The sequence below is a fragment of the Grampus griseus genome, assembly GCF_964374135.1.
Source record: "Grampus griseus genome assembly, chromosome: 19".
In the NCBI taxonomy this organism is placed as follows: domain Eukaryota; kingdom Metazoa; phylum Chordata; class Mammalia; order Artiodactyla; family Delphinidae; genus Grampus; species Grampus griseus.
The window spans coordinates 32,474,814-32,546,902 of NC_139013.1; positions in this window are offsets into that span (position 1 = coordinate 32,474,814).

Genomic DNA, 72,089 nt, shown 5'->3' on the forward strand with positions numbered 1-72,089 from the left:
CTCCCCCAGCAACTAACGCTGCCTCCATAGCTAACATCCCCTCCAAGCTGACAGCACTTTTGCTTAGGAAAAAGTGAGTGATTGATAAAAACTTTTGTGAAAACGTTGGGAAAAATATTCCAGAAAAGTAATGATTTCTATCAATTCCGAATATCACTGGTCTACTTATGATCTTTTTTTTTAATTTGAATTTTATTTTATTTATTTATTTTTTATATGGCAGGTTCTTATTAGTTATCTGTTTTATACATATTAGTGTATATAGGTCAATCCCAAGCTCCCAGTTCATCTCACCCCCCACCCCCCTAGCTTTCCCCCCTTCGTTTGTTCTCTATGTCAGTGTCTCTATTTCTGCCTTGCAAACTGGTTCATCTGTACCATTTTTCTAGATTCCACATATATGTGTTAATATACGATATTTGTTTTCCTCTTTCTGACTTACTTCACTCTGTAGGACAGTCTCTAGGTCCATCCACGTCTCTACAGATGACCCAATTTTGTTCCTTTTTATGGCTGAGTAATATTCCATTGTACTGTACTGTATATATGTGCCACATCTTCTTTATCCATTCATCTGTTGATGGACATTTAGGTTGCTTCCATGACCTGGCTATTGTAAATAGTGCTACAGTGAACATTGGGGTGCATGTGTCTTTTTGAATTACAGTTTTCTCTGGGTATTTGCCCAGTAGTGGGATTGCTAGGTCATATGGTTTTCAGTTTTTTTAGTTTTTTTTTTTAATTAATTAATTTATTTTCGGCTGTGTTGGGTCTTCGTTTCTGTGCGAGGGCTTTCCCTAGTTGCAGCGAGCGGGGGCCACTCTTCATTGCGGTGTGCGGGCCTCTCACTGTCGCGGCCTCTCTCGTTGCGGAGTGCAAGCTCCAGGCGCGCAGGCTCAGGAGTTGTGGCACACGGGCCCAGTTGCTCCGCGGCATGTGGGATCCTCCCAGACCAGGGCTTGAACCCGTGTCCCCTGCACTGGCAGGCGGACTCCCAACCACTGCACCACCAGGGAAGCCCCTGTTTTTAGTTTTTTAAGGAACCTCCCCTCCATACTGTTCTCCACAGTGGCTGTACCAGTTTACATTCCCACCAGCAGTGCAAGAGGGTTACCTTTTCTCCACACCCTCTCCAGCATTTGTCGTTTGTAGATTTTCTGATGATGTGATCTACTTATAATCTTATTGCTGATAAATCGATGAGTAACAAAACACATCTTATAAAATTACAAAAGGGATGCCGTACTTTTGTTACATAAATTTTGGCATTCCCAAGTGCAAAATGATAACTCTGTTGTTACTCTTAAAAGTTTCTGACTCTTCTCCCATGCTTTATTACACATGTTAGTCGTACACCATAAATAGGCTCCTAACGTATGCTGAGTTCATTCAGACTTACCCGGGGAGAAGTAGAGTTACATCCCAATACATTTCAATAATAGAAAATGGATTTCCATGAAAAATATAACGTTTGTTTGAAACTTTTGGCACATCTGAAAATTTTATCTCCTTTGAAAGAACATGGGAACATATTTCTTTCTTTCTTTTTTTAATTGAAGTATAGTTATTTTACAGTGTTGTGTTAAGTTCTGCTGTCAGCAAAGTGATTCAGTTATACATGTACATATGTATATACATACATTCTTTTTTTAAATTCCTTTCCACTGTGGTTTATCATAGGATATTGGATATAAGCAGATTTTCTAAAAAAACTATTCTGAGAGCTTCCTAGAAAATGCGTTGCATAGTGAAGGCTTTGCTTCCAGTTGGTGCTTGTTCTGACTCAGTTTTTGGACCCAGATTATGTTTTCATCAGATTGATCAAGTGTGTGTTTTCTTACGTTTCCTTAGAAGAAGGCATTGATTACAGTCGGCTTTTACGTAATTATGAAGTTGAAAGCTTCCGCATTTACAATGAAAGAAAAGCCCGCTGTGTAATAGTTTTACTGACAGAGACTCTGGATTATAACTGCCCACTCGGCAGCTTTATTGAAGTAGAATTGATAAGTAAAGACTGGACATGGGTAAGGTGTATAGTGTGGTGATTTGATATTAGCTTTGATGGAATGCCTGAGCTGGAGAGAGGGATAAAAGAGGCGGCCTCTATCGTGAGGACAGATTAACATGGTGACATTCTAATAAGGGAAAAAAGCCAGGGGAAATCAGGCAGAGGGCCTTGTTAAGCATAGAGGGTTTCCCTGGCACCTTTTGAGCATGTGGGGGATTCCGCGGCCCGCTACCCTATTTATATATTCCTGCTGTGTCGTTAGTGCCAAAGGAAAAGACTTGCCTAATTTCCCACCCATTAAATAATTCTTCATTGCAAAATTGAATCAGGAGAAGGGAGATTTTATATCTGTTTTTGTTGCCTTCAAACAGTTTTATGCACATAAATACTTTGGAGATTGGATACCCCTCTTATGAAAGAGAACGTTTATTTTGTAGATGTATATATAAAGCATTCACAAAGGACATAATGCATGCAGTTCTCGGAAGTTTTTGCAAACACCAAAGAATGTGACAGCTACTGCTCAACATCTTTCAGCTGCGATTATACCAGGTTACCTCCCAAACACCCTTTTTTTGTTTTACTTTTTGGCTGCGTTGGGTCCTCATTGCTGCACGCGAGCTTTCTCTAGTTGTGGCGAGCGGGGGCTACTCTTTGTTGTGGTGCGCGGGCTTCTTGTTGTGGTGGCTTCTCTTGTTGTGGAGCACGGGCTCTAGGCACGCGGGCTTCAGTAGTTGCAGCACGTGGGCTCTAGACTACAGGCTTAGTAGTTGTGGCGCACGGGCTTAGTTGCTCCATGGCATGTGGGATCTTCCCGGACCAGTGTCCCCTGCATTGGCAGGTGGATTTTTAACCGCTGTGCCACCAGGGAAGTCCCCCAAACACCCATTTTTACATGTACAAGTCAAATGATTTTCCCAAGCTAAGCTGTCTGCTGATTTTTCCAGGGATTGATGAACTTCTTTAAACGTCTATAATGAGTACTAGTGACCTATAATTTCAGGGAACTTGAAACTACCTGAGTATAATTGCTTTAAAAATGCCGGCTACTGTCCAGTTTGAACAACCAGCCTGTCACAAACAAACCACTGTCAATCCATTATAAAAGGAAAACCCCTCTCCTAATTGAGAATCCAGGAACAGTGTCAAGGAGTGGAGTTTTGATTGGATAGAGAGCTATTGATGGCTCTGATTTGGGTGTGTGATAGGTGAATCACTTCACTTCCCCATCCTCTGTTACCCAATCTCCCAAGGAGGGGCGTGGATGACATTATCTCTAAAGCATTTTTTACTTCTAACTTATTGTTAATTAAGTAAGTCTGATCTGAAGGGCACTCAGAATGGATCATGTAGAAGGCACGTGCTTCTACCTTTTGACTATTATGAATAATGCTGCTATGAATACGGATGGACACTCATCTCTTTGAGACTCTGTTTTTAATTGTTTTGGGTATGTACCCAGAAGTGGAATTGCTGGCTCATATGGTAATTCTATTTTTAATATTTTCTGAGGAAACTCCAGATAGTTTTCCATAGTGGCTGCTCCGTTTTACATTCCCACCAATAGTGCACAAAGGTTCCAATTTCCCCAAATCCTGGCCAGAACTTGTTATTTTCTCTTTTTTTTGGTAGTAGTCATACTAATGGGTGTGAGGTGATATCCCATTGTGGTTTTGATTTGCATTTCCCTAGTGATTAATGATGTTGAGCATCTTTTCATGTGCTTATTGGCTGTGTCTTCCTTGGAAAAATGTCTACTTAAGTCCTTTGCCTGTTTTTTATTTGGGTTATTTTTTGTTGAGTTGTGGGATTTCTTTATATAGTCTGGATGTTAACTCCTTTGCAGATACATGGTTTCTTCCATTCCATTGGATGCATTTTCACTCTGTGGTTTGTGTCCTTTGTTGCACAGAAGTTTATAATTTTGAGGTAGTCCAGTTTAACTATTTTTACTTTGTTTCCTGTGCTTTTGGCATCATGTCCAAGAAATCATTGTCAAACTCCATGTCTAGAAGCTTTCCCTCTGCTTCATTCTAAGAGTGTTAAAGTTTTAACTCTTAAGTTTAAATCTTTGATCTATTTTGAGTTAATTTTTAAAAATTAACTAATTTATTTTTGGCTGCATTGGGTCTTTGTTGCCACGCATGGGCTTTCTCCAGTTGTGCTGAGTGGGGGCTACTCTTCGTTGTGGTGCGCGGGCTTCTCATTGTGCTGGCTTCTCCTGTTGCAGAGCACGGGCTCTAGGTGTGGGCTTCAGTAGTTGTGGCACGTGGGCTCAGTAGTTGTGGCTCACGAGCTCTAGAGTGCTGGCTCAGTAGTTGTGGTGCACGGGCTTAGTTGCTCTGCAGCATGTGGGATCTTCCCGGACCAGAGCTCGAACCCATGTCCCCTGCATTGGCAGGTGGATTCTTAACCACTGTGCCACCAGGGAAGTCCCTTGAGTTAATTTTGTATATGGTGTAAGGTAAGGGTCAAATTCATTCTTTTGCATATGGTATCTAGTTTTCCCAATACCATTTGTTGAAAAGACTGTCCTTTACACATTGGATGGTCTCGGCATCCTTGTCAAAAATCATTTGGTCGTATATGCAAGGGCTTAATCTGCGTTTATCAAATCTTTTGATGTTTCAGAATAAAGCAGAAATTCAGAATTTCATGTGTAATAATATTTTAAGAATAAGAATGTAAGTGGAAAAAAAAATTAAAGTACTGCAGAGTAAAGGAAACACATATGTGGGCCATTTTCCAGCCCATTGGGTACTAGCTTGTTGCTTTTGTTTTGAAGAGAATAGAAATGGATGGACACATGGAGACACACACATTTTAGCAAGTTTGTGCTCTGAAAAAAATGTTCTTTTTGCTGGGTTTATAATTAAGCAAATTTTTGTGGAGAAGTATTAGCATGGAAATGGGGCATTTGGGTTCTTTAAAAGAGGGTCAGGATATAAAAGGGATTCTGAAGTCATTTCTCCTTTGCAAGAGTGGAGAACTTTTCTCATGGAACATTTCCATGTTCTCTCCATGGGAGTTGTTTCTCTGAGGCCACAAAGATGGAAAAGGGAGAAGAAGGAGGAAGCTAGCAAGTGTATGTGTATGCCAAGTGCTTTACAAATCTATTTTATTGTCTTACAAAAGTTCCCTTACAGATTGGCTTTTCTTTTTCCAGGTTGGCTTTTATTATTTCCATTAAAAAAAAAAAAGAAAACCCTTACAGTTAAGAGAAAGTGGGAAGCTTATTTTAGGACACAAATAAATGAATGGCCAAACCAGAATTTAGACACAGGTCAGCCATCCTCCACAATTTCACGATTAAGATAAGTTAGCTCCAAATGAGTCTTCCAGTGGCTGAGATGGGCAGCCAGGAGGCTGAGCAAAGGAGAAAAGATTGTGCTATCCAAAAAATTAACTATATTAAAAGTAAATAAAAAATAGGTGCAAATCAAGAGAAAACCTTCCTGGCTTTATAATGCATTGCTACCTTAATATATGCCTGAAACCCATCAATTTATGCAGATATCCTCACCCTGTAATTACACTTTTTTTCCCCTTTTAACTAAGTTCCTAAAATGTGGGCACTTAGTAAGTGATGACAATTATTATTCTGTATAATAATAAAGAAGAGTCTGAATAACCATAATTAGTAAAAGCAGCAGTTTTTCAAGTACCACCTTTTGAGAATCCAAAGTGAATTTCTTAATGCTTATATACAAAGCTTTTAAACCTGCAAATCTGTTCTTATGTCAATAAGCCACATGTGCTTCTTTGAGGATTCCAAAAGCAGTGGGTAGCACCCAGAATCACACAGCCCGAGCCGGAAAGGATCCTAGAAAGTCCCAATTCTCTGGTTTTACTTGTGGTGAAACTAAGGTTAAATGTGTTTTTCAAGTCCAGAGCCAAGACTAGAAATGAGGTCTCGTCAATCTTAGTGCAACGCTTTCTCTGATACATCTTTCTTTTTATTAGATTTAGAGCTAATACTAGAGGCCCCAGAATTCATTAATGACACAGAAAAGTGTCTGCAGACTGAATGAATCTTCTACATGTCTGTTTCTTCTTCCCAAAATATACGTAGATGTTACTGTGACTCTATAATGTTCCTTGAACCATTCAGCAACTTACTGAGCACTTATTTGAACAAAGACCATATGACAAAGCCCAAGCCCTCATGAAGTTTATATTCTGATGGAGTGAGAATGACAATAAATTGTTTAATAAGTAAAGTTTTAGCATGATAGTTGGTGAAACATTCCGCAGAGAAAAATAGAACAGAGTGAGGACAGGAAGTGATGGCAAGTGGGGTTTGCTCTTTTGTACTGAAAGGTACAGGGATAGGGCTCACTCCTCTAAGAGGGTAACTTTTGAGCAGAGACCTGCAGGAAGGGAAGGAATCAGCCATGGGGCAATTGGGGAGAGACCTCACAAGGATGTCACTGTGCCTGGAATGAAGTGAAAAGGGCGGGGGAGTTACAGAAGATGACATCAGAAAAGTAAATTGAGGCCAGATCACGCAGAGTCATGAAGCTCACTTTAATGTTTGACTTTTACTCTGAGTAGGGTAGAAAACCATTGGAAGGTTTTGAATAGAAGAGTAACATGAGCTGACTTGTATTCTGCTCCGATCTCTTTGGCTTCTGTGTGGAAATTCTGGGTGGAGTGTGGAAGCAGGGAGAATATTTCCGGAGTTACTGCGGAAATCCCTGAAGAGAGAAAGGTACTTGTGGTGGAGGAGCTAGTCATACAGGGACAGTTTCTGGTTATATTTTGAAGGTAGAAATGCAGAATGTGAACACAAAAGCGGATTAAGTATTACTTCAACTACTGAACGACAGGGAGGATGGAGGTCCCATTTTCTAAGAAGGGGAAGACTAGGGGAGAATGTTTGGGGAGGGAAGAACGTCAGTAAGAGGAGGAGCTTGGTTTTGAGCATGTTGAGTTTGAGGTTAATGAGATGTTCAAGCTGAGTGTTGGGTGGGCAATTGAAAATATGAGTCTGGATATCAGGGAAGCAGTGTAGGCTGGAAATATAAATTGATATCAGTTTAAAGTGTTATTGAACTCATTGCAAATAGGTTGCAGGCAAGATACCCCTTTAATAAGTCAGTATGTATTTTCTAAGCACAAGGACTTTTTCTTATATAACCACAGTACGACGATATCTTATTTTCTAATTTATACTATTAACTAATTTACAAATCTTATTCAAAACTTCACCAGTAGTCTCAATAATGCCTTTTATAGTGTGTACACACACACAGTCCAGGATCATCTTATCAGTATCAAGCATTGCACACACACACACACTGCATTGCATTATATATTGCAATATATAATTTATATATATATATATATATAAATATATATATAAAATATACCTTTTCACAGTTCCACTTGGGGATTTTATATTAACCACTGGTGAATCTTGGTGAAAGTACACAGAACTTCTTTTTACTATACTTACATCTTTTCCATACATTTGAAATTACCTCAAAATAAAAAGTTATAAAAATGTGTTACTGGATACATCTTTTTAATTGTTTTTTAAATTAATTCTGCATTTCCCTGACTGTCTTAGTCAGCTTGAGCTGCTATAACAAATACCATATACCATAATGGTATACTACCAAAATATCATAGTACTGGGTGGCTTAAACAACAAAGGTTTCAGGTTGGAAAGTCCAAGATCAAGATGCCAGCAGATTTGATTCTTGGCGAGGGCTGTCTTCCAGGTTTGCAGATGGCTGCCTTCTTGCTATGTCCTCACATGGTGGAGACAGAGGAAGGGAGATCTTTGTCCCTTTTCCTCCTCTTATAAAGACATTAATCCCATAATGGGAGCCCCATCCTCATGACTTCATCTAAACCTAATTACCTCCCAAAGGTCCCACCTTCAAATACCATCACATTAGGAGTTAGGGCTTCAAAAGATGAATTTTGGTGGGGGACACAAATAAATATTCAGTCCATAATATTGACAAAAAGTTATCAAAGCGCTCTCTCTCTCTCTCTGTATAGATATATATATATATTTTATATATATATATACACACAGTATATATGTAATGTATATGTACACATTATGTACACATACATATGTAGAGAGAACTATATATGTGTATATATATTACACACTATATTTAAATGGTCTATATTATATAGAGACGATATATTCCAGGATATTATAATTGATATGGAAATATTAATTCTATAGAAAAAAAACCTCTTGCTCATTGTTGAAAATCTTGGTCTATTTTCAGCTTCCACCCCCAACCCTATCACCAAACAAGGGATTTTTATCTTCCTTTTATAATATAGGCTTCATAATATCAGGGGTCTTGTCTATTTTGTTCCTTGTTTTATTCCTTTTACCTACAACAGTGTTCAGGTGTACAGTGTACAGTGTTCAGTAACTGGTAACATCTCAAAAATATGTTGAATGACTAACACAAAATGCAGATCCCTCATACATACATTTATTGCATGTGCTTTTTCTCCTAAATGTATCCATACACTTTAAAATACTGAAAAGCACTGTTCTAATGGGAAGAGATGGCTTATAGAATCACAAGACTCAGGGAAATTTTAACAGGTGTTTCCTAGAGTTTTTGTGAGATGCGTATGTGGTAATAACATAAGCTGAACACCAAGAATAGGGTTGGTAGATGGAAGTGCCCAGCAGTGATCCCCAGTAGCTATATTTCTCCTGTCCACTACCTCTTTCTCCTTACAGAGTCTGCTTTTGGAATGTGTCTCTAAGATTAGAAAGTAAATGTTGAGCAGACAAATTTGGGAAATTGTTCAGTCTTTTAAAATCCCAACCACTTCCATGATCTATTGAAAACACAGTTGTATAAAATTGGTTACAGTCACCTTATTCTAGGGCCCTGGCATGGACTCAGGCCCTGTCCTTCACTTTGTCAAAATATGTCAGAAATCCTGTGGAGACTTTCCCTCCACAGGTCTTTCAATAACCAACAGTTGAAAGATGAGTCAAATAATTAAGACAGCTCTATTTGACATAACCAAGAAACATTGCTCTGGGAGCTAGGGAAAAGATAGTATAGCTGGCCTCTTATATAGCAAATCTACTGAATTATAAATGAATGAAAGAATGGTGCATGGAGAATTCAGAACTTAATACTAATGTCTACTCTATGCTAGACACTGTATGTCTAGAGGCTGTGTGCTATGAGACATGCAGTCGTGAAACGGGATGTTACAATCAAGCGGACAGAAAAGACAATGACTAAAAGTGACAGTATGTGTAGGGGTAGAATGAATGATAGGAGGTTGAGAATGGATGGGAACAGCTGAGAGAAGGGGGAGGTTTCAGCAAGGAGCTGGCATATTAAGTGTGTCTAAAAGAATGAAGAGAATTTTGCAAGGAGAATTCCAGAAAAGGACAGCAGTGAAGTCTGTGGGTAAAGCGTTAAGGCTGTAGAGTCAGCAACCCTTAGTTCTAAATGGACTCTATCACTTTCTTAGCTCTCTGACCTGTAAGTCTCAGTTTCCATGTCTGTACAATGCAGAAGGGGGTGGTTGAGACCAGGCTTGTTGTAAAGTTTAAATGAGGTGACACACATAAGGGACTTCGCACAGGCTCAGACCCAGTGAGTGCTCCATAAGTATTAGCCACTGTTGCTATTGTGGTTATTATGATTATTTTCCCACTTTAACTAGATGTCAAGTTTTTCGTAATGGCACAAGTCCAGAGAATCCAGGCAGAACTTGCCATGGAGTGACAAGGAGCCCGGTGTGGATTTCAGTGTGAAGAGGTTCAATTCTACCTGTAGGGAAGTTACGGAGAAGGGAATGCCTTCTTATTGGGCACTCACTGTTCTAGATGCTGGGAGTTTTGGAGGGCACAGATGCAGTCCTGCCTTCTAGGCATTTGGCTTGATGAGGGTTAGGCAAAACCCACATCATTCGGAATGCAAGAAAGACTGTGATTAGAGTCTATAAAAGGAGTGCAAATATGTCACAGAGAACAGAAGTAGGAATGATCAGTTTCACTTCAAAATACTAAAAGAAGGTGACATTAATATGCATCTTTAAAAAAGAGTGATTAAAAAAGTGAATCTAAAGCTGTTTCTGATTCTAGATTCTAGACGTGCTGTCACTTTCCTTGTTCCAACATCAGGGTGAATTGCTTAACCTCTGTAAGCCTTAGCCTTCTTATCTATTAAATAGAGATAATGTGGTACCTATTGCTTAGAACAATTGTGGGGTTTATGGAAGATAATCCATGTAAAGGAGCTTACCTGGCACAATGCCAAAGAACTGATTCAATGAATCACTTGTATGTGTTCTTACTATTTCAAGACTATTTTATAGGATACAGAGCACTTTGTTATAGATGATCTCATTTCATCCTCGTAACCTCCTTGTAACATTGGCAAGATAAACAACTATCGTTCCCTTTTGATTGATGAAGAAACTGAAGATTGAAGAGATGGATATATCAAATCATACGCAACTGGTATGGGTCAGACTCAGGACTTAATCCCAGATCTAATGCCCTGAGTACCTTTCCTTTTATTTCTGTCTTGAAATGAAAGGAAATCACCCTCAAGAAGATGTAATTGTTATATTGGCTTTAAAATTGTTGTTTCTTGGGCTTCCCTGGTGGCTCAGTGGTTGAGAGTTCGCCTACCGATGCAGAGGACACGGGTTCGTGCCCCAGTCTGGGAAGATCCCACATGCCGCAGAGCGGCTGGGCCCATGAGCCATGGCTGCTGAGCCTGCGCGTCCGGAGCCTGTGCTCCGCAACGGGAGAGGCCACAGCAGTGAGAGGCCCGCATACCGCAAAAACCAAAACCAAAACCAAAAAACAAAAAATTGTTGTTTCTTGATAATTTCAGAGCTTCTTCTATTCAAATGAAATCTCATAAAACCCCTAACGTACACAACAGTAAACAGAGATGCTCTTTAAAAACTCAAGACTGTATGATTCTCTCCTTTCCTCTTCACTCAATGGCTCCGTGCAGCCCAACTTGGGAAAAAAATAAACAGGTCTGAAGGAAAGATCTGTATTTGGAGAACAGCTTAAGCAAGGTTGGTGGTCTGAGAGTCCATAGCCTTTCACAAGCTCTTGAGGAGTTTGATGCTTTACCTGCGGCTGGACCAGCTTTGGTGTCAGTGCCTGTGAAGTTCACTAACTGTGGGACCCGGGGCATGTTTCTTAAATTCCCTTTGCCTCAATTCCCTGATCCACAACATGCAGGTAATAATATCTACCTTATGGGTTATTGTGAGAGGTAAATTTGATAACAAGAAAAACATTAAAAATGTTCTTGACATATAGTAAGTGCTCAAAAATCATTTACTGCAAATGATTTCATCTTTCTGGGCTTCACTTTTCTCTTCTGCAGAATAAGAACAATAATTTACCAAGGGAGTTTTTGTCAGACTTACATGGTGTAATGTAAATAATGCAGATAAAATGCCTGGCACGTAACAGTAACTGGGGACTTCCCTGGCGGTCCAGTGGTTAAGACTCTGAGCTTCCACTGCAGGGGGTGCGGGTGATCCCTGGTCAGGGAACTAAGATCCCATATGCCAAAGCGTGGCCAAAACAAAACAAAACAAAAAACACCCCCCCCCCCAAATAACAGTAACTAAATAGAAGTAATAATAAAATTCTCCTTGTGATTTCACTCTCTTTTCTGAATCCTAACATTCTGTGTAAAAGCAAGTCCTCTTTTGTGTTTCCAGTTTCTTCTTCTTTCTCCCGCCCTTGCTCACATATGAAGGACCTTGCCTGTTTCTGATGTCAGTCCCTGGACCCTTTTCATAGGAAAGACTCATGTCCTCCAATTAGACCAATACCGATTGACCTGGGCCCTTCGGCAATCCTGATGCCTTCCACATTAATTTGACATCTGCACTTCACCTTGAAAATATGCTAATTGCAACAGGGATCTGAAGACTGCACGAAACACGGGTTTGCAAAAGTCTGTGGTGTGCTAGGAATAATTGCAAATTTAATTCCCTTTGAGAAGATGTACAAAAACCTGACCACTCCCATTAGCCCAGAGGAAATTAGAATCTCTGAAATCAAGTGAAATGAACCAAATTAAAGGACAAAATATTTCATTTTGAAGGAAAAAAAGCTCTACACTTCATTATTTAAAATCTCCCAGAAAAAACTTTGGTTCAGAAACAGTGTTTTTCAGCATTTCCATTAGGCAATTACTTTTCTTAGAATTAACGTTCTGAAAAAATCTTGCTCAATTTTATTTTTCAGAGACAAGTTTAACTTTAAAAATATGTAAAAAAAATGTAGGTAATAATTGTTTTTTATTATCAAAGGAGCACTAATTTAAGCTAAACATGCAGTGCTATTGCATCAAATATAATCTTAAATTTTAAAAACCACTTTATTGGGGCATATTTTATGTATCATAAAATTCACCCACTTCAAGAGTCCAATTCAGTGATTTTTCAGTAACTTGCCATTGCTATCACCTTAAATCAGTTTTAGAACATTTTTACTCCCCCAACAAGATTCTTCATACCCATTTATTATTCAATAAATTTTTAAATTTTATTTATTTGTTTTTGGCTGCATTGGGTCTTCGTTGCTGTGCTCGGGCTTTCTCTAGTTGCGGCGAGAGGGGCTGCTCTGTCGCAGTTTGCGGGCTTCTCATTGCGGTGGCTTCCCTTGTTGCGGAGCACGGGCTCTATGCACGTGGGATTCAGTAGTTGTGGCACGAGGGCTCAGTACTTGTGGCTCATGGGCTCTAGAGCGCAGGCTCAGTAGCTCCGCGGCCTGTGGGATCTTCCTGGACCAGGGATTGAACCCACGTCCCCTGCATTGGCAGGCGGATTCTTAACCACTGCGCCACCAGGGAAGCCCCTTCATACCCATTTATAATTAATCCCCATTCATACTTCCAGCCCCTGACAACCACTAATTTACTTTCTGTCTCTGTAAATTTGCCATTTCTGGAGATTTTATATAAATGGAATTACTCTGTGTTTGGTCTCCAGTGTATGGCTTCTTTGACTTTGCATAACTTTTTTTTTTTTTTTTTTTGTGGTACCGGGCCTCTCACTGTTGTGGCCTCTCCCGTTGCGGAGCACAGGCTCCGGACGCGCAGGCTCAGCGGCCATGGCTCACGGGCCCAGCCGCTGCGCGGCATGTGGGATCTTCCCGGATCGGGGCACGAACCCGTGTCCCCCTGCATCGGCAGGCGGACTCTCAACCACTGCGCCAGCAGGGAAGCCCTCGCATAACGTTTTTGAGGTTCATTCATGCTGAAGCATGTGTCGGTAGTTCCTTCCTTTTTATTACTGAGTATTATTCCACTGTATAAACAGACCACGTTTTGCCTATCATATGCCAGGTGGTGGACATTTAGGTGGCTTTCAGTTTTTGCCTTTTGTGATGTAATCTTATTTTTTTTCTCTTTTTCCCATTGGATAAAACTGACATATAACATTGTGCAAATTTAAGGTATACAGTGTGTTACTTTGATACATTTGTATATTGTAATACACAATATTTTGCTGTTGGAAAAGTATTTATCACATTACATACTTATAGCACAATATTATTGTCTATATTAAATATACTGTATGTTAGATCTCTATAGATATCATTTATTTCTATGAGAGAAATGTGTTAACAATTAGGTGCTCTGTTGGTCTTCTCTCCTGAGCTCAAACAACATGGGGAGTTTTGGAATGGAGCAGAAAGGCATTGCCCATTACTACCAATGGCTCCTGAGGCTTCTATCATCCTCTTTGTTCAGTTCTGTTTAATATTCTGTCTCAGAAGATGAGCAACACTTTCTGCATTTTTGGAGCCTAGTTTAGGTCCATTACTCAAGAACCACTGTTTATTTTAATGGGCAATGAAGAAGGGGGACTGCTAAATGTTCCATGATGTACATTGGAGAATTAAGCTTTCAGGGCAAATTCTCCACTCACACTTTGCTAAATTCTTTCTGTCAAAATTTCCTTCTCAGCCCAGTTGAAGCAATATATCAAAAGTAAGCGGGTGGGGGCTTCCCTGATGGCGCAGTGGTTAAGAATCCGCCTGCCAGTGCAGGGGACACAGGTTTGAGCCCTGGTCTGGGAAGATCCCACATGGCACGGAGCAACTAAGCCCGTGCGCCACAACTACTGAGCCTGCACTCTAGAGCCCATGTGCCACAACTGCTGAAGCGCGGGCGCCTGGATCCCGTGCTCCGCAAGAGGAGAAGCCACCGTAATGAGAAGGCTGTGCACGGCAATGAAGAGTAGCGCCCACTCGCCGCAACTAGAGAAAGCCCGCGCGCAGCAGCGAAGACCCAATGCAACCAAAAATAAATAAATAGAATAAAAAATAAAAAAAAGTAAGCGGTCGAGTGACTTCCAGCTTAAAATTATACATTTTGTCCATTCTCACCCACATTTTTAATGTAAATGTGAAGCCATCATGAAAAGTGTTAAGAGCTCAGCTGGTTGTGTTTTCATGGTTTATGCTTTGCTGAGACAGCATTATCCATCTTGCCCAGGCTGGCTTCAGGATAGCATTTAGAACCTCCGATGGCTTCAGAGAATTCAGGCAACAAAGTTAGAGAGAGAGACACAGAGATAGAGCTAGAGAGAGAGACAGAGAGAGAGAGACGGGGGAGACAGAGACATTAGTGTCAAAGAAAATGGAAAATAGAAATGGACTCATCTCCAGATATTTTCAATTCACAGTCTGTATTTAGTAGAATCCATTCATTTCTGAGCAGCCAGCATTTACTAAGCACCTATTACATGCAGAATCTTGAATTATTAGCTGGAGATGCAAAGATAAAAATGTTCATCCTTTGATCACTAACAATATTTACTAACAATTTTGTGCAATGTACTGTAGGTTCTAGGCATTCAAAAGTGAAAGCCACCTCGGTGCCTGCTTTTGTGGCGCTAGCAGCCAAGTGGGAATAAAGATAAAAAAAGCAAAGACATACAAAAAATAATTGCATATAATGATAAGTACTGTGAAGAAATAAAGAAATCAGGGTATTGAGAGGGAGTATAATGAGAGGGTATTTTAGACTTCTGAGGAGGTGGCATTTAAGCTGAGACCTAAAGGAAAGGAGGAGATAGATCAGAGGAATGAGGGAAGGAGTGTTCCAGGCAGAGGCAAGAGCAAGGGCTCAGGGAGGGAAGGGAAAGAGCTTGGAAGACAGGCACGGCACTATGTCTAAACTATCTGTTTCTGGAAGCACTGTGAATAAAGTATACACAGGTACTATGTGGGCAAGAAGAAGCAGCTCAGAATGGTCCTTTGCATAGAGAAGTAGAAAAATGAGAGTTTAATGGCTGAATGGATGAATGAATAAATGACAGAATGGACACATGAACAGATGCCTGTCTGACTGACAGACTGACAGAATGCATGAATGTGTAAATGGAAAGTAGCCCTTTTTGATAGGTGGGTAGAGGAGACGTTATTATACGAAATTTATAATCTAAGGACTGTGAGAGAAAGTGGGCATATAAGCAAATGGGAAGGAAGGGAGACAGGAGGCTGAGAGTACTTTCCAACCTCTCGGTTTTTCCCCCTTAGGGGCTAGCTCTGAGGGACTTCTTGCATTCTAATTTGAAGAACCCTTCCCTACACTATTTTAGGCATAAAACGAGACAGCTCCACCTCTGTGACAGCTGCCTGGTGAGCAAAGGAAAATTAATTAACTGGCACGGATGGCCTACAGCTCAGATTTTCCACATAAAACAGTTGTATCTTTTAAGATTGGGTTCATCTTGAGAAAGCAGGGGAGGCAGGATATGTGAGCCCAGAGTAATTCAATGAAAACTATCTTTATCAACTAAATCATTTAAACCTGAATAGACATACACACACACACAAACACACACAGAAATTTATTTGTTAACTTCGAGAGACAGTAGACGCTTATCTCCAGTGCTGTCAGATTGCATAGCTCTGGGTTGCAGCATCCTCCTGTGTTACACCATATGGCATTCCTGACAACTGTGTGCATTATGTGATAACGGTCGGGGGCCAAGACCGCTTAAACTATCAGTATTTAAATCACCTGTACCTCTCACAGCTGGCCAATTTCCAACTGGATAGATTCTCTGTACATCTAGGGAATAAACAAGGGTGGTCCTGGAAGCCTGAACTTCTTGGTTTCCCTCCAGAGTTATTTACTTTTGTTCCAGGAGGAAATGAATACATTCCATCAATGCAGGAAGCCCAGGGTGCAAATGTAATTTCCCACAGCAGTAGCAGTACCTCCAGAAAAAGACACTTAAGCTCCCCACTCATGGCCAGTGAAATCTTTTTTTCCTGATAGCATTAATAAAAATGACACATGGAACATTTGCTCAAGTGGCAAAGTGGGACTTTCCTGGCTCTAACTTTTGTTTAAGTCATTCTCCTATTATATTATATTCTTTCAGGTCAAAAGGAAATCAACCCACCTGGAGGCCACAGGGAGGCAGTTGCCATAACAGGCCACAGCCCCAAATGGCTTCAGTAAGTTCTCTGTAAGCAGAGAGCAATTGCTCATCACCAGGTACAGGCTTATGGGTGGACTGTGCTGATGCCCGGTCCTGACTGCGGACAAGCAATAGGGGTGGGAAGTAGGGTCAGAACGTGGAAATCAGCTTCTACTTCTTTGCATGTCTATTGACATCTAAACTTTTTTAGCTCCTGTCTTTCTCCCCAGTTTTATTGCCTCACCTCAGTGACTTCTGTTGGGTTTTCAAAACGCAGTAAGGCATCTCTTCCTGTGCAAAGCCATCTTGGGTCCTCTCTTCTCTGTCCTCAGAGCTGGGGTCCCTCTTCCTCCCATTTGGAGCACCTTGCATGTACCACAATCATGTCGTGTAAAAACTTCTATCAGTTGAAATTATTTTGTTAGTCTCCCACCTAGGCTCCGTGATGCACAAAAATGGGGTCTGGTTTTGCTGGTTATTTCCCCCCTTTATACCTATCCACATTGTAGGAACTCAGCGAATTAATGAACGTATAGAGACACCCAGAAATTCCTCCTCATCCTAGGAATTTTCACTACACGTAAACCGTTTTTCTCCACCCTCATTTCTAACTACTCCACGCTGACTTTTTTTTTTTTTTTTTTTGGCTGTGTTGGGTCTTCATTGCTGTGCATGGGCTTTCTCTAGTTGCAGCGAGTGGGGTCTACTCTTCGTTGCGGTGCGTGGGCTACTCATTGCGGTGGCTTCTCTTGTTGAGGAGCACAGGCTCTAGGCACTTGGGCTTCAGTAGTTGTGGCGCGTGGGCTCAATAGTTGTGGCTCGCGGGCTCTAGAGCGTAGGCTCAGTAGTTGTGACACTTGGGCTTAGTTGCTCCGCGGCATGTGGGATCTTCCCGGACCAGGGATCGAACCCGTGTCCCCTGCATTGGCAGGCGGATTCTCAACCACTGCACTACCAGGGAAGTCCTACTCTACACTAATTGTAACTATGCATTTGGTATTTCTTCAACTGGGAAAATTTTTATTGTTTTTGCTATCAAGACTCCATGCTCCTTGCCTGGATTCCTGTAGCAGCCAGTGTGGTCTCTCAGGGATGTATGTTGTTGTTTCTCAGTCTATCCTCTGAAAGCCTGCAGATTGATATCCCTAAAAGCCAATTTTTCCCTTGCTGTAAACAAAATCAAATCCAGACAAATAAAACTTTAGGTTTCTTTCTATTGTCTTAAAGAGACAATGGGTATTAGGTCAAGAATTTCAGTGCTACTCTAACTAGTTCCATAGCCTATTAAGCTTTGTGAGCCTTGGATGAGCAATTAATTTGTCTGAGTCTGAGTTTGCCCATGTTAAAAAATGGGATAATAATAGTAGCAGTTTTTCAGATCAAATGTGATAATGCATGAAATGGGTTAAGTAGAGTGCTTGGCTTTTAATAACAACTAATATGTATCTCTGCATTTCATTGTTTATTCTTTCCTTCCTTTCCCTCTCCTTCTCATCTTACTCCTTTCCTACTTTTCCTTCTACTTTAGATTCATTCATTTATTTATTCTTTCTTTCAACAACAGCAGGTTAGAGGATCGGCGTATCAGAAAATTTTCTGTAATTTTCCAAAATTTAAAAACTTTTCCCCTTAGAAAATCAAACCTCAGGCAGGATCTAGTTTTGTGCTCTTAACTATTTTGGTACCTGTACTTATAAACACTGGTAGGATTACATAATCAAAAAGGACAGCAGATCATCTTCAGACATCAGAAACAGGACTCCTGGAAAGAAATCTATGGTCATGATCATCAGAGAAGATGCTCTGCTTTCAAAGGACCAAAGCCTTGGCATGATGAGTTAGGAATATCAGCCTTGCCATTTCTGTCTTCATATTGTGAGTTCATTACCAAACTCAGTATGTGCCATTCCATGCAAATGATCTTGCTGCCAGGTTTTGGGGCTGCATAAGTTTCCATTGTTTTATGTAAAACTGTACATTTTACTCATTCCTTCTGTCATTTACTCATCAGACATATACCGTGTACCTACTGAGTGCCTGGCACTAGGGGTTAAAGGCAAATGAGACACATTTGTCTCCAGGGGGACAAATGAGAGGGATGGGTGTAGTGTGGTGCGGAAGGTCGATGCTTTATACTTTTTCTTTGAGAGTGATATTTATGCACTTGTTCCTAGAAGTAGCTGTCTCCATACCAGCTGATTCCCTTGGCAAAAATAACACATTCAAATGCCAATGCAATGACCTATTCACAACTTAAAAATTAATAGGTATTAATTATCCTTTTGGTCTAACATGAATGAAGAGGTATTAAGAATTTTCTTTTCCTGATGTTCATGGCAATGTCCACTGACCTCACCCTGATTCTCTCTGTGTATGAACAGGTTGCCAATTATGGTACTAACAGACCAGTTAGATAAATGGAGATGGAGCTCAGTCTCAAGGGGCAGAGAGATCTGAGTTCAAAACCAGCCCCAAACTGTGTGCAGTTGGACAAGCTGCTCAATCTATTATATAGAATATGTAGAATGGGTCCATATGAGGGAACTTTCAAGGCTGTGAAGAGTAAATGAGATAACGTAGCTAGGACACTCAGTCCAAGGTTACTGCATGGTCATTACTCATTCATTGGACTCCCTCCTACTCTTCCTTTCTTACAACAAACTGCCCTGACAGCCATGGCAGGAGATTCACTTTAAATTGTTGTGACTTTTATCCTGGGGTACTGCTTCTGTCACTATTGGGGAAATAATTGAATGCTTTCACCTCTTACTAGGCCTTACTTCATCTTAGGGGTCTGAGCCCTGTAGACTCAGAAAAGTTATAAAGATAGAGCCAAGGCAAGACACAAGATAGCTTTCTCACTGTTACTGTCACACCAGCTCCACATACGGAGGCCCTGCCTTTGAAGAGCTCAATGGAGGCTGCTTCATCAGACTGTTTCTATTTTCATCCCTGAGTGTACAGTGAATTAGATGTGTTGAACATCTCCTGGGGCACCTTTAGCCTGGTTGTGCAAAAACTGTTGACTCTTGAAAGCCTGGACCTTCTTGATGATTTTTGAATTAAAACTATTTCCTCTTTCTATCTCTCTCTGTTGTTTTTCATCATTAAAAATGAAGCTCTGCATCTCTTGAAAAAAATGCAGTCTATTAAATTTGGAGTGTATTTCTGTGTGTGTGTGTGTGTGTGTGTGTGTGTTTGTATGATGCATATTTTGGATGAATGTTTGGGGTGTGGGGCTGATAGGTACAATTGGCCTGACTTATCTGGTCTGGCACATGTGGCCATGTTTTGGATGTGTGAGTATAGGAGAGGGGTATGCAAGCGGCACGTGCGTTTGGTATGAATGTGTGGAGGGTGTGTGTGTATGAATGTAATATTGCGAGTGTCAGTGTTCCTGAGGTATGCACTGTGTGCATTGGGTGGGTAAGTCTGCCATATGTATTTAGTTGTGATAGACATGTGGGGCTATGTGTGTGAATATATATGTGTGCCTGCACCCATCTTTTTATCTGTTAGTTTTGTATCTTTCAGCTGCATTGCTCAAAAGCTATAGAGTTATGGCTCAGAACAGTTCTCATAAATAAAAGCATTTGGCCTCCGTGGTTTAGCCGTATAGAAATTGGCAACACCCTCCCTGTTAGGGTGTCTATTGCCAGAGGCGAGGCTTTGGGGAGATACCCTACAACTACTTGGAGGCAAGTTAGGTGACTCACCTTCTTGGATTGAAACATCCCCGAGATCTTATTGTTCCATGCAAATCACAGCCCTAACTCTGCCTTTTGAATTGATATTTTCACACCCTAAGAGTAGAACCACCAGGATCCCACTTTAGCCTTTGTACTGACTCATAAACCCCAACTTTCATAATTCTCAAGGAGAATTAGAGAGTTGGCAGCAATCAGAGGTCTTTTTTTAAAGTCTAACCCAGTGTAAGTATTTTATCAGGAATCATATGTCCTGTTAATTTGATCATCTGTTCTGCTCACACTACTTACCCATTTGTACTTGGCCCACACTGAATGCTTCATGCCTTAGGAGGGAATCAATGTGGGATGTTCCTATAAATCTCTCTAAGGAGGCCTTTCCCCACAGCATCACCACTGTGCCCTTCAGTGACTGCAGTGTGTACCCCTAGAGATCCCTTTCCATAAACCTTCCCTGACCATCCCAGTGATGGGGGAGGAATCCCTTCTCTGTGAGTTCTTTGTTCTTTTACCCTAATCTTTGCATGTGTGGCACATAAACCCGAACTCATAATGGGCACAAGGTCTTCCTCACCAGACTGAGGTGCGTCCATCTTGCTTCCTAAACACTGTGCAGTCTCTGACTTAGAAGAGGAAATAATGGACTCAGAAAAGGAGGAAGAAAAGAAGGAAGGGAGGGAGGAAGAGAGGGAGGGAGGAAGGAAGGAAGGAAAGAAGGAAGGAAGGAAAGATAAAAAAAACAGCCATCAAAAATATGTTTTTTCAGTGCCAGTCACTCTTTTAAGTGCTTCATGTTATTACCTCACGTAATTCATTTATCAACCCTATTTAAGTAGGTTCTGTCATTTCACTTCAAGTTATAGATGAGGAAACAGTGACAAGCAAGGTCAAATGACTTGCCCAGCATCACTCACCTTAGTAATGAACTGGGCTACAAACCAGGCAGTCTGGCTCTAGATGCCAACCTTTAATCAGCCCACATGTTGCCTATTTGGGTTTTGTGCTCTGCCCAACCGTGTGTGTGTGTTGTTGCCTCTGTGACACCGGGAAGGGGCAGGTTCAGACTCAATCCATGTCTTTTGTCCAGATAGCTTTTTTCCCTTTTTATCTCCTTACGTTAGTAAAGATATTTTTTTAAAAGGCAATTGTCGTACATCAAATTCTATCTTGCTTAAGCTAAAAGGGAACTTGTTGGCTCATAAACAGCGATGTTCAAGTCTAGGATGGCTTTCATTCATGACAGAAGTAAGCAGAACTACATAATGTCATCAGCAATCTGTTTTGTTTTTTTTGTTTTCCCATCATTAAGTTCTGCTTTCTTCTGTGGTAATTCATTTTCAGGTGGGCTCTGGGCACAGTAGAGCAAAGATGGTCAGTAGCAGCTCAGCTCTATGGATACATGATTGGAGTTTAGAAATTCCAGTGTAAAGTAGGAAGACTTTTTTCCCTTGATGAATTTGACAAAAGTCCTACACGTGGTTCACATTGGTTAGGTTTGGTGCGTGCCCACCCTGAACCTATCACTGGTGGGGTTGATGCCGTGCTATGTTTGGCAGGGCCAACCTCATCTGTCCTCCACTGGAATGACAGGTAGGGGGAGCGCCTCGTAGACCACAGGGCATGAGGATGGGAAAGGGTGGTCCCCACAGACACACGGGGCAAGCGTGAGTAGAAACAGATCCGTCACCGTGTCTCTTCTGACCTCTTTCCCTCTCTCATCTCTTTCCCTTAATCGGTAGAAGTGGGCATGAATCTGCAGTTATTCTGAAATAAGTAGGTCTGCAGTATTTCTAATAGTCTGGGGTCTGGGACACCATAGAGAAAAAAACCATGCTCTTCAGACCCAGAGTCCTCATCTAACTAGTCAATGGCTTTCTCATAATTAGAGTGGATCGTGCTGGTCCAAAGACCAACAGATTCAGTGACTTCTTTGCACTAGAAAAATGGCCTATTTGAATTTCAAATGAGGATCAACATTGTAACCCTGGATATAGTCAGAGGGACAAAAAAGTCTTTAGGACCATAGGAAAGGAGACTGCATTCATAATACAAGAGGATATGGTTTAGATTGTTTAAAAAAGGAATACGTTTTTGGTAACAGAAGCATGAAGGAGCATTTATATACCATCCTGTATTTCCAGGCAACTGGAGATCAGACAAAACTACATGAAATTATCATGTGGAAGCACCATTCTTTCCACTCAGACATTCTATACACGTACCTGAGGGACGGTTAGGGTTATTCAGATTTAAGCATGCCGTTCTCTTGCTCAATGATCCCCCATTCCCTGCAAGATAAAGTTCAAAGTCTTAGACAAAAGAGCGAGGCTAAAACCTTTAGAGACTGTAAGTACTGAAAATATTATAGCATATATTTCATATGTAACAAAAGATGAAAACAATATTATGATTTTTCCCATGATCATTACTTGTGGATTTTGTTTGCGTTTGTAATAACAATTTTTCTTTCTCTCTTTCCTCTCCTGAGTGCTAAAGCATTTGCCAAGTCTCTCAGATTGTCATGTCTGTGCTTCTCACATTATAGTGTGCATGTTAATTACATGAAATCTTGTTAAAATGCATATTATGATTCAGCAAATCTGGGGTGGGGCCTGGGATTTTTTTAATCTCCTTTACCTCCAGTCCCACAGCCTGGAAGATGCCTTTTTGATTTTAGATTTTAGATCTCCTGGTGGTTACTCCATAACTTTAAGTTATACACTTATAACTCCTTTCCTTTATTTATCAGCTTAAAGCATTATCTTTTTACTCCCTTTTATGGAATACGAAAATTTTGTTCATCAATACCACCTCTTTACCCCACCCTTTTTTCCTTCCAGTGTTTGATAGTTTGATATTATTTTTAGTTTTACTATCATCAATATTTCCCTGTTTCATATTCCATCATCTCTAGTCAGTATTCGGCTCTCCTTTGTGTGTGATAAGAGTAACGGCACCCATTCCATTCCCTTTGTCTTTGCGTCTGCATTCCACCTTTCACCTTCTACCTTCTGTCGCTTCTAATTTTACTCTTACTTTTTATTTCTAACATTTCCCAGATGATCGTGATGCTGCTCTTGCAGCAAAGAAATTGACCTTCTTATCTTTCCAACTTCTTTTCTCATCATCCTCTACTACATGTCTACTCAATTTCTGGTTATCTTGAACAGATCAGACTCTTTCCTAGATTTTGCTCAGTTTCCTCCTCTGGCACCCACTTCCCACCTCGCCTGTCTAACTCTTGCTTTTACTGCAAAACTAAATCTCAACGTTTCCTGTAAACCTTTTAAAATTTTCCCTTGGCTCCCTGTTTTTGTTTCTCTATAATCTTAACTCTATCAGGCTCGTGGAATAGAAAAATCAGGGGTAGTATAACATGATAGCTGTCCTACAGGATTAAAAGGCTATCATATGGGTGGGAATTTTATAGACATGTAGATTTTTTAGGTGGGGAGCGGCAAAAGGAACAAACCTAAAGCCTTCAAATAACAGGTTTAGGTCCTAGCTCATTGTGAAGAAGGGCTCTTAAATATTCAGAGATATTCAATAATGGAAAGGGCTGCTTGTCCTGAGTAGTAATGAGCTTCCCATCTCTGGAGGTATTCAAGCAGAATCTGGTCAACTGATTATTGGGGGCACCTCCAAAGAGATTAGTCCACAGAAATACTGGTAAGGTTCTCAAATGTAGCACTGGAGTATATGACACTACCAGGCATGTCTACTAAAGCATCAATTTAACTTCACTGTTTTTGGAGAGTGAGAAAGGGAAGGGAGTCAAGAAACCTAACTGGTAAATAATCTGAAACATTTTTATAATATCCAAACAAACAGATTTATTATGAAACAAAATATAGAATTTTAATATATTTTTAAGATGAAACATGAGAATTCCTTGGCGATCCAGTGGTTAGGATTTGGCACATTCACTGCCAGTAGCCCAGGTTCAACCGCTGGTCGGGGAACTATGATCCCGCAAACTGTGCGGTGTGCCACCCCCCCCAAAAAAAAAAGATGAAAGAGAAAACTTCGACCAAATTTCAAATTTGAACTAAGCCTATTTCAAATTTGAAATAATTCCAATTATGACCCTATGTATCTTAGATAATGCTTTCCTTCTGCAAAACTGTAGGCATGCTTTAGTTTACTAAAGCAACTGGGGAGAAATGGGAGGAACTGGATCAGTGGTTCCCAAACCTGGCTAATCATGAGGAAGACTTTCCCTAAAAGTCTTGGACCTTACACCTGATCATCTCTAAGGGCTTAGGAATCTGTATTTTATAAAACATTTTCAGGTGAGTTTGGCGATTCACCAAACATGGGAATCAATGAATGACAGACTTCATTTGTTTTTCTAATGGCGTCTTAGTCAGGATAGTCAATAACCAGCTGCTGCGACACATAACCCCACAATCAAGGAGTTTAATAACACTCTAAGGGTTTATTTCTTACTCTCAATCCAGTGTGCGTCAGCAAGATCAGGAGAGACAAGAATCTCTGCTCCATTCAGTCAGGGACTCAAGCTCCCTCTAGTGGTTCTGTTAACTGAATCCTAGGCATTTGGCTAGGGAGCAAGGAAATGAGAGTCTGGATATCACATGGCAGATTTTAGCAGTGGTGTGCTGGAGTTGGCTTATACTGGGTTGTGAGAAGCAATTGCTAAAGTTGTAGGAATTTAGTGAGTTGTCTTTAAAATATGACCCTTATGAACAATTAAATTATATACACTTCAATTAACTAAATTATATTAAAAATAAAATACCATTTCCTAATTATACAACCACATTTATAAAATTCTCTTGAGGTTATTTACATCTACTGTATCTGTATGGTAGAAATACAACATAATACATTTTCTCCCCCAACTTCACATTATGTTAGTACCTTGAAATTATACATGGTGGGAGTATTTATACCATGGAAATCGGCAAATGCTGCAAACCAAGACTCCCCTCTCACCCTCCTCAGTAGCTGGTTGTTAAATCTTTACTAGGACATGCTTATTTTAGGGGTCTATGCCTGGAAGTGGCATATATCACTTTAACACGTATTCCATTCACCAGAACTCAGGCATATGGCTTCACCTAGACGTATGGGTCTAGTTTAGTTGACCCATCAAAGACCACACATATTGGTAGGTATTTAGAGCCTTATCATGAAAGATAATTTAGCCATTGAAATGACTACTTTCTAGGACATTTCCATGAATAAATTATATAATATGTATATGTAATGTGTTTATGTATATAGTCACTTACAAAAATTCATGAATCCCCAGTTCAAAACTAGAATTGGGGGTATCTTGTGAAGAAAGGCCTATTTTGGTAATGCTAATAAGCTTTAACATGTGAATATTGTATTTCAGTTTATCATGTACGTTGCCACTCTAAAATTCTCCCATATCTCGAGACCTGCAATTTTATATTGACCTTGTAATTGTGAATCAGGGTATAGTATGTCAGTGAGAACACCTGCCTCAGATAAACATATTTAAACATCAGCCTTTTACTCTGATTGGTTTTGAAAGTTCAACTGATTAGAGATAGATATTTAAAGCCATAATTCCTAAAAAAGAAGATATCAAAAATGAGTATACAGTTAATTCTCAAATAACGCATGCATCAAAATGCTAGGAATTCCCACGTTACACTAGAACTTCTGACCTGGGTCTCAGATAAATAGATATTTAATATTAAATATGGGATGCTTATGTTGTATTAATAATTTCCATTTTGAATTTGTATGTTATTATTATTTTTCCTAAGGAAACTATACATTTATTAAAAACTTTGTGTGCAGATTCTTGAATACATTGTCTTTTTTTTTTTTTTAAACAAGATGTTGGGGGTAGGAGTATATTAATTTATTAATTTATTTTTGCTGTGTTGGGTCTTTGTTTCTGTGCGAGGGCCTTCCCTAGTTGTGGCAAGCGGGGGGCCACTCTTCATCGCAGTGCGCGGGCCTCTCACTATCGCGGCCTCTCTTGTTGCGGAGCACAGGCTCCAGACGTGCAGGCTCAGTAGTTGTGGCTCACGGGCCTAGTTGCTCCACGGCATGTGGGATCCTCCCAGACCAGGGCTCGAAACCGTGTCCCCTGCATTAGCAGGCAGATTCTCAACCACTGTGCCACCAGGGAAGTCCCACATTGTCTTTTAAGGAAGCCAATTAAGTCATAGTGGGGTTCTTATTCTCTATAATTTCTTTATTTTTTATTTTGTTAATTTCTGCTCTTATTTCCCTCTATTCATTTCTTCTATGTTTATTCTGCTGTTTTTTTAAAATTCACATCTTTATTCAAATGCTTAGTTTATTAATTTTTCATCTTTTTTTTCTATTATGTCCATTTAAGGCTTTAATCTCCCTATAATTATTTACCCTAGAAATAACTCTTCACTCTTATTAATTAATTAGTTAATTTTTAATAAAAATTATGTATATTTAAAGTGTACAATGTGGTGTTTTGATATATATATACATTGTGAAACAGATCGCCTCACATAGTTATTTATTTTGAGACGAGAGTACTTAAAATCTACCCTCAGCAAATTTCAAGTATATTATGCAGTATTATTAACTATAGTCACCATACTCTACATTCATCTCTAGACTTATTCATTCTATATAACTGGTGTTTTATACTCTTTGACCAACCTTTCCCCATTACCCTGATCCCTTAGCCTCTAGCAACCACCATTCTACTCTCTGCTTTGTATGAATTTGATTTTTTTAGATTTCACATATAAGTGAAATCATGCAGTAGTTTTCTTTCTATCTTTGGCTTATTTCACTTAGCGTAATATCTTCCAGGTTCATCCATGTTGCTGAAAATGGCAGAATTTTCTTCTTTTTAAAAGCTGAATAATATTACATTGTATATATATACATATACATGTTTACATATACATGGGTAAAGTTAAATATATAGTCAAATACAGATAATGTAATATTGTAATGGTAGTATGTAAATTACTTTTAACTTTAATATAAAAGTTAAAAGGCAAAAATATTAAGAATAATTATAATCACAAAAGTTTTTAATGGATATAGAACATAAAAAAAGTAAACTCTGACTAAAAAGACCCACAGTGTAAAGGGGAAGTGGTTAAAGTGCAGAGTTTTTGAATGCAATTAAAGTCAAGTTGTTATCAACTTAAAATAGATGATTATACCTATAAGATATTTTGTGTAAGCCTTGCGGTAACCACAAAGAAAAAACCTACCAGAGATACTCAAAAGATAAAAAGAAAGGAATCCAAGAAATCATTACAAAAAATCATCAAATAACAAAGGAAGACAGCAAGAGAGGAAGAGGGGAACAAAACAACAGCAAAACAGAAAACTGTTAACGAAATGGCAATAGTAAGTCATCATCTATCTACAATTTCTTTGAATGTGGATGCATTAAGGTCCCCAATCCAACGGCTTAGAGTGTCTGAATGGATTTTAAAATCCATAATTTCCAATGACCTACCTTAGAGTTCTCTCTTTGTTTTGGTTAAGTCTGCTTTGAAGCTCTCTGCTTGTTTTTTCATTTCAGACATGTGTTTCTTAGCTCCACAATTTCTGTTTAATACTTTTTTATGATACCTATCTCTTTGTTGAACTTGTTTTGTTCAAGTATTATTTTCCTGATGTCATTGAGTTGTTTACCTGTGTTTTCTTGTAGCTCACTGATCTTTGAAAAAATTATGTTGAATTCTTTGGCAATATGCAGATCTCTATTTCTTTGGGGTTGGTTATGACGAGTTATTGTGTTTCTTTGGTGGTGTCATGTTTCCTTGGATTTTCACGTTCCTTGTAGTCTTGCGCTGTTGTTTTCACATGTGAAGAAGTAGTCATCTCTTCTAAACATTAAGGACTAGCCCAGGCAGGGAAAGACCTCCTCTCATTGGTGGGTGCAAGGATGTCAGCTGGGTGCGGTGAGTGCTGACTCCATGTCTGGATCCATGTTGGGGGATGCACGAGGATGCCAGTTCTGGGGGTATGCAGTGGTGCAGTCTCAGGGGAGCATGCGGGTTGGGGCTGGTGGGTGTGTGGATGCACGCACAGCTGCAGCAGGCACTTGGTCCCATGGGTGCACCTTTGCAGCTGGGATAGGTGCCTGGTCCATCCGGCATATGGGTGCATGTGTGGTGGCACTAGTGGGTGCGAGGACCAGTGCATGGGCACATGCTTCATGGTGGGTGTCAGTTCCCAGGCATGAGGGCTGTGGCCTCATTGAGACTGGAATGGGGGGTGTAGCACTTCTGACTCCAAGTGGGGAAGGGTGGCTCTTGGCAGCTCCAGTTCCAGGAGGCACAGTGCCTCTGGCTCCAGGCAGGTCCAGCAGCTAGGGTCTGTGTGAAGACTGGGAGTGCTCTGTGGTAGTAGCTAGGGCTGCTGAGATCAATAGTGGCAAAGGCTACTGAGATACCCTGCTGTTCTTCCCCATGGGAGGAGCTGGTGGCCAACAGGATTCCTCATGGTGACATGCCAGCAAAGGTGATGGGCAACGCAGGCAGAATGTTTCTTGCTCCTTTATATACTGCCATTCCCAGTCCTATGCTCCTCTGGGTCACTGCAGCTCCCTAATGACACTCCAGAGTTCTCCCAGAGCTGTCCTCATCCAGGGATAGTTGACTTTATCACTGTTTTTGTGTGGGGATGAGGGCTGGGATCTCTTAGTCTGCTATCTTGCTGATGTCACTCTTAGTATATTATTTAGAAATGAAACGTTGGGTAATATTAAGTTGTATTTTGGTTGTACTAAATTGGAATTACATTATAAGACCCAAGAATCTCTCTCTTTTTTTTTTTTTTGAGATTCCTGCAGAAGAAGTGAACATAATGAGTAATATAAAATGGAAACAAAGTGCACTGTTAGTTGGACCAGAGTTCAGTACTCCTCAGAGCAGCATTTGGGAAAGCAGGTTTGGAGCATATGTCTTTAGGCTTAAGGTTTAAATGAGACTGCCAGTTTCCCTGAATCCCAAATCTAGACTACAGGACCTTATTACTCTGTGGATTGCTGCAATAATAAATTAATGATGAGGGAACCCTCAGGTTTCAGGCTCTTAGTCAATTTACCAACCCAGCCACACTGTGCAAGGAAATGAAAAATGAGAGTGGGCCTCACCCATACGAGTTAATACTTAAAAAAAAAGTTATTTATTTTGGCTGCACTGGGTCTTAGACGCGGCATGCGGGGTTCTCTAGTCACGGCTCATGGGCTTCTCTCTAGTTGTGGTGCGTGGGCTCTAGAGCTCATGGGCTCAGTTGTGGAGCATGGGCTTAGTTGCTCCGTGGCATGTGGGATCTTATTTCCCTGACCAGGGATCGAACCCGCATCCCTTGCATTGGAAGGCAGATTCTTAACCACTGGACCACCAGGGAAGTCCCCCCATGTGAGTTAATACTTAATGCAATAGTTATTCTGCCTATTGATGAACACAGACCAATTTGTGTCCCAGATGTTGACAAAATACTTTAGCAGCCCTTTGTCCTTATGAAGCTGGGGGAGAGATGGGAAGAGTTTCACTAAACTACCAAACCATTATTTCAAAGAACAGGTCTCATCAAATACAGTAGCTGAAAATATGGAGCAAAAGAAGATATCCCCTTCCCCCCACTGTATTTATTAACTACTATGGAATTGTTTTCCACGTTAGTCATCATATCAATAAAAAAAACAAAAAGGATATATATGCCATATATAAATATTTTTCAATTGGAAACATGTATTTCATCCCTTGTGACAGCCATGAGATTGTCTTGCAAATTCCTAAGTGTAATTGATTTTTGAAATTTATAGCAGCTTTTGTGTTCAGGGGATGTTTCCCACCAGCTGCTCCCAGCTAATGAATGAGTGTGGCAGGGATAGTAAGGTGGGCTCATTCCAAGGAGACATGGGACTCTTCTAATGGTGACTTTGGCTTGAAGACTCCCTATTGGTCTTGTGAAAACTTCCTATGACTGCATCACAGTCCAGGATGACTTGACCCAACCTCCGCTGCCTCACTCTTCTTTTTGAGATCAGATTGCTTCCTGGTCTGATGGTTTTCCCAGGCTTTACAGCTCTCACATAGGTATCTTTCCTGAGAGCATCCTTGAATGTTTAATCTTAGATTAACACAGCTGTCTAAAATGATGATCTATATGCAGAGTACCTTTAACCTAAGAGTTCAAGAAGGACTTGCAAATAAGTGATTTTAATAACTTTATTAAAAAATACAGAATTTATGATGCCTTTAAGAAAGACTAATGAAAAATATCTAAATTTTCCTCATGCTTTTGCCCACATGCAGCAATGAAGACCCAACACAGCCAAAAATAAATAAATAAAATAAAAAATAATAAAAAGCCAATTCTTTTAAAAAATAAGTTCTATCAGTATGATTGGTCTGTTAATTGATAGATCAATATCTATCTATCATCAATCATTAGTTTATTATTTTAAAGTTTTGGCTGATACAGTCTGGCAAATATGGTATCTTCAGTTGATTGTCTTAATTTGTGATAAGATTTTCAAGACCAATGCAATAGAAAATCTGAATTACTCCAAGCAAGATGTCCGTAGGATAATGGGACTGTGCCTTGCTGTGGTAAACACACAGAGCGTGGTTCATGGTGAATGAGTGCTTGGCTAGGTGTATCTTTTTTACAGGTGGTCTCCATAAGCAGCTTGCCCAAGTTGTAATGAAGCTTGAGATTAACATGGCTCTGTTGGTTTAATTCCTGGTTTCTGCTGGAGTTCTAGTAATACTGGCTTATCAGTCTTAAACAGGGGACCAGTACATTTTTGGCAGCATTGCTTGTTGCTGGGAGTTCTGTCAGGAGAAAAATCAACAGCCATATAGTTATGCTTGTATTTTTCTTCTGCCTGGTATATTTATAGTGGTTAAGTAAAATTGATGTGTGTGTGTGTGTCTGTGTGTTTGTGTGCATACAGTGGTTCTTAGAGCAGATATTAAGTTGATGATGATAATGATAAATAGTCTCTGAAGTATGTAAGAGCTCACAAATCATGTCCACATATACTGTGTATTTAAATCCTAATTGTAACTCTGAGAGGGAGATGTAATTATCCCTGTTTTACAAATGAAGGAACTGAGGATCAAAGAGGTTAAGAAACTCCTACAGTTAATAAGAGAACATAAACCAGGAGGTGTGACTATGTTTCCATACTCTTATCAATACACATTACTTCTCTTTTTTGATATAGCTTTGATTCTACGTGCAAAATATATTAAACTAGACATTCTGTGGTTTTGGATGGCTGATAATTTTCATAAAGTTTGAAACTGGATTATTCTTTTTCTCTTGAGAGGAAAGAAGAAAAATATTTTTGAATGTTTATAATATGCTAGGTGATGTTTAATTATTTTTACATATATAATCTCACTTGATCTTCAAAATAAGTTTATTTTTTTAAATGAATGTTTATTGGAGGATAGTTGCTTTACAATGTTATGTTAGTTTCTGCTGTTTGGCAAAGTGAATCAGCTATACGTACACATTTATGCACATTTTTTGATTTCCTTCCCATTTAAGTCACCACAGAACATCAAGTAGAGTTCCCTGTGCTATACAGTAGGTTCTCATTAGTTTTCTATTTTATACATAGTAGTGTATGTATGTCAATCCCAATCTCCCAATTCATCCTACCCCCTCTTCCCCCCTTGGTATCCATACACTTGTTCTCTATGTCTGTGTCTCTATTTCTGCTTTGCAAATAAGTTCATCTGTATCATTTTTCTAGATTCTACATATAAGTGATATTATACAATATTTGTTTTTCTCTTTCTGACTTACTTCACTCTGTATGACAGTCTCTGGGTCCATCCACATCTCTGTGAATGGCACAATTTCATTCCTTTTTATGGCTGAGTAATATTCCATTGTATATATGTACCACGACTTCTTTATCCATTCCTCTGTCGATGAGCATTTAGATTGCTTCCATGTCTTGGCTATTGTCAGTAGTGCTGCATTGAACATTGGGGTGCATGTATCTTTTTGAATTATGGTTTCCTCTGGGTACGTGCCCAGGAGTGGGATTGCTGGGTCATATGGTATGACCTTTAGTTTTTTAAGGAACCTACATACTGTTCTCCATAGTGGCTGTATCAATTTACATTCCCACCAACAGTGTAAGAGGGTTCCCTTTTCTCCACATCCCCTCCAGCATTTATTATTTGTAGATTTTTTGATGATGGCCATTCTGACTGGTGTGAGATGGTACGTCATTGTAGTTTTGATTTGCATTTCTCTAATAATTAGTGATGTTGAGCATCTGTTCATGTGTTTGTTGGCCATCTGTATGTCTTCTTTGGAGAAATGTCTATTTAGGTCTCTTGCCCATTTTTGGATTGGGTTGTTTGTTTTTTTGATATTGAGCTGCATGAGCTGTTTGTATAGTTTGGAGGGTAATCCCTTTTCAGTTGCTTCATTTGCAAATATTTTCTCCCATTCTGTGGGTTGTTGTTTCATATTGTTTATGGTTTCCTTTGCTGTGCAAAAGCTTTTAAGTTTAATTAGGTCATATATGACAAATCTACAGCAAACATCATTCTCAATGGTGAAAAACTGAAAGCATTTCCTCTAAGATCAGGAACAAGACAAGGATGTCCACTCTCACCACTACTATTCAACATAGTTTTGGAAGTCCTAGCCATGGCTATCAGAGAAGAAAAAGAAATAAAAGGAATCCAAATTGGAAAAGAAGGAGTAAACCTGTCACTGTTTGCAGATGACATGATACTATGCATAGAAAATCCTAAAGATGCCACCAGAAAACTATTAGAGCTAATCAATGAATTTGGTAAAGTTGCAGGATGAAAAATTAATACACAGAAATCTCTTGCATACTATACACTAACAATGAAAGATCAGAAAGAGAAATTAAGGAAACAATCCCATTTACCATTGCAACAAAAAGAATAAAATACCTGGGAATAAACCTACCTAAGGAGGCAAAAGACCTGTACACAGAAAACTATAAGATATACCATGATATATACCAGAGATATACCATGGAGATGGAGAGACATACCATGTTCTTGGATTGGAAGAATCAATATTGTGAAAATGACTATACTACCCAAAGCAATCTACAGATTCAATGCAATCCTTATCAAATTACCAATGGAATTTTTCACAGAATTAGACAAAATTTTTTACAATTTGTGTGGAAACACAAAAGACCCCGAATAGCCAAAGCATTCTTGATAAAGCAAAATGGAGCTGGAGGAATCAGGCTCCCTGACTTCAGACTATATTACAAAGCTACAGTAATCAAGACAATATGGTACTGGCAGAAAAACAGAAATATAGATCAATGGAACAGGATAGAAAGCCCAGAGATAAACCCACACACTTATGGTGACCTAATCTATAACAAAGGAGACAAGAATATACAATGGTGGAAAGACAGTCTCTTCAATAAGTGGTGCTGAGAAAACTGGACAGCTACATGTAAAAGCATGAAATTAGAACACTCCCTAACACCATACACAAAAATAAACTCTAAATGGATTAAAGACCAAAATGTAAGGCTGGACACTATAAAACTCATAGAGGAAAACATAGGCAGAACCCTCTTTGACATAAATTGCAGCAAGATCTTTTTTAACCCACTTCCTAGAGTAATGAAAATAAAAACAAAAATAAACCAATGGGACCTAATTAAACACAATATAGTTTAAGAACAAATTATTTCAACTTTTACAAAAACTAGGAGATTTTCTGGAATGGACTTCTCAATGTTTTCAGAGAATATTACAAGGAAAGAATAGACTATTGTGGAAACCACCTGTAAATTCTAATATAGACATTATTTCAATTATGTAATTTTATCCCCTCAGTCCCATGAGGTAGGCAGCACAGGTCATAATATTCCCAACATATTTTTATTCATTTATTTTTTAATGTTTATATTTATTTTATTCTTTTTAAGTTGAGGTATAGTTGATTTACAATATTATATTAGTTTCAAGTGTATAATATAGTGATTCAATATTTTCATAGATTATGTTTCATTTAAAATTATTACAAAATAATGACTATATTTCCCTGTGCTATGCAATATATCCTTGTTGCTTATCTATTTATACATAGTAGTTTGTACCTCTTAATCCCATACCCCTAGCTTGCCGCTCCCCTCTACCTTCTCCATGCTGGTATCCACTAGTTTGTTTTCTATATTTGTGAGTCTTTTTCTGCTTTTTTATATACATTTGTTTGTATTATTTTTTAGATTCCACATATAAGTGATAATATACAGTATTTGTCTTTCTCTGTCTGACTTATTTCACTAAGCATAATACTCTCTAGTTCCATCCATGTCATTGCAAATGGCAAAATTTTGTTCTTTTTATGGCTAATATTTCATTTTATAAACACACACACACACAAACACACATACACACACACACCACATCTTCTTTATCCATTCATCTGTTGATGGACAGTTGGGTTGCTTCCATATCTTGGCTATTGTAAATTATACTGCTATGAACACTGGGGTGCATGTATCTTTTCAAATTAGTGTTTTCCTTTTCTTTGGATATATACCCAGTGGTGGAATTACTGGATCATATGGTAGTTCTATTTTAGTTTTTTGAGCAATCTTCATACCGTTTTCCATAGTGGCTGTACCAATTTACAATCTGACCAACAGTGTACCAGGTTTCCCTTTTCTCCACATCCTTGCCAACATTTGTTATTTGTAGACTTTTTGATGATAACCACTATGACAGGTGTGAGGTGATAACTCATTGTGGTTTTGATTTGCATATCTCTGATGATTAGCAGTGTTGAACATCTTTTCATATGCCTGTTGGCCATCTGTATGTTGTCTTCAGAAAAATGTCTATTCAGGTCTTCTGCCCATTTTAAAATTGGGTCTTTCTTTCTTTCTATTTCTCTCTTTCTTTCTTTCCTTCTTCCTTCCTTCCTTCCTTTCTTCCTTCCTTTCTTTCTTTCTTTCTTTCTTTCATTCTTTCTGATACTGAGTTATATGAGCTGTTCATATATTTTGGATACTAACTACTTATAGGTCATATAGTTTGCAAGTAAATATTTTCTACCTAAATATTTAGGTATGTGGTCTTTTCTTTTTTTTTTTCTTTTAAGGAAACTACAGACTTTATTTGGATTTCAGCAGTTTTTCCACTAAAGTTCTTTCTTTGTTCTAAGATCCAATTCATAATCCCACATTACATTCAGTTTTCCTGTCTCCTTAGTCTTCCCAAACTTGTGACAGTTACGCATTCTTTTTTGTTTTTCATGTCTCTTTTTAAAATATTTTATTTTATTTTTTAACATCTTTATTGGAGTATAATTGCTTTACAATGTGTGTTAGTTGCTGCTGTATAACAAAGTGAATCAGCTATATGTATACATATATCCCCATATCTCCTGTCTTGTGTCTCCCTCCCACCCTTCCTATCCCACCCCTTTAGGTGGACACAAAGCACTGAGCTGATCTCCCTGTGTTATGTGGCTGCTTCCCACTAGCTATCTATTTTACATTTGGTAGTGTATACATGTCCATGCCACTCTCTTACTTTGTCCCAGCTTACCTTGCCCACTCTCTGTGTCCTCAAGTCCATTCTCTACATCTGCGTCTTTTTTCCTGTCCTGCCCCTAGTTTCTTCAGAACCATTTATTTTAGGTTCCATATATATGTGTTAGCATACAATACCTGTTTTTCTCTTTCTGACTTACTTCACTCTGTATGACAGACTCTACGTCCAACCACCTCACTGCAAATAACTCAGTTTTGTTTGTTTTTATGGCTGAGTAATATTCCATTGTATATATGTACGACATCTTTATCCATTCATCTGTCGATGGACACTTAGGTTGCTTCCATGTCCTGGCTATTGTAAATGGAGCTGCAGTGAACATTGTGGTACATGACTCTTTTTGAATTATGGTTTTCTCAGGGTATATGCCCAATAGTGAGATTGCTGTGTCGTATGGTAGTTCTATTTTTAGCTTTTAATGGAACCTCCATACGGTTCTCTATAGTGGCTGTGTCAATTTACATTCCCACCAACAGTGCAAGAGGGTTCCCTTTTCTCCACACCCTCTCCAGCATTTATTGTTTGTAGATTTTTTGATGATGACCATTCTGACCGATGTGAGGTGATACCTCATTGTAGTTTTGATTTGCATTTCTCTAATGATTAGTGATGTTGAGCATCCTTTCATGTGTTTGTTGGCAATCTATAAATCTTCTTTGGAGAAATGTTTATTTAGGTCTTCTGCCCAGTTTTGGATTGGGTTGTTTGTTTTTTTGATATTGAGCTGCATGAGCTGCTTGTATATTTTGGAGATTAATCCTTTGTCAGTTGCTTCATTTGCAAATATTTTCTCCCATTCTGAGGGTTGTCTTTTCGTTTTGTTGATGGTTTCCTTTGCTGTGCAAAAGGTTTTAAGTTTCATTAGGTCCCATTTGCTTATTTTTGCTTTTGTTTCTTTTGCCTTGGGAGACAGATCCAAAAAAATATTGTCATGATTTAAGTCAAAGCCTGTCCCACCTATGTTCTCCTCTAGGAGTCTTATGGTTTCAGGTCTTACATTTAGGTCTTTAATCCATTTTGAGTCTATTTTTGTATATGGTGTGAGGGGATATCCCCAATTTTAGAGATGGGTAATTGGAATATTAAAGACGTAATATTGCTACTCAGAGTTCTTGGTTGCAGGTGATGGAAAACAACTCTAACTTATGAAAAAATGATAACTTATTGGAAGGATATTGGGAAGCCCTGAATTCCACTAAGACTTGAAAAAAGAGGGGCTTCTCCAAAATATGAAGGGAGTTCAGTTCTCAAATTAGGAAATCTTTACAATAGTGATAACTTGCCCGGGTCTCCCATTTAGAAATGTAATTGATGCTCAACTCTTCCTTTTATTTAATTTTTTTAAAACTCCAAATTCACATTTATCCATTTTCAAACTGGAAAGTTTTATACCTTCCTTTCTCTTTTTAGGAGAACTCAAAATGTTAAGGTACTCATCGTCAATTGCCTATGAATACTTACAATATGTGAAAGTAGCTTTAAGTTTTGTGGTGAGTACAAAGAAATAAAGCATACCTTTGCTGAGCCGCCTTCAAGCTTCCCCTGAGGACTGCTGTGCTGGGCTGGGAGGGGCAGCACTTGGACTGGTCTAAGCCTCTGAGTTGGTGGGAGCAGGTCTTAAGTGTCCATATGGTCTTGGCAGCCAGTTATGCACTAGATGGGGGGGGTGATTAAATGCAGAGATGGGGTTAAACTGTTAAATCCCAAGTGATATGAATGTCTACAAATGAATGAACCAGAAAACTCCCTCCCCCACCCCATACTCTGTAGTTAGGAGACAGAGCATATAGACTTTGAATAGCAGCCCAAGGATGAATAGATTTATATTGTAAACCATGCTTGTTTGGTTAAAAAAAATTCTGCAACAATTTACTCTCTTACACCACAAAATCCTTCTTCATTAATAATAGACTTCATTATTTAAATTTACTGCTGTAGATTTCAAATATCAGGCCGCTGGTAAATTATTAGCCAGTCTCTAAGTAATAAGAACTAATATTTATTAATGAGAGTTTAAAATATGTAAACCGTATAATTTCTTAATCTAATCCCAATGCAATGAAATAATTAATACACATGAGTCCACACCACTGTGATCATATTCGCACATTCCGCTTCCTTGGTTCCCTCTTTATTATTACAAAATAATTGATGTTTGTCATATGGCATATAATGAAATTGATGGTGACCCTGCCTGCCAGTGAAAAACGTATATTTCACTTTTTTTAACCTGTTGTCCTTCCCCCCCCGCATATCTTCCAACATTGATTAATGAAATGCCACATAGAATGGCATTATAGATTTGTCATTTAGCCAAATATTATGTAAGGTAATAAGTACAACACTGTTGCTCATTCTTTCTTTTTTCTTTACCCTTTATTCAACTATGGTTTAAAGTGTAAAATGGGCTTACTGCACATGGAACCTAAAGTTGGGATATAAAAACTTCTGATAGAATTATGATTCATTTTTTTATATGGGGAAATATTTTAAATGTGTAAAAATAAATATATGCTCTTTGATTTCAACATTGAGCTGTATCTGCTTATAGCATAAGATTCGTGTGTACATTCCACTGCTTTGGCTTGTGTAACTCTATGAAAGAATTTTGCTTTCATGTAACAGGGACATCTCTCCACGTACTGGGTGAATTATAAACTACTTCAAACACCCTTGGAGGGAGGGGGCGTGGGCTATATTACGCTCACATTCCTGCCAGTGATATAAATGTTCTCTTTTTTGATGGAGGCTGGCCATGAGAAAATTTGTTTCACACGACAACATTACATACCATATTTAGATTTGTAGCCATAATCTTGTCGAGAGTTGATTATCACATGATTGGAGCAGTAAAAAAAATGAATTGGGGTTTAAACTTTTATGAGAAAGCACTTACATTGTGGAATAAGACTTCTTAATGGAGTGCAGGCATTAAACAGACCTTGTATTAGGCTCTGAAATTAATGGATCACTGTATAACTTTCTAGTTTTCATAGCCTGATAAGATTAATGCTTGCTTATATAGCAAATTCAATGGCTCATTTAATTTCATATGAATGTTTAAAGTTAAATTGCTTTTGGATTAAGTCTTAATTCATTATTCATTTTAACATCTGAAAGAACTTTCATTTTTCTTTCATTTTATTTAATCAGGTGCATCATCATTAAGTAAAGCCTAAGGACGTAGATAGCTAAAAATAATGTGAAAAGGAAATTTATTAATTTACATTGAAAAGAGACTTAATTGTTATAAAATTTATTCAGTACTATACCATGCTTACGTATGGTACTATTTCAGAGACGAGATATTTATAGGCTTTTTGTCATATTTTAAAACACCAAATTGAAAAGCTGCCTATTTGGCCGCCTAAATGTTCCATGTGTACTCCTTGAGCAAAGATTACAGTTGACCTTTATTTATACATTTTTCATTTATTCTCATAGTCAACAAACATTTATTCAGAACCTACACTCTATAGGCACTGACCAAGCACTGTGGAGTATTCACTGTTGAAAACCACTCCATGACTGACCTGTAAGAATCAACAAGTCTTATAGAAGGGAACTTCACTTCAGAGGGCTATGGTTTTCTCATCTGTACCGTGAGGGGGTTCTATTCAAGATCTCTAAGGTCCTCCTCAGTTCTTGTATTCTGTGATCCCATGGCTATATCATCCTTTGGGGTATGGGCAGAAAAGGAAAAATGAAATTAATGAATCTTCAAATTTATACTATTGGTCATTAATATAATATCAATCATAACCATAACTACAACTATAATTATTAGTTTGAATATTCCTTTGAAATATATCCATTCTATCATTTCATGTTGGCCAGGTAACCATTATTATCTCTAGTTTGGAAAACAGTTGTGATAAGCATTTATTGAACATGTATTGTATTTCTAGGACTTTGCCAAGTCCTATGAGGCATGGATGTGTTGGGCTGTCTTGGTCACTGCTCTGTCTATATAGCCTGTAACAGCGCTTGGCATGTGGTAGCTGATCAATAAATATTGTGCATTCCTCCTCAGGCACTGCCAGGTAATTCTTAAGAACAGGCCAGGGCTTCCCTGGTGGTGCAGTGGTTAAGAATCTGCCTGCCAATGCAGGGAACACAGGTTTGAGCCCTGGTCCGGGAAGATTCCACATGCTGCGGAGCAGCTAAGCCCGTGCACCACAACTACTGAGCCTGCGCTCTAGAGCCCGCGAGCCAAAACTACTTAAGCCCGCGTGCTGTAGAGCCCGTGCTCAGCAACAAGAGAAGCCACCGCAATGAGAAGCCCGTGAACCACAACGAAGAGTAGCCCCCCCCCTCACCGCAACTGGAGAAAGCCCGCGTGCAGCAACGAAGACCCAACACAGCCAAAAATAAGTAAATAAAATAAATAGGGCTTCCCTGGTGGCGCAGTGGTCGAGAGTCCGCCTGCCGATGCAGAGGACACGGGTTCGTGCCCCGGTCCGGGAAGATCCCACATGCCACGGAGCGGCTGGGCCCGTGAGCCATGGCTGCTGAGCCTGTGCGTCCGGAGCCTATGCTCCGCAGCGGGAGAGGCCACAACAGTGAGAGGCCCGCGTACCGCAAAATAAATAAATAAATAAATAAATTTATTAAAAAAAAAAAAAAAAACAGGCCAGTGTGGGAAACATTAATGTAACTCGGAAGTTCTTAAAAACGTGATCCCCTGTAGCATGAGCATCACTTGGGAACTCGCTTTAAAATGTATATTTTCTGATCCTCTCCAGATCTGCTAAATCAGAAACCCTTTGGTGGGGCCCTGTAATCTGTATTTCAACAAGGTCTCCAGGTGTGCATTAACATTTGAGAATCACTGATAAAAGGAGTCAGCTTAGTGTTGGGTCCTAAGGAGATGGGAGCATGTCCCATGCCCACCTGGTCTGAAATCGGAAGGGTCTAAAGGAAAGCAAACCAGCTTCTAGTCTTGACAGTGGGAAGTGAGGGTGTGGGTGGGAACAAAGAGGCTGAACCAGAAAAAGAGCTGTGAGCCTGCCTGGACTCTCCTCCGGACTGGGCAGGGGAAGTACCTGCGGCACCATCCACAGGCGCTGCAAAGCAAATGTGTTCACGTCTGTGGTGAAATTGAGTGTAGAGAGAGGATGCTGATTTAGCAATGGGTTTAACCAATGGAAAGGATTATTTAGAAGCTGGGTAGAGCCAAGGTATGGATGTGGAAATCAGCTAGGAAGTCGGTAATGGAGTAGCAAGGCCCGCATTTTCCTGATACCATTTTATTTTATTATTATTTTTTTTTGCGGTACGCGGGCCTCTCACTGTTGTGGCCTCTCCCGTTGCAGAGCACAGGCTCTGGACGCGCAGGCTCAGCGGCCATGGCTCATGGGCCCAGCTACTCCGCGGCATGTGGGATCCTCCTGGACCGGGGCACGAACCCATGTCCCCTGCATCGGCAGGCGGACTCTCGACCACTGCGCCATCAGGGAAGCCCCCTTTTTTTTTTAACATAAAAAAAAGGGTTTTGTGATGTTTCCTATGAGAATTTAAGAATTCTAAAGCCCTTGCTTTTTCCACATAAGGAGTGCCACATGTGAGATTTTTTCACCCTCAGGTATGTTGGCTTAGAGTAACATATTAGATAATGAATTATTCAGGGTGTTTCCTAGGTTGGAGGAGAGACGCACCTGTCTGAGACGCTTACAGACTTGATTAGATAACATTTGTCAGCTGCATCAGCCGGAGGTAACTCCTGACGCAAATTGTATTTCCCTGTAGGTAGTGGAACCAAGCAATGTTCCAGATTTCATGGGATTGCTGAAGAGGCTTGCAGGAGTGTCATGCCTAAGAGGCTGCATTGCATTTGTCAAGATAATCAGACTATTTGCAATCACTATTTTCTGCCCTCTTTTTTCAGAGTTCCTAGATGGGAATATAAAATAACCAAGAAGAGGTGACACATTTATGTGCTATAAATAGATCGTTTCCAGTCAAAATGGAATAGATCCATATTTTTCTTGATAAATTCCTATCAGTGATTTCTGTTTTTTTAAATTCCTGTCTGTCGTTGAGTGAAACAAATTAACTTGTGAATACATAATGAGCCGTGTTTATGCTGCCAAAATTTTGTGTTTATACACCAAACTACTTATATTATACACAGGAGATTTTCTATTTTGCTGAAAATACCTTTTCTTTTCTAAAAAAATTTTATTTATTTTTATTTTTGGCTGGTTGGGTCTTCCTTGCTGCACGCGAGCTTTCTCTAGTTGGAGTGAGTGGGGGCTACTCTTCGTTGCGGTGCGCGGGCTTCTCATTGCGGTGGCTTCTGTTGTTGCAGAGCACGGGCTCTAGGCATGCGGGCTTCAGTAGTTGTGGCACACAGGCTCAGTAGTTGTGGCTCACGGGCTCTAGAGTGCAGGCTCGGTAGTTGTGGTGCACGGGCTTAGTTGCTCCGTGGCATGTGGGATCTTCCCGGACCAGGGCTTGAACCAGTGTCCCCTGCGTTGGCAGGCGGATTCTTAACCACTGCGCTACCAGGGGAGTCCCAAAATACCTTTTCTTTTAGCTTCTGGAAAGCTCTCTTTGGGCTTATTTTTAAAATATATCTCCCAGAAAAGCACAATATTATTTCTCATGTTGGAGTAGGCATATCTGTGGTTCTGCTCTCAGCACAGTCAAGAGAAGGTTGAGCTTAAATCACCGTGTGTGAGGAAGTATTTGAGAAACAGTGTGATTGCATTCAGATCCAGCTCCCTCACCAGCCAGTTCTGGGAGACTTTAGGGACGGTACGTGGCCTTCCTCAGATGGTGCTGGTGGCTGCCTAAAACAGATGTTTAGTATTAAATAGAATAATGTATGCAGTGTTTTTGCTCAGTGTTAATAAGCTCTCTATAAATGTTAGTTTAAATTTTTGATCAAAGATAGCAAGACAGAGTGAAAAGAGCACGACGGGAAACTGGGTCTAAAATTCATGTACAGGCAGACCTCGGAGAGACTGTGGGTTTGGTTCCAGACCACTGCAATAAAGCAAACATCACGGTAAAATGAGTCCCACGAATTTTTTGGTTTCCCAGTGCATATAAAAGCTGTGTTTACACTATACTGTAGTCCATGAAGTGTGCAATAGCATTATACCTTAAAAAAACACAATGTACATACCTTAGTTAAAAAATACTTTATGGTTAAAAAATGCTAACCATCATCTGAGCCTTCAGTGAATAGTGATATCTTTTTGTAATAGCGACATCAAAGATCACTGATCACAGATCACTGTAACAAATATGATAATAATGAAAGTTTGAAGTATTGTGAGAATTACCAAAATGTGACACAGAGACATGAAGTGAGCAAATGATGTTGGAAAAATGGCGCCAATAGAATTGCTAGAAGCAGGGTTGCCACAAACCTTCAATTTGTAAAAAACATAATCTCTGCAAAGCACGGTAAAACAAGGTATGCCTGTAATTTCTTGTTAGTCCACAGTTTTCTTATCAATGCCAAGAGTTTGAATTCAGTGGTTTCTAAGAGCTGTTGCAATCATGGAACCTTAGGAGTCTATTAAAAGGACCTCAGACTTATTTTGAGAAGAGAGAGATGTGGAACTAGCTAGCTACCCTTCTCTCCCTTACCTTCATTTTTTTTTTTACCCCCACTCCCCCTCTTTATCCTCATGTTAAATGTCTCTGCTTGTCTCCTTAACATATCACCCCAGCATTTGCTGTGTTAGAGAGAAGGGTCAATTGAGAAAATGGACTTTCTTCCTAAGAGAACTTATTCAGCAGCCCCTTGTTACCAAGGCACATATCTCCATATTGTGCCTGGAACCCCTTCTCTGACAGCCTTTAGGAAGGCAGCAGCCACATGGTTCTGTGAAGTCAGGTCAGGACATCCGGGTTTGCATGAGAGCTGAATGATAAGGGAACGGTTGATTCGGTTTGGAACTTCAAGTGGGGTTCCAAGTCAGTTTTGGCTGCCATGCAAAGGATAAACATTAGATCTCCACCATCATGAGAACATGGACAAAACTTCTCTGTCATTCAGTCATATCTCAATATTAAGCTATTGACTGGAGTATCATGTCTGAGTGAGTGATTTGTAAACAAAATACATGAACAACCACAGATGGTTCTCTAAATCAACTATCAGATTTGTGAAACTATTAAAAAATAGGCAGTAGAAAGAAAATTAACTGGCTTTGAAAGACGAGTATGTTGTATCACTTGATGGTAGCAAGTTAAATAGCATGTGCCACTTTGTCGATAAGAATGTGTCTGAATGTGGGACTGCAAAGCCGAAAAGGCATTAGGTGTTTTCTCTAACTGTTGAGACTTTGAACAGATTCATTGCTATTCTTTTAGTATATAAGCTTCTAACTTTAAAAAGATGTTAACAGTTTTGACAAAGACAAAATCAGAGGCTGTTAGTTTGCAACCTTGGGAGTTATTTGGGTGTCCCTAGGCGAAGGGCAGGGAGAGACCAAAGAAAGAGGCAGGCCACTCCAGGTTGGTAGGTGGCAGGTTTATTAAGAAAGGGAACCTGCATACGGCTTGTCTTAGGCAGCTGCAGACAAACAGATCTTTGCACCTGCCTGCTAAAATGTTAAAGTTTACATAGAGGCCTTAATGGGGATCCGTGACATATACCATACAGGGGGTCTCAATCCCACCTTACTATCTCAAGGCTGTGTCCTTGGGCAGCTTCCAGTGTGGGGAAGGCAAGCAGAGTTCTCAATCCAAGGACAGGGGAGGGGGTAAGAGCCTCTGATTGCCTGGGTCCAGCTTGTGGGTCAGCTGGCAGTCACGTCCTCTCAATGACCCCCTCCAACACTTTACCCCTCATTATGGGCTCTTACAATCTCATGTGTCCCCCTCGTCTGCAATGTGCCCTGACCAGCAAGAGGTTTCGTTAGCATAGAGGTGGCTTGTTTGGCAGCTGTCTGGCTGCATTGGAGGCAGATGCAGCAACAATATAGGCACATGTAAGAGAAAACACTGATGAAGACAAAGATTCCCAAAATCAGTGACGATTTTTTTTTTTATCAAGAGCCCCATAATCCAAGTCACTGATTTATTAAGTCCCCTAGGCTGGGCGTTAGGTCACTCAGGGCATTTATTTGTGTTTTTATGTGATTTAATAAAGGTGGTATATACATTAGCAGACTCATTAGGTATGAGCACACAATATTCTGTTTGGATAATTGCATAGGTGCCCCCTTGTGAGGCAGTAATAATGTCTAAGGCCATCCTCTTTTGGAGGACAGCATTTCTCGTTAGAGACATTTCAGTGTTCAGTAAGGACAGGCTTTGTTGGCTGTCGCTTAACGCTTCCTGAGTGAATTTAGTAAGGGCTTCTGTGTGTGCTCTAACATCCTCCAGGTCAATGGAGGGAATAAAGAGGGAAGCCAAATGATCATACCAGTGAAAAACAAAATGTGCCCCTCTGGCCTTGAGGAGAGGGAAGTTGGCAGTTTTTGCTGTGGGTAGATTTTCTCCCGTGCCCGGGGAAAACCCTGGGTGCAGCAGCCCAACCACCCAGGTGGAAGCCATGGCCAAAGATGTGTGCTGCGTGACATTGAGTCCCATTCAGGGTTACCTGGTATACCTGGGAGGTGTGATCAGTCACTGTCAGTCACTATCCTTTAATATGACGGAATGACTACACAGCTCCAGTGATACTCATCTCATATTCTTGGTACAATTGAGTTGGTTCTCTTTAGAGTCATTTCTCTGTTTCTAACATAGGGCTGCCTGGGTGTTCAAATGTCCATATCCTGTGGTAAACCCATAAATCCATTCCAAATCGGAGCATAGCCACCCATAGCTCTAATAGTGGTATTTCTGGGACCTTTCTGGTCAGTAGTCTGATGGACTGCCTGTTGTAGTTTGATTGGCAGAAAAAGAATACCATGCCCCATGTTACTGATAATGTGTGCCACAGGCCAGGTTTTTGAATTAGTTGAATTAAGCGTCCTAGTTGTAGCTTGTTCTTCCTTAACGTACTGCTTTAGGGCTTTCCAGTCCCCTTCCTGGAGCGGTGATCCCTACCGTGGCAATCCTGATGAGCTAGAGAGGGGAGGCTGCCCACATACCCAACAATTGGATTGATTTCTTTGCTGGGCATTCTTTGCAGGCCCACCGTAGAAAGGAAAGGTCCATCCTGTGACCGGACACCATAGGAAAAGCAGAAGTCTAAGGTCAAAAAAGACATTATTTAGTAGGAACTTGTATGGGGAGGTCTTCCCTTCTATACGAATCACACTTGTGACCTGATCCTTAGATGTTAATGTGGCTGCAGCTTTAGGAACCTGACCTGGTTGTGCAAACCATACATGTTGGCCGGCCTGGGAGGGAGGGGGGAGGCAGCACCGTCAGGTATGAAGAGGTGGAGTGGGGGCGGGGTATTCCAGACCAGGTCCTTTACTTTCTCTCCTCTTTAAATGGCATACATTCCATTCTGGGTAGAGCGTATTTCAGCAGGCTTATCTTGCAGCAGGACAATGGGATCCCACTGGGTGTGAAGTAACTCGTTGGTTTTGTGGGATGTCCCATGGCAAATTCCAGAAGGTAACTCCTTTCCCAGATGTCAAAGGGCTTGGTGTTCTCAGCAGCATAGCTCATTGATCCATGGTGAAAGTTGGGGCAATGGCTGTTTCCTGTGATTTCTGTACTTTTATGATATTGGGCGCCTTGGTAGTGGTCCCCAGTCTGGCCTATGGGGCACTAGGCCCTACTGGTTGGTCATTCAAATGTATTAAAGCCTGGGACAGTACTTTAGCTCACCCAGCCAAGGTGGTTTTGCCTGTTAGTAATTTAATGTGCTGTTTTAATATTCCAGTTTTCCTTTCTACCAAGCTTGCTGCTTGTGGGTTAGAGGGGCGATGGAACCTACATTCAATATCGTGTTCTTTGCCCAGTCTTGGACCTTTGAAATGTGACCCCAATCCCTGTCTATTCAGTGAGGGTGTCCATACATGGTACTCAGTTTCCCTCATTCCCTAATGGTGGCAGCCTGGTTTGCATGGGGAAAGGTTGGGTTAGGCCAGAGGCAGTGGCCACATACACCAAGCCATATTTAGAACACTCCCTTGCAGGGAGGGGGCCAAGATAATCAATGTGCCCATCCCTCACCTGTTGGGAACTCCAGTGGATGGCCCCAGATTCCTTTGGCAATTATTGAGAATGCACAGAACGTGCTGTTACTGCATTAATCAAGTCACTGTATTCAAGGGCACGCTGGCATCCTTGGTAATACATCATTCCATCGAGGCACTGTGGTGGCCTCCTTTCTATGCACTTCTTCTGCTGTATCTACTGAAGTGTCAGTTGCTAGGGCTCATATCTGGGCTAAGGCATCAGCTTCCTGATTTCCAGGAGGTGTCAGTGCCTTATGACCTGGGATGTGGAAGACAGTGAGGACTACCTCAGGCTCTCGCAGGTGAGCCCAAATGTCTTTCCATGAATCCTGACCCATAAGGGCTTATTCGTGACCATCCAACCCCCAACCTCCCACTCTCCAAGCCACAGGGTTCATCCTTTAGAACAGCCCAACTGTCAGTGCAAAGGATTGACAGCCAGGGCTTGTATGTGGTCATCAGCCAAACCACTATGAGCTCAGCACATTGGCTGCTGCTCTTTGCTGCTCTTTCCATCTAGATGGTGTCATTATTGGGCCAAATAGTGACTGAAGTCCATGTGGACAGATGCCTCGGCTAGATCCATCTATATACCAGGCATCAATGGGAATTCCCCCCATCTTCTCTTTGCAGGCTGCAGGGGCTGTCATAGGAGCAGAAGTGGAAACATCTGGAGGACGATGTATTCTACACGCCTAACAGCACCAGCATTTTTAGAGGCAGTAGGCTGGTGGACAGGGTGCTCCTCTGCTGCAGATAGCACGTCACTTAATCACAGTGGGGTTTTGAGCCATGGCAGAGGTGGGTCGATGGATAGGAAGGGAGTTCTTACCGTGACATGCTTCTCCTTCATGAGAGGCTCTCCCTGGAGGAGTGCTGTGTACCCTGTAGGAGCTGTTGTTCTATGGGGGTGTATCAGGTTCCTGCCCCCTTCCAGAGCTGGGACCAAAATCCTAGGGGCACTCTCTCCTTTTTATTGTCTCTGCCATAGTGCCCAATGCATACCTTCCAGAGTCACAGACACATCTAACTCAAATGGTATCCCTGCTTCGGAGATGCCCACAACTTTTATCTGCTTTACTAGTATTTTTGCCTCTCAAAGGTGGCTTGCTGCTCTGATCTCCAGGCCGTTATGTGCTCTTTCTTTACCAGGTAGTATAAGGGATGGAGGCACTGCCAGGTGGGGAATAAAAATCCTCCAAGACCTCAAAATCCCTACAAAGACTTGTATATCTTTCATGTTCCTAGGGATTGGGTAGGCTTTCATCTTATCAGTCACAGGTTCTGGGACAACACATGTCTTTTTTTTTTTTTTTTTATATTATTTATTTATTTATTTATTTATTTATTTATTTATTTTTTTAACATCTTTATTGGGGTATAATTGCTTTACAATGGTGTGTTAGTTTCTGCTTTATAACAAAGTGAATCAGTCATACATAAACATATGTTCCCATATGTCTTCCCTGTTGCGTCTCCCTCCCTCCCACCCTCCCCATCCCACCCCTCCAGGCTGTCACAAAGCACCGAGCCAATATCCCTGTGCCATGAGGCTGCTTCCCACTAGCTATCTACCTTACTGCGTTTGTTAGTGTGTATATGCCCATGACTCTCTCTCGCCCTGTCACAGCTCACCCTTCCCCCTCCCCATAACCTCAAGTCCGTTCTCTAGGAGGTCTGCATCTTTATTCCTGCTTTACCCCTAGGTTCTTCATGACATTTTTTTCTTAAATTCCATATATATGTGTTAGCATACGGTATTTGTCTTTTTCTTTCTGACTTACTTCACTCTGTATGACAGACTCTAGGTCTATCCACCTCATTACAAATAGCTCAATTTCGTTTCTTTTTATGGCTGAGTAATATTCCATTGTATATATGTGCCACATCTTCTTTATCCATTCATCCGATGACGGGCACTTAGGTTGTTTCCATCTCCGGGCTATTGTAAATAGAGCTGCAATGAACATTTTGGTACATGACTCTTTTTGAATTTTGGTTTTCTCAGGGTATATGCCCAGTAGTGGGATTGCTGGGTCATATGGTAGTTCTATTTGTAGTTTTTTAAGGATCCTCCATACTGTTCTCCATAGTGGCTGAACCAATTCACATTCCCACCAGCAGTGCAAGAGTGTTCCCTTTTCTCCACACCCTCTCCAGCATTTATTGTTTCTAGATTTTTTGATGATGGCCATTCTGACTGGTGTGAGATGATATCTCATTGTAGTTTTGATTTGCATTTCTCTAATGATTAGTGATGTTGAGCATTCTTTCATGTGTTTGTTGGCAGTCTGTATATCTTCTTTGGAGAAATGTCTATTTAGGTCTTCTGCCCATTTTTGGATTGGGTTGTTTGTTTTCTTGTTATTGAGCTGCATGAGCTGCTTGTAAATTTTGGAGATTAATCCTTTGTCGGTTGCTTCATTTGCAAATATTTTCTCCCATTCTGAGGGTTGTCTTTTGGTCTTGTTTACGGTTTCCTTTGCTGTGCAAAAGCTTTGAAGTTTCATTAGGTCCCATTTGTTTATTTTTGTTTTTATTTCCATTACTCTAGGAGGTGGGTCAGAAAGGATCTTGCTTTGATTTATGTCATAGAGTGTTCTGCCTATGTTTTCCTCTAAGAGTTTGATAGTTTCTGGCCTTACATTTAGGTCTTTAATCCATTTTGAGCTTATTTTTGTGTATGGTGTTAGGGAGTGATCTAATCTCATACTTTTACATGTACCTGTCCAGTTTTCCCAGCACCACTTATTGAAGAGGGTGTCCTTTCTCCATTGTACATTACTGCCACCTTTATCAAAGATAAGGTGTCCATATGTGCATGGGTTTATCTCTGGGCTTTCTATCCTGTTCCATTGATCTATCTTTCTGTTTTTGTGCCAGTACCATACTGTCTTGATGACTGTAGCTTTGTAGTATAGTCTGAAGTCAGGGAGCCTGATTCCTCCAGTTCCTTCTTTCGTTCTCAAGATTGCTTTGGCTATTCGGGGTCTTTTGTGTTTCCATACAAATTGTGAAAGTTTTTGTTCTAGTTCTGTGAAAAATGCCAGTGGTAGTTTGATAGGGATTGCATTGAATCTATAGATTGCTTTGGGTAGTAGAGTCATTTTCACAATGTTGATTCTTCCAATCCAAGAACATGGTATATCTCTCCATCTATTTATATCATCTTTAATTTCTTTCATCAGTGTCTTATAATTTTCTGCATACAGGTCTTTTGTCTCCTTAGGTAGGTTTATTCCTAGATATTTTATTCTTTTTGTTGCAATGGTAAATGGGAGTGTTTTCTTGATTTCACTTTCAGATTTTTCATCATTAGTATATAGGAATGCCAGAGATTTCTGTGCATTAATTTTGTATCCTGCCACTTTACCAAATTCATTGATTAGCTCTAGTAGTTTTCTGGTAGCATCTTTAGGGTTCTCTACGTATAGGATCATGTCATCTGCAAACAGTGACAGCTTTACTTCTTCTTTTCCAATTTGGATTCCTTTTATTTCCTTTTCTTCTCTGATTGCTGTGGCTAAAACTTCCAAAACAATGTTGAATAAGAGTGGTGAGAGTGGGCAACCTTGTCTTGTTCCTGATCTTAGTGGAAATGCTTTCAGTTTTTCACCATTGAGGATGATATTTGCTGTGGGCTTGTCATATATGGCCTTTATTATGTTGAGGAAAGTTCCCTCTATGCCTACTTTCTGCAGGGTTTTTATCATAAATGGGTGTTGAATTTTGTCAAAAGCTTTCTCTGCATCTATTGAGATGATCATATGGTTTTTCTCCTTCAATTTGTTAATATGGTTTATCACATTGATAGATTTGCGTATATTGAAGAATCCTTGCATTCCTGGAATAAACCCCACTTGATCATGGTGTATGATCCCTTTAATGTGCTGTTGGATTCTGTTTGCTAGTATTTTGTTGAGGATTTTTGCATCTATGTTCATCAGTGATATTGGCCTGTAGTTTTCTTTCTTTGTGACATCCTTGTCTGGTTTTGGTATCAAGGTGATGGTGGCCTCGTAGAAGGAGTTAGGGAGTGGTCCTCCCTCTGCTATATTTTGGAAGAGTTTGAGAAGGATAGGTGTTAGCTCTTCTCTAAATGTTTGATAGAATTCGCCTGTGAAGCCATCTGGTCCTGGGCTTTTCTTTGTTGGAAGATTTTTAATCACAGTTTCAATTTCAGTGCTTGTGATGGGTCTGTTCATATTTTCTATTTCTTCCTGATTCAGTCTTGGCAGGTTGTGCATTTCTAAGAATTTGTCCATTTCTTCCAGATTGTCCATTTTATTGGCATAGAGTTGCTTGTAGTAATCTCTCATGATCTCTTTTATCTCTGCAGTGTCAGTTGTTACCTCTCCTTTTTCATTTCTAATTCTATTGATTTGAGTCTTCTCCCTTTTTTTCTTGATGAGTCTGGCTAGTGGTTTATCTATTTTGTTTATCTTCTCAAAGAACCAGCTTTTAGTTTTATTGATCTTTGCTATTGTTTCCTTCATTTCTTTTTCATTTATTTCTGATCTGATTTTTATGATTTCTTTCCTTCTGCTAGCTTTGGGGTTTTTTTGTTCTTCTTTCTCTAATTGCTTGAGGTGCAAGGTTAGGTTGTTTATTTGAGATGTTTCCTGCTTCTTAAGGTGGGCTTGTATTGCTATAAACTTCCCCCTTAGAACTGCTTTTGCTGCATCCCACAGGTTTTGGGTCGTTGTGTCTCCATTGTCATTTGTTTCTAGGTATTTTTTGATTTCCTCTTTGATTTCTTCAGTGATCTCTTCATTATTAAGTAGTGTATTGTTTAGCCTCCATGTGTTTGTATTTTTTACAGATCTTTTCCTGTAATTGATATCTAGTCTCATGGCGTTGTGGTCAGAAAAGATACTTGATACAATTTCAATTTTCTTAAATTTCCCAAGGCTTGATTTGTGACCTAAGATATGATCTATCCTGGAGAATGTTCCATGAGCACTTGAGAAAAATGTGTATTCTGTTGTTTTTGGATGGAGTGTCCTATAAATATCAATTAAGTCCATCTTGTTTAATGTATCATTTAAAGCTTGTGTTTCCTTATTTATTTTCATTTTGGATGATCTGTCCATGGGTGAAAGTGGGGTGTTTAAGTCCCCTACTATGAATGTGTTACTGTCGATTTCCCCTTTTATGGCTTAGTATTTGCCTTATGTATTGAGGTGCTCCTATGTTGGGTGCATAAATATTTACAATTGTTATATCTTCTTCTTGGATCGATCCCTTGATCATTATGTAGTGTCCTTCTTTGTCTCTTTTAATAGTCCTTATTTTAAAGTCTATTTTGTCTGATATGAGAATTGCTACTCCAGCTTTCTTTTGGCTTCCATTTGCATGGAATATCTTTTTCCATCCCCTTACTTTCAGTCTGTATGTGTCTCTAGGTCTGAAGTGGGTCTCTTGTAGACAGCATATATAAGGGTCTTGTTTTTGTATCCATTCAGCTAATCTGTGTCTTTTGGTGGGAGCATTTAGTCCATTTACATTTAAGGTAATTATCGATATGTATGTTCCTATTCCCATTTTCTAAATTGTTTTGGGTTCGTTATTATAGGTCTTTTCCTTCTCTTGTGTTTCTTGCCTAGAGAAGATCCTTTAGCATTTGTTGTAAAGCTGGTTTGGTGGTGCTGAACTCTCTCAGCTTTTGCTTGTCTGTAAAGGTTTTAATTTCTCCATCAAATCTGAATGAGATCCTTGCTGGGTAGAGTAGTCTTGGCTGCATGTTTTTCTCCTTCATCACTTTCAGTATGTCCTGCCACTCCCTTCTGGCTTGTAGGGTTTCTGCTGAGAGATCAGCTGTTAACCTTATGGGGATTCCCTTATGTGTTATTTGTTGTTTTTCCCTTGCTGCTTTTAATATGTTTTCTTTGTATTTAATTTTTGACAGTTTGATTAATATGTGTCTTGGCGTATTTCTCCTTGTATTTATCTTGTATGGGACTCTCTGTGCTTCCTGGACTTGATTAACTATTTCCTTTCCCATATTAGGGAAGTTTTCAACTATAATCTCTTCAAATATTTTCTCAGTCCCTTTCTTTTTCTCTTCTTCTTCTGGAACCCCTATAATTCGAATGTTGGTGCGTTTAATGTTGTCCCAGAGGTCTCTGAGACTGTCCTCAGTTCTTTTCATTCTTTTTTCTTTATTCTGCTCTGCAGTAGTTATTTCCACTATTTTATCTTCCAGGTCACTTATCCATTCTTCTGCCTCAGTTATTCTGCTATTGATCCCATCTAGAGTACTTTTAATTTCATTTATTGTGTTGTTCATCGTTGCTTGTTTCATCTTTAGTTCTTCTAGGTCCTTGTTAACTGATTCTTGCATTTTGTCCAATCTATTGTCCATTCTATCTCCAAGATTTCGGATCAACCTTACTATCATTATTCTGAATTCTCTTTCAGGTAGACTGCCTATTTCCTCTCCATTTGTTAGGTCTGGTGCATTTTTATCTTGCTCCTTTATCTGCTGTGTGTTTTTCTGTCTTCTCATTTTGCTTATCTTACTGTGTTTGGGGTCTCCTTTTTGCAGGCTGCAGGTTTGTGGTTCCTCCTGTTTTTGATGTCTGTCTCTAGTGGCTAAGGTTGGTTCAGTGGGTTGTGTAGGCTTCCTGGTGGAGGGGGCTAGTGCCTGTGTTGTGGTGGATGAGGCTGGATCTTGTCTCTCTAGTGGGCAGGTTCACGTCTGGTGGTGTGTTTGGGGGTGTCTGTGGCCTTATTATGATTTTAGGCAGCCTCTCTGCTAATGGGTGGGGTTGTGTTCCTGTTTTGCTAGTTGTTTGGCATAGGTTTTCCAGCACTGTGGCTTGCTGGTCGTTGAGTGAAGCTGGGTGCTGGTGTTAAGATGGAGGTCTCTGGGAGATTTTCGCCGTTTGATATTATGTGGAGCTGGGAGGTCTCTTGTTGATCAGTGTCCTGAAGTTGGCTGTCCTACCTCAGAGGCAGAGCCCTGCCTCCTGGCTGGAGCACCAAAAGCTTTTCATCCACGGGAATGCAATATCACTCAGCAATGAAATCTATGTCATCAGGCCCGTAGCAGCATAATGAGTGGATTCAGGTACGATGATTCCGGCCCGGCGTCCCCACGACTGTGGCGGCTTCGGCCGCTGGGGCCCCTCCAGAGCCGGCAGCCTCAGTGAGGCCGCCCTCCCCTCGGCCTCCGGGACAGTTCCGTGACGGCGAAGGGAAGAGACCCCGAGCCGCGAGTTCCAGCTCTGCGGAAACGCGGGCTCCGTTCTTGGCGCAGGGGCCACATGTCTTAATCTGACCAAACGATTCCCCAAAACTTCACTGCAGTGCTTGGGCCTTGAATTTTCTGTGGGTTCACTGCCCATCCTCTCCCTCACAGTTGTTCCAGAAAAGCCTGCAGTGTCCTACAGTAGAGGCAAGTGTTCATGTTTTAACATTGTATCATCAGTGTAACGTGTTCATTTTATTGAGTTAAGGAAGGAGAACAGGAGCAGTTCTCAAGGTACAATCCCATGACATAAAAGGGGACTGTGCAGGTAACCTTGGGGAAGAACTCGAAAGGTCTGTTCTTATACTTCTCACATGAAGACAAATTGGTCTGTGACTCAGCAGCCAGGGATTTGCTGAAAAAAGCATTTGCTAAGCCCAGCACAGCATGGTACACTCCTAGGACCAAGGCCAAGGTGTCTAAGATGGTGACAGTGATGGGCACAGCCACATGGATGGGGGACAGTACCTTGTTGAACTCTCAGTGGCCCACTCTCGTGATGGGCTGAGCCATCTGGCGTTTTTATTGGCCATACTGGGCCAATAGTTAACTTGGGATTTCCCCCACATATGCCTTTGTCCCAAAGCCCGTTTCTTCAGTTTTCTGGCCAGCTTGCCAATTACTAGCTTGCAGACTTAGGAGCTTCCTGGCTGTAATCTGAAACTGGCCCCCATACTTGGAGGGCAGGGAGAGATGGAAGAAAGAGGCAAACCACTTTAGATTGGTGGCAGGTTTAATAAGCAAGGGAGCTTACATACTAGGCTTGTTCTGGGCGGTGCAAGGTGAGTAGATCTCTGTACCTGCCCGACAGAATCTTAAACTTTATAAAGAGGCCTTAACGGGGCTCAGTCATGTATACAGTCCAGCTGGTCTCAACAATACATTACTATCTCAAGCTGTGTCCTAGGGCAGCTTCCAGCACGCGGAAGGCAAGTGGAGGACACATTCCAAAGGCAGGGGAGGGGTGAGGAGCCCAGGTCCAGCTTGCGGGTCCACTTGCCGTCACATCCTCTCAATAACCTCTGCTAACAGAGGCCCTGAACCTCTACTAGTCAAGGAAATGATTCTATGGACAAATCTGCACCAGGTAAAAGGATGGACAGGGTGGTTGTGTTTTTCAGCCAGAAGTTGCCCTGTGGTTGAGCTGACTCTCTTTCCCAGTTCCCTTAACCCTGGGCGCCTTGCTCAGCCGCCTGACCCCACTTTTATTCCACTTGGTTGTAACTGAGTTACCGAGTGGTCGACTCGGCTTTAAACTTTGAAAGTGAGTCAAGGAGAGAATTAAGTAGCAATTCTAAGAGATAAAAACATTAAGAAATATTGCCTCAGACTGAAAAATTGCCCCCAGATTTTTCTCAAGTGCAGCGGAAATGAAAGCAGAAAATTGCTCTGTGCCATTTCTGGGGCCTACTGCTATTAGAGACAGATGATAAACCTCACCAAATTGGCCCACCACGCAACGAGCTGGAGCAGATAGATGTAGCTTGCCCTTTTTAAACAGAGCTAACATGGCAACAAGCTGATTGCAGCTAAATCAAACCCTGTCACCGAGCTCTCTTTCTGGAGGCCACCAGTTGAAAGGAGTAAATATAAATATGTATGTGCATGCTGCTCATGAATGCCGCCTTTACTTAGATCCCTCCAAAAAGGGGCAAAAAAGAACGAAGCAGCTTAAACTTCCTCCCTCCTGCTTCATCGATTGGCATGTGGTCTCAAATTAACCCTGATTTTTAGGCAGATTTGGGGTTTCAGAATCTCCCTGTAAGGTTCATTGTGCCCTCGGAATCAAACCTGAGTTTTAACCTTAGCTCCAGTGTTTATTAGCTGAGTAATCTGTTACCTTTCCCTGCTTCTTAGCTTGAGGGATAAGATTTATTATATATTTTTTGTGTTACTTCCCCTCCCATTCCTGCAAACGGAATGAGCTTTTTGCTTGTTTTATTTTGGTTTTGGTAGTTGGATCGCCATTGCTAAATGTGAGAAATAGACTGAGAGAGGGAGAACGAAGACTTGAGAGAGAAAATGGGAGAGCATAATAAAAAGCCTAAGTAAAGTGGAATAATAAAGAGATGAAAGAAAAGGAGAAAGAGGAGAATTACAGGGACTGGTGAGTTTGGGAAAGTGCCATGAAGAGGGGCTGGAGTGGGCACAAAATCCCTGAGTATAGAAGATTGGTGGTGGGAATTTTGAGAGGTGACTGTAAATTAGGAATTTGATCCCTTTAAATATATTATTTAGGAGATGCATGTAAAGAATGGATTCCCTTTGTAATTCCCGAGTTTAGTTTTATGGCTAGATGGCCCAGACGCTGGACCACAGAGACCATAGTTTATATTCAGCTTATACAAACACTAATTTATTTTGATTTCATAGTGTTAAAAAATAGGTGTAGGTATTTCAATTTTATATTTGATAACTCTGAGCATTATATATAAATTATTAGATGAGATTATTAGGTAAGGGAATCAGGTTTCAAATCCAGGTCTGGCTAAATACCAGTCCCTACTCTTTTCCATATCATGCTTCCAAGCCACCTGAATTCCAAATGAAGGTATATGGCAGAAATAAATGACTGTTTTTGTCTTTTTTTTGGTATGTGGGCCTCTCACTGTTGTGGCCTCTCCCGTTGCGGAGCACAAGCTCCGGACGCGCAGGCTCAGCGGCCATGGCTCACGGGCCTAGCCGCTCCGCAGCATGTGGGATCTTCCCGGACCGGGGCACGAACCCACATGCCCTGCATCTGCAGGCGGACTCTCAACCACTGCGCCACCAGGGAAGCCCCATAAATGACTGTTTTAAGTAACAGGAATTGTTTCATGAGGAAGCTTTTTGCCTTGTTAAATAGTGGAGGGCAAATGTTCAGCTGTTGGCCATAACTGGGTCAGCTATTGATCACTACACACGTTCGTTCAATCAGCAAATATTTGTTGTATGTGACACACACTGTAAGGAGCTGGGAAACAAATATAAATAAAAAAGAGATGTGATCTCTGTTCTCATGGAGCTTACGGCTCTAGTGGGGAGACAGGCATTCATCTACTAATAAATTCATAAGTACATATAGACCAAGTTATTTGAAAGAAAGGAATATGGTTTTCTGAGAGCCTGTACTGAAGTAACCTGAGATTGGGGGTCAGAGAAAGACGTGAGGATGTGCATGCAAACTTTTTCAATCTGTAATGCTGCTGTGTCTCTCTTGTTCAAAATACCTATTGACTCTCTACTTTGTTTACTGTATTCAGTGCCTAGAATAATGCCTGGTAAAGTCTCTGCGTTGTATAACTCGCATTCTGATAGAGGAGATGGACAATAAACAGAGAAAACCAATATATGATGTATTTTCAGCTGGTGATAAGGGAGATGAAGGAATATAAGGCGGAGTGAGGAGGAAGAGTAACCAACGCTGTTATTTTCAGTAGGATGTGGGATAACACATCTGAAGGAGAGACATGAATGAAGGCTGGGACTGAACCATGCAACACAGGGGAGAACAACATTTCACATCAAAAGAACATAAAGGAAAGCACCCAAGACAGGTATATTCTTAGTGTGCACAAGTAACAAAGGAAGCAAGGAAGAAGGGGCAGTTTGAAAGAAAGCTATAGAAAACACAGCAGGAGAGATGATCAAGGGCCCTTTTGCAGTCCTTGGTAAAGGTTTTGGATCTTAATATGATGGGAAATATTTGGGTGCTTTTGAGCAAGGGAGTTACTTGGTCTAATACACATACATATATGTGTATGTGTCTATATATGTCTATACACACACATCTGTATGCGTGTCTATATATATCAGTACATGCACATATCTTAGATGTATCTCCTAGGAATAACGGTGACTGTTTCCATCACTGGGCACACTCCATCAATAGGCATAAATCAAAATGTCTTAGATCAAATTAGTACCCCTATGGCATAATGTAAATGATAAAGAGAAGGGATCTCATTTTGTCACTTTCCTTTCAAATATCAAGTTGTGTATTAAATTGTGTTAAAAAAAAACATTTTTGTCAATCACAGGTGCAGATGGGAAGAGTGAGTGACTATATACCAATAAATTTGTGAAAAAGATACCCAACATTACCAATCAGGGAAATGCAAATCAAAACCACAACGAGGCATCACCTCACACCTGTCAGGATGACCACCATAAAAAGACCATAAATAACAAGTGTTGGTGAGGATATGGAGAAATTAGAACCCTGTGCACTGTTGGTGGGAATGCAAAATGGTGCAGCCACCATGTAAAACAGTATAGAGACCGCCCCCCCAAAATGAGTTTTTTAAGGAACCTCCACACTGTTCTCCACAGTGGCTGCATCAATCCACATTCCCACCAACAGTGTAAGAGTGTTCCCCCTCCTCCACACCCTTTCCAGCATTTATTGTTTCTAGATTTTTTGATGATGGCCATTCTGATTATGGCGTGAGATGACATCTCATCGTAGCCCTGATCTACATTTCCCTAACGATCAATGATCCTGAGAATTCCTTCATGTGTTTGTTGGCAATCTGTATATCTTCTTTGGAGAAATGTCTGTTTAGGTCATCTGCCCATTTTTGGATTGGGTTGTTTGTTTTTTTGTTATTGAGCTTCATGAGCTGCTTGTAAATTTTGGAGATTAATCCTTTGTCAGTTGCTTCATTTGCAAATATTTTCTCCCATTCTGAGGGTTGTCTTTTGGTCTTGTTTATGGTTTCCTTTGCTGTGCAAAAGCTTTTAAGTTTCATTAGGTCCCATTTGTTTACTTTTGTTTTTATTTCCATTTCTCTAGGAGGCGGGTCAAAAAGGATCTTGCTGTGATTTATGTCATAGAGCGTTCTGCCTATGTTTTCCTCTAAGAGTTTGATAGTGTCTGGCCTTACATTTAGGTCTTTAATCCATTTTGAGTTTATTTTTGTGTATGGTGTTAGGGAGTGTTCTAATTTCATACTTTTATAGGTACCTGTCCATTTTTCCCAGCACCACTTATTGAAGAGGCTGTCTTTTCTCCACTGTATATTCTTGCCTCCTTTATCAAAGATAAGGTGACCATATGTGCTTGGGTTTATCTCTGGGCTTTCTGTCCTGTTCCATTGATCTCTATTTCTGTTTTTGTGCCAGTACCATACTGTCTTGATTACTGTAGCTTTGTAGTATAGTCTGAAGTCAGGGAGCCTGATTCCTTCAGCTCCATTTTTCATTCTCAAGATTGCTTTGAATATTACCCAGCCATAAAAAGAAACGAAACTGAGTTATTTGTAGTGAGGTGGATGGACCTAGAGTCTGTCATACAGAGTGAAGTAAGTCAGAAAGAGAAAGACAAATACCATATGCTAACACATATATATGGAATCTAAGAAAAAAAAATGTCACGAAGAACCTAGGGGTAAGACAGCAATAAAGACACAGACATACTAGAGAATGGACTTGAGGATATGGGGAGGGGGAAGGGTAAGCTGTGACAGAGTGAGAGAGTGGCATGGATATATATACACTACCAAACATAAAATAGATAGCTAGTGGGAAGCAGCCACATAGCACAGGGAGATCAACTCGGTACTTTGTGACCACCTAGAGGGGTGGGATAGGGAGGGTGGGAGGGAGGGAGATGCAAGAGGGAAGAGATATGGGAACATATGTATATGTATAACTGATTCACTTTGTTATAAAGCAGAAACTAACACACCATTGTAAAGCAATTATACTCCAATAAAGATGTTAAAAAAAAAAAAAAAAGTCTCTTGCCTTTTCGGCAGGTCCAGACTTTTTCCCGGACTCCCTCCCGGCTAGCCGTGGTGCACTAACCCCTTCAGGCTGTGTTCACGCTGCCAACCCCAGTCCTCTCCCTGGGATCCGACCGAAGCCCAAGCCCGAGCCTCAGCTCCCAGCCCCTGCCCGCCCAGCGGGTGAGCAGAGAAGCCTCTCGGGCTGGTGAGTGCCGGTTGGCACCGATCCTCTGTGCGGGAATCTCTCCGCTTTGCCCTCTGCACCCCTGTTGCTGCGCTCTCCTCCATGGCTCCGAGGCTTCCCCACTCCGCCACCCTCAGTCTCCGCCTGCGAAGGGGCTTCCTAGTGTGTGGAAACCTTTCCTCCTTCACAGCTCCCTCCCACTGGTGCAGGTCCCGTCCCTATCCTTTTGTCTGTTTTTTCTTTTTCTTTTGCCCTACCCAGCTACGTGGGGAATTTCTTGCCTTTTGGGAGGTCTGAGGTCTTCTGCCAGCGTTCAGTGGGTGTTCTGTAGGAGCTGTTCCACATGTAGATGTATTTCTGATGTATCTGTGGGGAGGAAGGTGATCTCTGCGTCTTACTCTTCCACCATCTTCCTCAACTCTGAGCAGGTTGTATTAAGTTATCCTTCAAGATTCCTTCCACAGATTCTCTAGTTATCCCTATAGCTGTTCATCGTCTAGAATATACAATTGCCTAGAATCATAAAATCCTTATGGGCCAACCTACCTCTGGAAGTTCTCCAGCAACAATATTTCAGATGTCTCTCCTTTATTTCTAACAACACTTTCCAGACTTTTCTGGTTGCATCCAGACCTTGTTTGAATTATTCTGCAATGCCTTGTCCTCCCCTTCCTCCCTCAGCCATGTCCATTTACATAGCGATGGGCTCAGAATCCAGACTGCAGCTCAGAGAATTGGGCTGTACTTGCTTTGGCATCACTTTGCATCACCTCACCTTGGAATCTGCTCTTGTGCCTGCTCAGGGCATTTTGTGAAAATTGCCAATAATATGGCTTCTGCGTCTGCTGGTGTCACTTACCCTTTAACATGATGGAATAAAAATGTTGGAAGTACTGGAGATGCTTGTTACTCTACATTTGGAGCTGTCTGTGGATGTGGCCCTTGACCTGCAGCTTCTCCGTAGAGATGCTTTCTGCTTCTGCTAAAAGTACCGGCTTTCTAAAGCAGTCTCACATCATTGCTAACTCCCCCCTCTTTCTTCAGGGTCAGACTTCCTTTGTCCACTGACAATGGGGACAGGGAAAGGAACTCACAATTATTGGACACTGTTTTGGTGTTTTATATCGGTTATCAAGTTCTGAGCTCACACCCACTCTATCTGGGAATCTCTGTGATTCCCATTTTATAGAAGAGAAAGCTGAGTGTCCAAGGAGTTGAGTAAGTTGCCAAAGACACAGACATAGTCAACAGTGGAGATGGATGCATGAATTTTATGATTACACTTACAAGAGTCAGTTTTGCTTGCCACTAAGAACCCCGATACAGGAGTCAAGTCCTCTTTAAACCAAAGTTTATATCCAATCGTCAGCTCAAATTCATCAGCTCTCTTTGAGATGAACTGTAGTAGATGAGTTGGCCTGCTTAAAAAGATCTGCAGAGAGATACCCTTGTTCCCTAGGGCTCTGGTGAGTTGTCATTTGCAGGGGAGGTAAAAGTGTGTGTGTGTATGTGTGTGCGTGTGTGTGTGCGTGTGTGTGTATGATTTCAAATCCAGGTTTCATTCCTCATTCACTGTTTGAGGCTCGGGGAAGTTAAGCAGCATGACCCAGGTCAGTTTTCTCATGTGAATGATGGAGATAATATGCATCTCATCCAAATTATGAAATGAGCCATTTGTTTAAAGCACTTCTCACATAGTAGATGTTTAAAAATACGCATTAACATTCCTTTTTGTAACAGCCTTTAAGAACCTATGTTTTCCGGGAGTTCCCTGGAGGTCCAGTGGTTAGGACTTGGCACGTTCACTGCCGGCACCCAGGTCGGGGAGCTGAGATCCTGCAAGCCGCTTGGCACAGCCAAAAAAAGAAAAAAAAAAAAAAAAAACACCTATGTTTTTCTGATGTAACATTACAAAGTCAACCCAACTAGGGAATCAAAGCCAACTGAAGTAGATACCTTTAGTTTCGTTGATCGGAAGTAGGTGGAAATCTTCAGCCAGTGGAAATCTGGCCGCCCATTTGCAGAGTAGGGGCAGGACTGACAGAAAGTTAAATCCCTCAGGCATGTTGGAGAGAGAGTTAAGCCCTGGCGACAGTTATGTCCCAAATCAGTGATTTTCAAAGTGCTCTGGAGAGCCTTAGAGTTCTCTGGAGAGCCTCAGGGGGTGTCAGTGAGAGGAGGCGACGGGGGTGCAAGCCTGACTCTTGTTCCATGTGAACTCTTCATTATCTTTTAAACTTTTGCTTGAGTCATGGCATCCAAACAACATGGTGGGAATTATGATCAATGGACTCACTGATCACAGTTGATTTCTCTTCCTCCTCATTTGTAGAAAACCAGGGCTTCTAGTTTCCTAGGTACTCATGTCTGTTGCGTGTCCCTTGCAAGGGACTGCGACTAGCCATTGGTGCCCCTCATGATGAGGCTCAGGCCTGTGTGGATTTACTAAATCATAGACAGACTGGCACCCTGTCCTTAGCTCTGGCCTTGGGTTCATTCACAAGGGCATCTGCTCCATTTCCCTGCTTTGATGTTGACTCCCCCTCTCCACAGACTTGGATGCTGGTGTCTCACTGGAGCTCAGCATGTGATTTTAAATTCAGATGGTCAGATAGCTAAGAGAGTGCTGATAGCTTATGCTGTGGTGAAATATGCTTTTTTTTTTGTTTGTTTTCTGTACATAATTGCTTTTGTATTTTGCTCCCCTTATCCCCAGCTGACAATATTTTAATTAAAAGTTGAGGTGAGAGAACATGGGGAAGTTTGTGGAGAAACGTGCTTGCCTTTTGTTTAATCCTACCACTCCAAAAAATGCTTTAAGCCCTTTGGTAAGCAAATAGAGAATTGAAAAGTGAGAAAAAGCCAGACAATGTGTTTTTCAAAAATATCTTATTTTGTTTATTCCTGTCTTTTAAGAAAAGACTCAGAATTCAAATGCCTTTGCTCTCCCAACTCTATATTATTGCTTCAAGAAATGATCAAGATCACTGAATCCTTTCATTCCTAAAGCATATAAAAATAGACAAATCATATATCTATATATATATGTCTATTTATGATTTTTAAATGGCAAATTCAGCACAGGACCTAATCTAAATCAAATATGAATTCCAAACCTGAATGTAATTGATTAAATTAAAATCAAGAATTGTTTCTAGGGCTTCCCTGGTGGCGCAGTGGTTGAGTCCGCCTGCCGATGCAGGGGACACGGGTTTGTGCCCCGGTCCGGGAAGATCCCACATGCCGCGGAGTGGCTGGGCCCGTGAGCCATGGCCGCTGAGCCTGCGCGTCCGGAGCCTGTGCTCTGCAACGGGAGAGGCCACAACAGTGGGAGGCCCGCGTACCGCAAAAAAAAAAAAAAAAAAAAAAAAGAATTGTTTCTAAAAGGGATGCTCCTATATATTACTACTCATAAGGTTACAGTGGGAAGAGTGCATTATTTTATTTCTTCCATCAGATGGTTTTCTCTCTTCACTTCTGCAGAAAAATAGAAGTTGCAGATAACAAGAAAATAAATTTATTTCTGTTCTCACTGTTATAGCCTTACTCAATTTTAGCTGCTCCCTCCCAGTTACATGTAGTCTCTCTCTAGTGTGATCTTTTTCCTGACATTTTTCCTGAGCCTCGTTTCCAAGGGAAGAAGCAAACATACTTGTAAGCTTCTCCTAGAAGCATAGTTGGTTGACTTTTGCCACCTTTTCTTTTTCATGATATAGTATCAGTAAAGCCGCCTTTAGCCTGGTTTATTTTCCCAGAGTTGGGCCAGTCCACAAATGATCTTTGTAAACAAGCTGATAAGAGGTGCCAGGAAAAAAAAAAAAGCTATTTTAAGGATTTCTCCTTTCTTTAGATGCAGATATTGCTGAAGGCTTCACTGGGTTTTGCCGTCTTCTATTTTGGAGACCCTGTAATTTACACAGGAATAGTTCTTTTAGCATCAGCCCTGCCAAAGACTGAATGTTTTTGTCTCCCCCAAATGCATATATTGAAACCTAATTCCCAGTGAAATGGAATTTGGAGGTGGGGCCTTTGGGAGGTGATTAGATCATGAGAGCAGAACCCTCATAAATGGGATTAGTGTCCTTATACATCTCAGAGAACTCCCTTGCCCCTTCTACCATGTGAGGACACAGTGAGATGACAGCTGTCTATGAACCAGGAAGCAGGTCTTCACCACACACCAAATCCGATGGTGCCTTGATCTTGGATTTCCCAGCCTCTAGAATCTGGGGTGGGGAGTGGGTAGGTGGGGGAAATAGGTGAAGGTGGTCAAAGGGTGCAAACTTCCAGCTGTAAGAGGGTTAAGTTCTAGAGATCTAATGTACAGCATGGTGACTATAGTTAACAGTATTGTTTTATATACTTGAAAATTGCTAAGAGAGTAGATCTTAAATGTTCTTACCAAAAAAAAAAAAAGTAACTATGTAAGGTGATGGATGTGTTAACTAACTGTATTGTGTTAATCATTTCACAATATATACATATATCAAATCACAGTGTACACCTTAAACTTACATAATGTTATATGTCAATTATATCTCAATAAAGATGAAGAAGTTTTTTTAAAAAGGGACCAAAAATATACATTTGTAAAAAATTTTACAGTTATGATTTCTGGACTTAGATGTAGGGGCTAATGTGACTTTTATAATAGTGCTTCTCATATTATATTGACATACTTGGTATAATAATAAATATTTGTTTTATTCATTTATCCATCCATCAATGCATTTGTCACAGGTCTGCATCAAAACAGAGCCCAAGGCAAGGATTAATTCTGATGCAATCAGCCCGCATTCACTTGGTAGTTAAAAGGATAGGGAAAAAGAAAATGAGTTGAGGAGAGGTGAGAGGCATTCAAAGAAAAGTGGCTACTGCTTTATAATAAGTCACAACAGACATAGCTGATTGCTCAGTAGATCCAATACTTAAGATCACGGGATGCTTTGGGACAGAGAAGCTGTTCCTTGGAATGGTACCTTGGAGGGATAAAGGATAAGAGAATTTGTCTTCTGGTTCCTTCTTCTCTTCCATCTTCTGTCTCTCATTGGTTAATGTTTGTCTTATTGGGAGTTAATGCCTCCAAACTTCTGGGTTGCTTTTTAAATCTCTGTTGGCAAGCATTATAGAAGCCATTTGATGTGGCACTTTGGGTCCAAACTGATATGATAGGCAGAAACTACTTCTACGATTAGCAATTTTGCATCCCATTTGCAATATTTTTACTTACTCCAAGGTCATGAAGATATTTTCTTATTTTTTTTTCTAGGAGCATACTGTTTTATTATTCACTTTTAGATCTACAGTTCATATAAAATTGATTTTTATGTATGGTGTGAGGTAGGAGGCCAATTTTTCAATTTGCATTTTCAATTGGCCCAGCATCAATTATTATAAAGGCTATCTTTTTCTCATTTTATTGCAATTTTACTTCTGGACTTAAAAAAATTATTTTTCATTGGTCTTTTAGTCTTTCCTTGTACCAATATCCAACAGTCTAAATTGTTATAATTTCATAATTAACTTTTAATGTCTAGTAGTGTAAGTGCACAGCTTTGATCTTCAAAACAAAGTTTAGACTATTCTTTGCATACCTGTAAAATGTTAGTATAGACATCAGTTTGCATGCACAAACATCCTTGAAATTTTTATTGGAATTGCATAAGATCTACAGATCAATTTAGGGAAAATTGATAACTTTAAATCATTGAGTTTTGCATCTTTAAACATGACTTTTCTTTCCATCTTTTTATCCATTTTTTCTTTTGTTCCATCCCTTTGTTCTTAAAATTTTTTTTTCTCAATAATAGTTTCTAATTTTCAGTACAAAAGTCTTGCACATTGTTCTTAGATATATTTCTGGGTAATAGATTTTTTTGGATGATATTTTGATAAATTTTTTTTTGAAAATGATTTTGTTTTTGTTTCTGGTGTTTATTAATACAATTGGTTTTTGTATATCAACCTTGTCATTAGGAATTCTTGCTAAATGCACTTATTATATCTAATATATTGTCCATAGAGTATTGAATTTTCTATGTACACAACCATCTATTAAATAGTTTGTAAATAATCACTCTTTTAGTTTTTCTTTTCAAAATTTATATATATATATTTTTAATCCTAAAGCCTTGACTAGGCACTTTTTCATTATTAAATGTTGAATCAAATTGGTAAGCAATGACATTGTTTTATCATTCCTGATCTTGGGGAAATCTTTTAATATTTCACCTTGAAGTTTTTTACATGAAAATGTATGAAGTACGATTTTTTTTTTTTTTTTTTTTTTTTTTTTTTTTTTTGCGGTACACAGGCCTCTCACTGCCACAGCCTCTCCCGTCGTGGAGCACAGGCTCCGGACACACAGGCCCAGCGGCCATGGCCCACGGAACCAGCCGCTCCGCGGCACGTGGGATCCTCCCGGACTGGGGCACGAACCCACATCCCCTGCATCGGCAGGCGGACCCCCAACCACTGCGCCACCAGGGAAGCCCGAAGTATGATTTTTTAAAAGATGTGATTTATCAGATTAAGTTCCCTGCTATTTCTAATTTGCTGAGAGTTTCGTTTTGAAATCATGAAAGAGTTTGAAGTTTATTAAATGCCTTTCTTGCATCTGTAAATATGATGGTAGATTTTCCCATTCATTTTATTTTCTTAATTGGTGCATTACATTGAATTTTCAATGCTAAACCAATCTTGTTTAGAAGAAGCACAGGGGGAGCACAGTAATCTGATTTGAAATTTTATTTGTGGGAAAATTTAATAATGGATTTAATTTCTTTAAATTTGAGTATAAAACTATTCAGAATCCTTATTTTTTCCTGTATTCCTTTTAGTTTAAGTTGTATTTATCTAGAAAAATGTTCATTTCATGTAATTTTTAAATTTATTAGCACAAAGATGTTGATAATCACATCTTATTATCTTGTTAACATCTGTAGAATCTGTAGAGATGTCCCTTTGTTCTTAACTGAAATTGATGGCTTGTGCATTCTTTTTCTGTTTTTATGAATCATTTTGTTAGGAAGCTGTTAATTTTATTATATTTTCAAAGAAACAGTTTTTGTATTTGTGGACTTATTATTTGATGTTTGTCTTCTATATTATTTTCTGCTCTTGTTTTTGTTACATCTTTCCCCCTGTTTTCCTGTGGTTTTATTTTCTATTCTTTATTTTTAAAGACTTTCTCTTTGAAATGGATTCTTATTCATTTTTCTTTTCTAACACATGTATTTAAGAGTAGCTTTAGCTGCGTTCAAGTTTTGATAGGTACATTGCTCTGTTGTTGGATGTGCGTGTGTGTGCATGGGTGCATGTGCAGAGTTTCTAATCCATTTACGTTTACTTATATTAACTGGCTTAACAATTTGTTCTCTATTTATCGCACTGGTCATATTCTTTTTTCTCTCACATTTCTTGTCTTTTATTGATTAATCATTAAAATGTTATTATTCCATTTACATCACTTATTACATTGTTATTTTACTATTCCTTTTGTGGTTCCTCTAAGTATTAAGACATTTATCCTTAATTTATTCCAGTGCAATATAATTTAGTACTTTTACTACTTCAATAAAAATTCCAGGGCTGGGCTTCCCTGGTGGCGCAGTGGTTGAGAGTCCACCTGCCGATGCAGGGGACACGGGTTCGTGCCCTGGTCCGGAAGGATCCCACATGCCACGAAGCGGCTGGGCCCGTGAGCCACGGCTGCTGAGCCTGCGCGTCTGGAGCCTGTGCTCCGCATCGGGAGAGACCACAACAGTGAGAGGCCCGCGTACCGCAAAAAAAAAAAAAATTCCAGGGCTGTAGAACACTTTATTTTTATTGATTTACTTCATGCCTGTGCTGTTATTATCCTACACTTTTCTACGTATATTAAATACCATAATGTATTACTATTGTTTTATGTAATAAATATTTATGTAGATTCATCCACTTTTTTTTTAACACCTTTCTTTGCTCTTTATTTCATCTTTTATTCTCATGTTTCCATCTGGGATCATTTTCTTTTTGGCCAACCAACACACTTTAAAAGGATGCCTACTATATCTTTTGCTAATATTTCTGATTGTTTTTAGCAGATTTTTTTAGGATAACTAACCAACTTCCAGAAATATAGAAATCAGTTGGTTCTTTTCAGTGGACTCACTTTCTCTGCTGTAGAATTCTCAAATTAAACTGAATGAGCCTGCAGATCTTTTTTTATTTTGTATCCTGATATTACTTTCAATAAAAATTTAGTAAAATTAATTATTTTGAACTAATACGCTCAATTAGACTTCATTTATTTTCTTTAGCTAGATTGGCATATGGTGTTAATGCTTAAATATGCAGGGAATTAATTTCTTTTAAAATTGTTGAAAACACATGGTTGATTGAAGCTTGCTAAAACAAATATTCTGTATATATCTGTAATACTATTTTTATGTCTTTATCAAATATCACATCTACATTTTTCTATAGTTATGTAGTCCTTTCCTCCTTGTATCCTTATAACTGCTTTGGATTTTAACATACTGTGCTACTTCCTTTCATTATATTTACTTTTGTATTTGATTAATTTTGTCCCCTGAGACATCATATGCTTTTCTGTCTGGCAACTTGGTAATAATAGTAGTGGTTGTTGTTATCATTATTATTCTCTGTTCTTTGAGGGGAAAAAGGAGAGCCTGGTATATAGTGCCTGATAAAACCCTGTTTTGAGTCTATGATAACATCTACCTTGTTTTTTTCCTGAGATAATACACATAACGTCATGGTATCAGAAATATCTTTGATGTTAAACATCTCTATTAGAAAAAATCTCTTCCGCAACCATAATATACTAAGTTGGAAAATTGTTATGATGTTTCTCCCCCTCAGGCTTTTGGGATGTGAAATTTATAAACATTACCTTTGTCTCAGATGTAAATGTTAGAAAACTAAATGTCTTCAAAGAATCTGACAGACACACCAAAGCCAAATTTTATTTCCGTTACAAAGCAAGTATTGCCTCTTTGGATTTATTATATATATAATTAGGAGCTTACTAGAGTCTAATGAAGGCTATCTGTATATCACCACTATTGCAAAAGTGTACCTTTGACAATTGATATTTTGCATGTAGAATAGAATTTAACTTTGTGTGCTACACATATTTTGATATTCAGGGATTGTCAGACTTTTGGTTTAAGGAAGTTTGATGGGGTTACTGTGGACTTCATTGTTCAAATGAAAAGTTCAGAAAAGAGAGTATAATGGAATTTGGAATCTATTCTATCTGCTTTTGAATACAGTCCAGCTATTATATTAATACCAAGATGGATAGAACAGAGCTGGCCCTATGTGCAATTTTTCTTACTTTGAAGCAGGCTACATGAAGAATTTTTATGTTTTGTTTTTGAAAAGTAGGTAGATTATATTCTTGGTTCATCTTTGTTTTGCAGAGGTAAAATTAGAGGCCTCAGCCTCCTGCTGGCAGAACAAGCTCTCAATTTCTCACTGTCGAAATTCAATCTGATTTCTATCTTTTTCACTAAAAAGCTGTCAACAGCAAATAAGCATTCCCCATCAAAGAGCCACATTCATTTCTGAGGTATACAAATTCCTCTCATGGGAGAGGATTCAAGTAATTTAAATTGTTTCTGACTTTTAATTTCTTTTCTGGGAAACAGGAAATGGTATTAGCATGGACTTTTAACTGCAGTCCAGAATGAAAGAAGAAAAGACATGCACGGACACTCTTCAGGGTGACATTCCCAGTGCCTTTATGTCTCAGAGTACAGCATGTTTACAGCGCATAAAACAGTGTTTCCATCTGCATTCTTGTTTGCAGCTAGTCACCTAATCTGAGCTGTAGCTTCATGCTTTTAAGATGCATTAATACAAACTCATTTGTTTTAGAAGCAGACTTGCTGTTGGAATGTATATTGCCAGCATAAAAATAGGAAATGCCTCTGAAATAAAAATATTTTTCTTTCTTAGAATTTAGTTTGGGAAGTGGTCTTTTCTTTAGAAAGAGATGAAATTCTAGGTATTATCTTGTCCCCTTATTTTTACTTTTTTTGGGCTTATTTTATTTATTGAAAATGAGGCTTTGATAGAGTACATTGGTTTGTAGCTAAACATTTATGCTGAGCATATGCATTACTTTTTTTGCAGAACTTCGTTAAAGAGACTTGTAAAAGTGCGAGCTTTTGGTTTTAAACCGTAAATTTCATTATCTGTCATTCTCCCCGGCCAGTTCATGCAGACATTCACAATCTCAAAATCTTATGATTGGGATAAAAGTGGTAGGCATGGTATACACATACAAATAAGTAAGCTACCTATCACAGTTAAAAGCAAAACTCCCTTTATGTGCAAATGCATTTGACAGTATTTAGAAAAAGAAGAGGAATTTAATAAGTAGATTTAGAGTGAGCTAGAAATCTACCACAAAGGTTATCAGATGACTTCCAGGACTTTAAAAGTCCTCCCACTTTTCGTAGGAGTATTCTGATTAGTGGAGGTCCCCTTAAAATGAAGACACCTAGAATCAAACTCAATTGCAAATGGTGTCTCATTGGCATAGGATGAAAATGTAATCTAACTATGTTTTCTGATCTAGCATCCATACATATGTGTCTGTGTATCTATATCTATATCTTTATCTATATCATCTATCTATCTAAATCCTGGGCTTATTCTTTTCTTTATTCAGTATAATTTTTTTTAATTTAATTTAATTTATTTTTTTATACAGCAGGTTCTTACTAGTTATTCAGTATAATTTTTGAAGATCTACCTTGGAGGTTCCCAACAGTGAGCTAAGAACTATACAGTCTTGACGGAGGATGAATAAGGCTGAATCTTACAATATGGGGCTAGGGAAGATGCATGCTAATTACATTATTACATGTGTGACATATTTTAACGATGGAGAAGTAAAGGACATTAAAGCAGCACATAACAAGTATCCCTGGTCCCCAGCTGGGTTTAGAAGTTTGAACAGCCTGTTAATGTAGAGCACCCCCTGCCCCCAGATGGATAATTGTGAGAGCATTTGTTCAACAGGTACTTGCAGGAGAGGCTGAATAGAGAAACAGTGGTGGCAGTGCTGAGACTCTCCTTTCGTGTCTTGAGTCATTGAGCACTGGCCCTAAGTTCAGCCTAATAGAAGCCCTGCTGTTAACCAAGCCCACCCTCTTACAAGGAACTTTAGCTACTGCGGGTTTTAGTTGATCAGCCCCTCTGGATTTCACCCTCACCAACAGTTCCACATTACGCACTAGAGAGGACTTTGGTAGATTCAGTTTGACTTCATCTCATTTCATTTCGAGTGATGTTTCTGCACCCTTTATAGATTAGGACTCTGAAATGTTGGGTCTCCTGAAGTCTCCCTGAGAAATGGTGTTTAAGGGGCCTCCAAGGAGGAGAAAAAGCTATGCATATGAAGAGGGACTGGGAGAAGGAGTCTGAGAAAGAAGGAGCAGTATGTGCAGAAGCTCTGAGGAGAAGAGAGCAGCTGCTGAGAAGGCCAGTAGGTCAGTGGAGGGGGGAGAGAGAGGGGCCAGTAGGTCAGGGGAGGGATACAGAAATAAGGGAGAGGTTGGCTTGAGACGAGGCTAGAAGGATGGGTAAACTTTACCCCTTTTATTCATTTGTAACCCCAATTCTATTCTTTTCCCTTTTCTGCTCTGTTCTGTGCTCTGCAAAGTTGACCCTTGCAGATTGCATCACCCAGACTCCCTGGCTTGCTAATTGTTGGATTTGACCAATGAGATGGCAATGGCAGTATATGGAAATGTGGAGGAGAGATAGGTCGAGGTATATCTATTCCAACTTTCTTCCTGCTTTGGTTCCCTGTCTCAGGCAAGAACTGCATCCCTCCAGTTCCTCTGGAGACCTCTCCTCCATGGCTCCAGCTCTCATTGTATTCCTGGAGCATCCTAGCATTGGCCTTAGGGATATTAATGTCTTCACATTATTTCTCACTGCCCTATCATCTTTGCCCCATCATAATTCCCTAAATTATGCCTGTACTCCTGTAAACAGTCCCTAAGTTAAAATATCTTCATCTGAATGATGTAGGATCAATTCTGTTTCCTGCAGGGAGCCTGACTCATTTAGGTGGGTTCTAAGGCTGTGCAGCTGAGGAAA